We start from the raw sequence: 60948 nt of genomic DNA on the forward strand, positions 1-60948 counted from the left end.
TTCTCAAACTTTTCAGCCCGCAACCCCCAAAATAAAAGTCCCAAGGAACCACGGACCCCCAAGGCCATCCATAAGAGGGGATAAAGTCAGCAAGATCATAGTGCATTGTAAAGTAAAGCTGTGATATACATACAGTATTTAATGATTTAGTGTGAACAATAACCACTTTTATCAAAGCAGCAATCTGAAGCCATCAGAGAAAATGTTCCTTTTCTTATAAACAGAATTAAAATGGGTTAAAATGCCAGGGGATTTTAAAAGTAGCCAGAATGGGTTGAAAGTGGCAAAAATTAGAAAAAAGAAGCAAAAGAAGGGGGAACAATGTTTAATGTTTTTAATCCAACTGTCTCTACTGCTGTTAGAGACACCCTGACCTCAGATATGTCTCTATTTCAGTCTGAACAGTAATTGTTATTTCTTTAAAATCTTTGTGCATGCAGACATGAGCAGATGGTGAGAGCTTCTTGAACACCATCTGCTGGTTTGATCACTGTGACACTTGAAGCCTCAGGCAAACCAAGGGCACAGGAATAAGAAATAGATAATAAACAATAACTGACACTAGCATCCTCATTATTATCTCATTTTGATCATATTTTGGCATATTTGTTCCAGCCATATGGACTAATCTGGCAACATTACCAGAATTGTAATCATTCATATGACGGTAGTAAAAATCAAAATATCAAAATCTGTTTTTATACCTCTCAACAATAATATACTGTAAGTCCTAGGCATCCAGGATTGCAAGTTGAATCCTACACAATGTTTGAATTTACAAATGAAATATGTCTGGACTGACCTGTCTGTGTATAAAAGACAGAAATATAACTTTAACTCTGAAAGGACCAGAAAAAAACATCTGTGTCCACCAGAATGAACTATTGCTGCTGACTTTCTTAAAGCTTTGGATAAAATCTGAGTAAGATTTGTTGTTATGTATCTATTATGTATTATTATTAATAGAACTAACCCTCTGAATCCTATCTTTTAACCATTGTGTCTCACCTGGACTTTTTGTTTTGAAAATCTTCTAAAACCTCAACACTGTGGAGCACAGTCAAGCTCTAAACACATTTTTTTTCTGGGGCAACATGGGCTTTAAGAATACAGCATGTGTGCTGCAGTAATGTCACAGCGCTTTAAAGACAAAAGAAAAAATGTTTTTTTAAAAGGTGATGCATAGTAAATAATAGTGACTAAGACTTTTTTGGCACAAACTTAAAGCTTTAAAATATTCCCATCTTTACAAGAAAAGTCCTTGTCCTTTTTGGAACTGTCCTGTCTGCAGTGACACAGAGGGACACACCACAGCCTCTCTGTGTCTCTTTCTCTGGTTATGAGTCATTCATGATCTCTCTTTCAGTTTCAAAGTGTTTGCACATATGCTGCCTGGCAAAGTACAATGTGACAAACAGCGTGTTCTTAGTTGTCACAGCCCTTCACAATGAATTGTGGGAAATTTACATGGTGGCTAAAGCTAAAACCTAGTGGCAGTGATGATTGAAAAATGGATTTTTAAAATAGATAAAAAGACATTCAATATCAGACTAACTAGTGTGGATCTAATATTTAAAGGCCCCCAAAGTCACCCGAGTTCCAGGCTCACTAGAAAACCTTCTGTAAAAGCTAAGAAGGCGTGGATAGCGTCATTAGAGCGGCACATTGGAGGGTTTTCGACAACTCAGGTTTTTTAGCAAAATAACTGGAGATGCATGTTTTATCAGCATGATATCGGCAGATATCTTTAAGATTAATTCACCAATTTGGCAGATCTGAAAATTTCCAGCGGTACTTACAGCATCTAGCTATAAAAATCTGCCTGTATCAGCTGTAAATATTGGCCAAAAGAACAAGTTAATAGAGTTTAAGGCTGGACCAGCAGACCTGAACTAATTTTCAAATTCATCATCATCTTTCATACTTTAATGCGTGTGTTAAGGATTGAGATTTATTAATTTTTCATCCTCAAACATTAAATGTTTTAGAGGACTGAAGCTGAAGATCTGTACTACAGTATAATATTGGTATCAATGTCAGCTTACACTGATTTGTAAATAATGGCATATCAGATATCGGCAAAAATCAGAATTGTGCATCTCTAATTATTATTGTTATTACTATTACTATTTTATTTTTGTCATTTCTATATTGTCATTGTTATTGTTATTATTTTTATTATTATTGTTATTTTGTTATTATTATTACACATATACTATTATTAGTGTAAAATTAAACATAAGTATGGGATGTTTTGATACTTCAAAAGAAATAAGAAATTAACTAAGAATAGTGTTTTCTGGATAAATCAAATTTTAATCAACAAATATGTGAAGACTTAAGGATGAATAGAAAAAACAAGCCCAACAGACTTGCAGCCCACTTTCTGTCAAAGTCTAAATCCTGTGCTGTCATCTTGCATCAGGTTCTGTTTTTTTAGAATCTACAACAACTCCCATACTCCTGACGCCCTGACACTTCAGACGAGTATATCCATGAGACAGCTGAGAAATGTCAGTCATCTGAAACACATGAAATAATGTCCACGTCATCCAGCCTGGTTTAGGAAAAAAGTATCATTCCTTCATAACACCACACTGCAGAGGGAGTCATTTCTATGTCAGATATCTGAGATTCTATTTTTAATATGTCTATTACCAGATGCACTCTGGTTCATCACAAACCACATAAGGTCAACCGTCAAGGTTACATAAGCATAAATTAGCCTCTAGATACAGATAAACCCTGGTGTAACATGCAAACATAGACAGTGTTGGCTCTTAACTTTAGCCACTTGCAAAAGAGGTCAAGAAGAAACTGCAGCCTCCAGTGTTACAAAATTAAGGCATTGCAGAAGTGCAAAAACTACAGCTCCTTGAGTGTTCACTTCAACCTAAGGAATCCATGTAAACATCAACATGTCTGTTTTATCAGCCAAGTACAAAGACCACAGGAACATCCAGGGAGACATTTTCCAGAGTTAAAAATATTTTACTCAATAATAGTCAAATTTGGGTGTATTTATTATCAGTCACTACCAGAGTCAGAATAAAATCACAGATGAAATTCTGCTGAAGTAAAACTTCACCCACTCAAGTTTTAATTCAGCAGCCATCACTCATGGACCGTCACGGCTGCACATCCTTTGGGCAATTAAGATCTACACACCGCGTGAGCTTTCAGACACAGGTGTTCTACAGCTTCAAGTCAGGTAATCTTGCTCCTCCCCCTTTAAATTTTGTGAAGATTCTGCCCGAAGAAGATTGAAGATTGTTGTTTTCCAAAAATCAGAGCATGTTCAATGAGTGTTCATTAAGCACGTGTGCAGGCACCAACCATTTAAACTAAAGATTTTTCAGATATACATGCCAGGTTATCAGGCTGAAGAAAGTGAAGGGGATCTTAATACTTTCTAAAAGCCCTGTTTATTAATGCTACGTGTAATTGGAGATATTCACAGTATTAACCTACGAGTGGTTAAGAAGCTGGCAAGCAGATGACATTGGGCAACTTCATTTCCTGCACAATAATCATAGGTTACTCACCAGCTGAGTGATACATCGTCACCTTTTCTCACTTGTTCCCAGTGATTTTTTTCTACACATGCTGGAAAATTTTTGGAGGTAAAGTCAGGTTGAAAGAAATGCAGCTGTTTGTGTTCACACATGCAGCTCCCCCTGAAAAATTTAATAGCTTTGTGCTCATGTATTCCAACAGTTGTGCTTCTATTATGATGAGTTCAGTCATTTTTGTGGATATTTCTGCAGAAATAATGAGTGGAAGAAAAACATGACATGGATGAAACAGTTCAGTCCCCTCTAGACTAGACTACTTCGCTAACACTTGACTCAGCAGAGGTTTGTTAGGATACGGTTTCATAACTCCTGTAGGTGGGAGGCTTCCTCCCAAACCAGATTTGCCTACAGGATGGAAAGTGAGTGTTGAAAGGTGAAAAGTTAAGCAGCCGGCAAAGTAATGATTGAGTCACAGCATTGATTCATAACCTTTTCATCCTACACAGACACATTATTGTCATTTTTTGCCTACAGCGGTAGAAATCTTACTTATTGCACATTCATAAACACTCACCTCTTTCCTTCATCCTTTTTAACTTTACATAAGTGCCCTCAAATGTGAGCGCTGACCCAAATTCAGACATGAAATATAGATTAATCATCCATCATCTCATATTGAGGTTTAATTTTCTGATTTATAGCAGTGACAGAGAGCTGCTGCATGGCTGACATGGCCTCTCTGTGTGGAGTTTGCATATTCTCCTAGTATGCATGTGTTCTCCCCAGGAACCTCCTCCCAAGGCCTAAAAACATGCTCCTTAGGTCTAAGGTGACTCTAAACGGTCTGTAGAGAGTGTGAACATGCCTGTTCATTTGTTTTTGTATCTCAGCCCTTTGAATGACATGTGAACACTTCAGGGTGTACCCAGCAGGCATCATCTCCAGCGCCACCACTTTCAGAACAAGCAGTGTAGACAACTGATGGATATTTATAAAATATTTTTACTTATGCATCTAAAAAAAAACTACGTTAATGTTGTGGAGAAGTTTTTTGCCTTTGCATGATTAAATCAATGTGGCAGCAGCAGTCAATCAGGAGAGTTTAGAGCATTTCCTGCCTGTCTGCTGACAAACCGTAGAGAAATACTTATTTTCTCTTTAAGCAGCACTTAGCACCTGCTCGCAAAGAAGCAAAAACCACTAGTAACCAGTTTTCTGTTCATATTTCAGAGCTTGACTGGCCCCACAACTGGCTTGACCTGAACCCACAAAGGAATCTCTTTTGAGAGGAAGATAAGAGACATCAGACTCTGTAACAGAGACAAGCTGAAGGCTGCTGTCAAAGCAACCTCAGCAGTGCCACAGGCTAATCGCCTCCATGGCACTCTGCATGATATTCTACTTTCCTGAGATAAATTTGCATATTAAGCTTTTACAGGCAAGTCGCACCTGTATATCAAAGTGCAATTTTTTGTTCTCACCACCTAAACTTCTCTATAATCCACACATGATCTCAAGATTTCATACCTGGATTTTACTTTTACTCTTACTCTTTTCCACTCAATTTGAAGTAGGTAAGAAATGTTTACTTTGACAGTGCATTCAGACAGTATTTATATATATTAAATAGATGACCAGGCAGAGTTTTCACGCGCAGAACATGTATGTAAAATGTAAATAATCACCAATAGTCATGTTTTTTTGATTGTGGGATGGTCAAAATTGTGATTGCGATTAAAATGCAATTTTATTTGGCTTTAGTACTTATGTCAAAGTGTTATTTCAGTTTTTTATTTTTGATAAATCTGCAATAATTTCTAATATTCTATTTTCACTTCCTCATGATGGGTTACTGTATGTGGATTAATGAGAATTAAAATGAATTTAATCGATTGTAGCATCAGGCTGCAACATGAGAACATTGAAAAAAGTAAAGGGGGACTGAATGCACTGTTAGCCCATGTAAAACAACTTTTTGCTCACTAAGGTGATACAAAAAGAAGGCAAAATAAAACAGCGAAAGATATAATATAAAAGCTGTTTCTTAGTTGTATAAAAAGCCAAGGAAAAGGGTTCTGAGCTGAGCTTTTTTGCATCTCTGATGTGTGTATAGGGGGGTGACTGTGCAGATGAGGGCCTGCATAGTCACCTGTGAGTTTTTGCTGGACCCTGGGGTTGACTAGGAGGGACTCTTACTTGGAGGGAAAGGCTTAATAAGCCTGTCTGTTTTGTGGGAGGACTACCAGTAAAAGGTAGCGCTAACAATAAATCTGCACCAGGCATTCAACTGACACAAAGACATGATGATATGATTAGTCATATCTGCCCTCAGCTTCACCTGTACAAGGAGAAGGTGATGAAGAGAGCCAAACCTCCTTCTTTTGCCATGTCCTGCCTGTGTGAGATCTGACTGTGTTTTCCTGGATATCCAGAGTTGGGTCTAGCCATTTTGATGCCCTAGACGATATTCCAATCTAATCCATAGTTAACTTGACATGCCAGATCTGGAAAACCTCGTAAAATCCTAAGGTTAGCAGAGCAGCTCCATGTGGGTTAAGTATTTTGATGATTCTGTAGAAGTCAGTAGAAAACTGTTCCTTTACAAACATGATAAAGCTATCATTATAACTCAAATATGGAGGCCCAGCACAAAGACCAATATTAGGTCTTTCTCCATTTGGCTGACAGCAACCATAGCAGGGGAAGAAAATATTTTAAACACCTTTTTTGGGACACAAAGCCTCAGAATTACATTAAATCCCCAAATCTGAAATACAAATACTTATACCCAACAGTACTTGCTCAGCAGCATAACTCAAACTCAGTATTTCTAAAGATTTAAACATGTCTGTAGGTCCGTGGTAATTAAAAGAATTAAAAATATAAATATTTATTATTGCCACATATTGTAATTTTAGTTTATTGCAGCCATTTTAACCTACAGTAATGTACCAAGCCTCTATCTGAATTTATCAGTGGTAATCTACCAACAAGTATCAGCTTGAGATGAAGACATTTAGGGGCTTTTTGATGGTCTTGGGCTTTGTTGTTGTAGACAGGGGTCCTCAGCAGAGATTTCATTCTTGGCTCTTATTTGTATTCAAAATACTCACCTTAATCAAGTTATTCAGGACGTAAACCTCATATTTGATGCCTGCCTGAGGCCCCTGTAAATACACAGTAAACTCACCTGTTGCAACAGTTCAGAGTCTTACTTTCAGTTTTGTTTTTTTTTATAACACTTCAAACACTATCTGAGGGGTAATGACAGAATATAGATGGGTTTGTAATTATAAGAAATCTATTCATCTGATAATAAGCCTGAATAGTATTCATGATCATGCCAAAAATCTGGTATGGTGAACATGTTTTAATCCATGCATGTAAGTGTGAATGTTCTCCTGTTAGCTGCCATGATTCATAAACTCCTGGGAATGCACAGTAATTATTCATGACAATTAACACCTCCTCTGTGTAGGCGGGAGTAAACTCAGTCATATTGACAAGTTTCAACAAGCGAGCCCCCTGCTTTCTTACACCAAGGCCCTCATCATTTGTGCTGTGTTTGCATCATTTGGTTGCTTTCCACACTGTGACTGAGGCTCTTCACAGTGAAATGTTGCAACACTGCAAATTAAAGACTGCATGAGGCTGCACGTAAAGCTCAAGGCTACATAGCATGTAATCTACTGTAAGGGACTGACTGTTGCTCAGTGACATCATAATTCTCTGGTAAGGAGTGAAGGATGAGATTAGACAGGAACTGTGGTGAATGGTCCTTCAAAATAAAATATGGTTCATTTAAAGTGAAAATAATTGTTAGCTAAGTTTTTTAATCCTCTAATGAGATGGTGTAAGTACAGTGGCATCAAGTGCAATGAACATGCATTAGCCAAGGTTTCTCAAAAGAGGGCCCAGCAGCCATTTAGGGGCCCAGGAAGGTTTGCAAAAATAAAGGTCATCCTACATTAAATGATGACCAAATCTTTTTTTCAAAGCTTAATACTTAAAATTACACATTTCATTGTTGCCCATTTCTGATGAAAAATGGTAGCCAAGGGCTTTTGCTTAATGCTACTGATCAAGCATGCATTTGCCATTATTAATGCCTTGTAAGGAGGGCCCTTTTACAGGGTCTTTCAGATGCCCATACATTTCTGTGAGCAGGCTTCATGAGGAGACTGGCTGCAAAATCAAAAACAATGTAAGTTCAAAATGTAATGATAGATGCAAATGCCGTTCATAAGTAGCCTCATATGCAAGGTACACTGTTTCACCTATCCATGGCTTAGGAAAGGCAGAACCTTACAAAAACAGCTCCAAGGGTGAGCGCACAAATTTCAGTCTGCAACATTTATTATGGGTCAGTCAGAGCAACATCATCAGTGGAGCCAGTTGGTAAACTAAACTCATGCTGAAGTCAGTCAGGAGAAATGCAAACAACATCATTTCCACTAAGAAAAGTTTTGGGATGGTTCTTTCCTCTTTTTAAATAAAGAAATGTCCAGTTCTGATAGAACTGCTGCTCTATCTACATCCATGCTAATCTCTATTAGCCGCCATTGTTTACAGGCTTGATGTACAAGTAAAGAAATACTACCTCTTTCTCCTGAAATGATGCTTTTTGTTCTGGTCATTCACTACCAAGGAATAAATGTTGCTTGAAGCTTTGCAAGATGGACCAGACAGATGTGGAATCTGTCCAGAACATTGGATTTGCAAGCTAACTGCATAGAGAGATGCAGCAAGGGCTATTTTTCCTGCTGCTAATGCCTATTTTCTCTACAAAAAAATGCAGTTAAGTGTCCAGAATTCAGTGTCCGAAGTGCAGAAACGTCCTCAGCATCAGCTGTGTAATGTCACTTCATTCACAGCTCTCTCTCAGCTTCGAAGATTTTAACTTCTTAATCATTGACTTTCTTATCAGTGTCACTTCTACCTCACTTACCAATCAAAATCAAGAAGACGGTACTTTGGACATAATCTTTGCCAATAATGTCAGAGGAGAAACTAACCAGACTTGACTTTTTGAGGGAACAATATCCAAGCCTAAAGCTGCTGCTTGTGCCAAGATAGGATTCGTGGTATTGTTTTTATATTTTCTTGGTTTTATCTTTAAAAAAAGACAAAATATCAAACAAACAAAGACATTTAAATACACATTACAGGGACAGCCAATGGAGCCTCAAATGCTACTAACAAACTTTTGAATTGTAGCAACAATCAGAATCAGAATCGTTTTACTGTCATCGTACAATGTACAACAAAACTTTTTGCAGTTCCATTTAGTGCTCGAGCAGTTTCTCATTTAATAATAAGCAGGGGTCAGAAGACAGACTCTGACAGAGGTCTAAGGTTAAGCCTATGAGTGCTTCCTTAGCAAATAAAATGCTCAGAACAGTGCTTCCCAAAGTATGGACCCACTGGTGAACCCAGTGGGCGTACTGGAGGTGGGCCATGAGAGGGCTTTATCATTAAAAAAAAAGAAAAAAAAAAAAGAAAAACATAAACATAATTCTGAAAAGTAAAATCAAATTTTAAATGATCATAAAATACTTGATTGCATGTTGAAATGCTTTTTTAAAGTCCAAAAAGTAACATAACAGCCAGAAGATGTAATTTACATGTCACCTTTTCATCATTCATTTTGTCTGTTGTACACAGCGGGTGTCATGGTTTGACTGGTGCTGTATTAACTGGTGACGCTCCATTAAACATTCCACTCTGCTGCATTAATGTTACAAGGAAAGGGTTTATGTAGTCACAACGTCTCCAAAAACAAGACATTTGCTTCGAAATCCTCTGTGAATGAAATCAAAATATGAAAATAAAATAAGAAGGTATATTTGGATTTTCATGTTATGGTTGAATGAAGGTTTTGGTGGTCACCAGGTGTCAGGTCTTAAACTGGGCTGCAGGGCAATGAAGTCTGAGAAAGGCTGCCCTAGAGCAGCGGTTCTCAACAAAGTTAGGCATCAGGATCCACCACCACATCCACACTGAGGGACTTTTCAACCTATATTTTGAAAAACTTCCAATCACTCACATTTTTTTAATGAAAGATAAAACTGTTTGGACCTAAAATTAAACACAATTTAAGTGAGCAGAGCAACAAAACCAAACAAACATGTTTAAAAAGTGCAACATTACAGAAGAACCTGCATGCATACATTGAATTTTACTCCATTTTCCTGAGACAGCATGGAAATATGGGGATTTCTTGGGAAACTGTATCATTATCTTGGGAAAATCATCCTTAATAACCAAAGAAAATGAGATAAGTAGAAATTTTGAGACAAATACTGCTCATCATAGGATAACCTAAATATATATGTATGAATTTACCATTGGCCTATATCCATTTAGGGTTTCTGTACATTGACTTTTTGCCGGATTATTTTTCCTGGCACACATTTTCGACCCACTTTTGGGTTCCTACCCACCAGTTGAGAACCACTGTGGTCCTCAACTGGTGGGTAGGAACCCAAAAGTGGGTGACAAAGCACTTTCTAGTGGGTCGCAGATGTGTCTGCAAAACAACAAAAAAAGTGCTAATTTGTTTTTAAAACTCTAAAACATGCTTGTTTTGTCCTGTCTCTTTGTTTGGGCTCATCTGTCTAAGGTCCAAGCTCAACAATTTTGTTGGAAAGCAATCTGATTGATGAAAAATATCAAAAAGCTGGGTTGCAATTCTTCTTGAGGAGTTGATGGTGCGTCCCAGGACTTGACCTCGACCCTATTTCTGAATGCACTGTCAGAAAACAAGGTTTATTGACAGTTACAGACCAGTTGGATTTTGACTAAGCTTACCTGAGAAGATCAATTATGTCAGATTTTAGTGCTTCTTTCAAGCTGGGTCGTTTTTATTTGTTGAAATTATATGTAAATATAAAAGCTTCCATGTAAATACTTCTTCTTTGCAATATTTTGTTCAAATGAATGATAAAAGTAATAATTTCAGCGGTTTGTCCTGCATGTTGGCTCTTTGTTTTTGCGTTGCATCTTATTTTGAAAAGCCAAACCGGATGTACCGCCTGACGCTCATTGCCTCGTACTTGCGCAGTGTTTTGCCTCACCTCCTGAGCAAGTGATAGGCGTACAGGAGGAGAAGTTTTCTAGTTTCACCTTCTCCTCTTCGTCATGGAGGCTCAGGCACATTTCTCCAAGGAGGAAATCAACAGCACGGTGTGGGAAGTCCCGGAGAAATACACACGGCTCAAACAGATAGGCACCGGGGCGTACGGCTCCGTGTGGTGAGTGACTTGACGTTTAACGTCTACTGCGCGCTGTATGAAGTGTGTGTGTGTGGTAGTGGAGACTGGAGTGAGTATGAATGCTGTTTAGTCAGAGCTCTGGACTCATAAACCTAAGCTAAAGGCTCCATACAGTCTGTGGTGGGCCTGGGGTAGACTGTAGTTACATTAACAATGGAAGCACTGTAACACATGTGAACAAGCTAGAACACCTGGCACCTTAGAGCACATCCTAACGACCTGTGTCATCTCTTTAAATCTCATTATCTCATTTATGTTACCTGAAAATTCAAACAGGTGCAGCAGCTACTCTTAAAGGACAAAGAACAATAGCTACTTGCCTTTGTGCTTTCTATGTGTATTTATTTCCAAGTTAAAGGAGCCTATTACATTGTGAAGGCCGGAGAAATGTACTGTAATGTACTTATTACATAATGTTACTGGACATTACAGTGCATGTTAATACATTAGCTTACTCACTGTATATTTAACTTACATCTGCCTCGGTACACAAACTAAATAACCAGGGATGTCCATTTGCATGTAAGTATTGGTTACAGCCATCTGAGGAGAAGTGAAACAATGACAAAATGTTCACATGTATATTTCACACACCAGCAGCATAAATGATTTACATGTCATTTACCTGGCAGAAATGAAATCAGTGTTAAGGTCAGGAGTGTAAAAAGTACATTACTGTTACTCAAGTTGAAGTAGGCCTATAGTTGCTCTGGTTAAAATTCACTAAAGTAAAAGTACTGGTCTATAAATCTACTCAGCTGACAGTAAAAAGTGTCTAATGTAAAGTTTATTGTAAGAACTGAGTAGCTGAGGTTGAACAGTTTGAAAAATAATCTAATTATGATTTTTTTCTTTTCTCCAATATTGCATTTGTGATTTGACATGCAGTTGTGTTTCTACGTTCCTCATCTTTAGTTTTCAAAAAGAAAAGCAAGCAGTATATTATTCTGCCTTATACCCAATGCAATATTAGATGAATTAAACATAAACTGTTCTTTCCTGTAGTCAGGGTATAATTGTTAAGATGACATAAGATGATGCCTGAATCAGCATGAATTGCATATCTTAATTGGCCTTCTTCAATCACAGTAGCAAAGTTACTTATTTATCTAGCTTAGCCCTGTAACAATCATCATGAAACTAGGGCTGAACATTTTGGAAAAAAATGTCTAACAGCGATAATTTGACTCTTATTGCACATGCAGTGTGAATTGTTGAATTAAAGGGAATGGTTATTTGTATGCCAGTCTGATTTTAAATAAGAAAAACATTGCCAAAAATAAGAAAAGTATGATTTTTGCCAATTATTTTTGAAAAATATGTTGCTTCAGCAGTTGCACGTGTAAAGCATCACACATCTGCTGCAGAAAATTCTATAAAATGGCTTTTTATTGACAGGTCAGAGAAATATTGCAACTGATTTGAAAACTGCAGCAAGAGATGTTGCAATTTAATCTTAATTTTGATTAACCGCCCAGCCTTAGATTCTGAGCTGTTGTAAAGTAAAAGATCATCTTTCTTTATTGGTAATTACAACAGGAGAATATGGATCTCCAACCATTTTTTCAGGTACATCACACCTTTGTAATAAAGTAAAAAACAACAGCTGTTGTAGGATGTGAATTATTCTCTCTCTATGTGCTACTTTGTAGTCAAAAGAGGTGGAAAAAGTACCAGACTATTGTACTCTCATAAAAGTACATTCTGGTTGAAACTTACTGATAGCTAATTAGCTAATCACAGCTCTTTCTCTCAACACAGCGGTGAATTTAAATATGACTTACTTCTCACTTATCCCTGCTTGCATTAATGCTGATGCACAACGCTGCTTCTGCTGCTGCTGCTGGGAAAGCTTAACCTCCTCCACCCCAGCGTCGTCCTTTATGCATGAAGCTTGTTGCACCTTCATTTTCAGATTCATGCTACTATGAATTAATTGCTTCTGAAATATTTTCATTATTGTAATACACATCATCATAATCTATCCATATGGGAGCTTCTAGCAATGCACTCCCTGGAAAGTCAAAGATTTCCCTTTTTGCTGTGTCTGTATCAAGCAACAACCTATGTTGTTGATAATTGAAGCCAATGTGGAGGAACAAAAATCTGCAGTGCGTCAAGTGCCACTTGAGACGGGCTGCAGACCCCACAAGTCACATACAAATCTATTAAAAAATGTCTGCTTTTACAGCAAAAATAATCATCAACAGCCAGGTTACAAAACAAATTTGATCAGAATAGGCCATGTCTTTATGAGTACACACTGTACGTAACCTGACATGCCAGACAGACTGTTTTACATATACATGGAATGGGATATATTTCAGATCCATCAGGGCAATGATCCATTGGCTGTGTTTGGGAAAGGCACGATGGCCCTCAGTATGATTGGACAAATGTTCTGTCCTCCACAACTATTACAGGCCAATTAAGGCTTCAAAACACATGAATTAGCTACCATCTGTCACTGATAAGTAAACTCATGCAAGTTCAACAGGCAGCTGTCATTGTCGTTTGCTCTCAGTGGAGCTAGTGGATTAATCAAACTCTTCCTTAAGTTAGTAAGGAGAAGAGCACAAATCTCTAATCTCCTCACTAGCAGCCATTGTTTACAAGTTTGCAGTACAGCTTAGCCACGCTTGTAGCTACCTTCTGTTTCTCCTCAAATGACACTGATTGGTCCAGTAATTCTCTGACCTGGGACAAAAGTATCAACGTGAAGCTTTGTAATATTGTAAATTTTCACTTGCTATGCTGTTCTTCTTCTAAGTAATCCTCATGTGGAGGGAGGAAGAGACTTGTTAATAATGACACAAAACACGGAGCAGAATAATGTCGCCTATAATTATTATAAAAAAAGATCAGATATCTATCTATGCTGGCTGTAGATATCAAATCTCTTCCCTGTTTGACTTCAAATGAACCATTAGGGATGCAGTCTCCTAGATCGTCAAAAAAGTTTGGTGAAGATTGTAGACAAATGTTTGGCACACTGACAGTTTAGAAAACCATGTAGAATTTCCATATGGGACAGTTAACACTATTTTAAAGCTATTGAAAAATGTTAACTTTCACTTTCAATCTCTGCTCCATCGGGGAGCGAAAGGGGAGTGAGGGAGGGTAGAGCTGCAAAGGCAAGAGCGTGCGATAGTGATTTCTGTGCTTCGGCAGACCATCTATACGTTCTATTTCTTCACGATCTAAGATTGTCCCTTTGCGCATACCTAGGCCAAAGCATCCACGGTAAAGATAAAGGTTACTATAGAAGTTATTGTTGCCTTGATAACCATTATTCTACAACTGTAATAAGAAGTAGAGGTAGCATAGAAACTCAAAATTCTCAATGAAAGAGCTGATGCAGAATCATTTAAAAGATTCAAATGGAGAAGGGGCCAAAATACAAGGGACATTTTGTGTTGGTGCATTATTTCATTCTTTGTTTAAAAAAAAAAAGAAAAAAAAAAGACAAATTTAAGTATGCATAAAATTATGACTAGAGTCCGTGCAGGCCAGATGATTGGCACTGGTGGGTCAAACATGGCCCAAATGGGATCGCTTTTCTTCAGCTATTAAAATAGAGGGCAAGCCAGATGTTGATCATGGCCTCTGCTGACTGAAAAGAGCACAATATTTTTTTTGTCTCAACAATTTAAATTATCCACAATTATATTAAATTTAAATAGATCTTGAGCTACTTTTACTACAACAACACTCTAGCAATACAATTTAAAAAGCTATTCATATTATTTTACATCATAATATCACTTTTTTATTTGAATTTGTATTTTGTATCATGCACAAGTTGGTGCAGCTATATTGACATACAGGGCTGCTGGCAGTGTTCATAATGAAAGTAGACAAACTCATTTAGAATCAGAGCTACAGCAGTGCTTTGAATATTAAGGCTCATGGAGGCATCCGCCAGCAGAACCCCATCTATTGTTATGTATTAATGTAAATGATAAATTAGAATATATGGTGCATTTTTAATCAAATCTCTAAACGTCTGATGTTATTTGTTTTTCTGGTTGTCTTATTAACTCTCATTTGTTTCCTTCCTAGAAAGCACAATTAGAAGAAATACCGTCTGAGATGTATCAGGGACAGACTTTAAAAACCCCAACAAACTTGATATTTATGCCATTACAGAAATTGAATCCCTCATGTTATTAACCCCCCACCCTCAATTGTCTAAAATATTGGTACATTACCTTCTTTCACTGCCATCTCTCTGTGCTTTCATCTCATTTCTGTGGGAGACTGCACGCACTCAAGGCAATTACTGCAGAGCTCAATTTCTGTGCTTTTATTTCTTTTTTCTCTGCAGGTAATACAAAATGTATTACTTTTACATATCTACATGTTTTCATATACCTGTTTTGTAAATTGTGACACCTTAAATGGGGTGGTTTAAGGTTGCTGCTGCACAGACCCTGGAGGCTACAGACTTATTATTCACAGAGCTTTATTTGGAAAGCCAGTCACTGCATGACAGCAAAAAGACCAGATAATAAAATGAACAGATTTTTTTTTTAGCATATATGGTAGCCAACAACGGCAATAAAACAAAACAAAACAGACACAAATGCTTCCAACCAAAACTTGCCACCAATGAAAGAATATGCTGCAAAATAAGACAAACAGCAGCAATAGCTGTTAGTTGTTTTTCATGTACAAGGACTGATGCAAAGTCAGAAAACAAAAGTGCAGCAGACAGGTTAGGCCTGGTATCAATACCTCACTATAACACAAGACTAGTCTCTGCATGATTCCTGGTTTTGATGTCAGGCCAAACCAAGCGTCAGGTTTAGGGTTGAGAATAAAAAATGTTTGGTACAATTTCCCAGAGCCAAAAGTGACTTCTTTAAATTCCTTCTTTTTGTTAAAAAAAATTGTCAAAGTCTCTGTGTCTTTCCTGCCATAGGTTCTCACAGTGAAGCTGGAAATGTTGACTATCACTTGGAAAAATAATTACTGAACTTATGTTAGTGCAGATATTGGCAAATAATCTGTAAATAATCAAAGTACAAGGCGCCTTTGTAAGTGCCTAAAACGGTAAATCTAATGTGCAAATGACACAGTTCAAATAAGCAGTGCAAATGTGGATCAAGGATATCCAGACAGAGTTTGGTATGATCTTAATGCGTACATTCCCACTTCCTAAAAAAATTGTGTTAAATGTACAGTGTCTTGCAAAAGTTTTCATACCCCTTGAACTTTCCAACATTTCTTCATGTTACAACCACAAGCGTAAATGTTTTATTGGGGTTTCATGTGATGGATCAAAATAAAGTGGTGCATAATTGTGAAGTGAAAGGAAAATTATACATGGCTTTCAAATTTTTTTCTAAATAAAAAAGTGTGGTGTGCAAAAGTATTCAGCCCCCTGGAGTCTATACTTTGTAGATTCACCTTTCACTGCAATTACAGCTGCAAGTCTTTTGGGGTATGTCTCTACCATCTTTCTACAGACAGAAATTTTTGCTCATTCCTTTTTGCAAAATAAGTTAAGCTCAGTCAGATTTGATGGAGAGCGTCTGTGAACAGCAATTTTTAAGTCTGGCCACGGATTCTAACACATCTACAACATGAATATGCTTCAGTCCAAACCGTTCCGTTGTAGCTCTGGCTGTATGTTTAGGGTCGGTGTCCTGCTGGAAGGTGAGCTTCCACCCCAGACTCAAGTCTTTTGCCGATTTTAATAGGTTTTCCTCCAAGATTGCCCTGTATTTGGCTCTGTCCATCTTACCATCAACTCTGACCAGCTCCCCTGTCCCAGCTGAAGCAAAGCATCCCCACAGCATGATGCTGCCACCCCCATGTTTCACATCTGAGATGGTGTGTTCAGGGTGATGTGCAGTGTTAGTTTTCTGCTACACATAGCATCTTGTGATCAGGCCAAAAGTTCACTTTTGCTCTCATCTGACCAAAGCACCTTCTTCCACATGTTTGGTGTGTCCCCCTACATGGCGTTTGGCAAACCGCAAACGAGACTCCTTATGGCTTTTTTTCAACATTGGCTTTCTTCTTGCTACTCTTCCATAAATGTCAGATTTGTGGAGTGCACGACTAATAGCTGTCCTGTGGACAGGTTCTCCCACCTGAGCTGTGGATCTCTGCAGCTCCTCCAGAGTTCCCATGGGCCTCTTTGTTGCTTCTCTGATTGATGCTCTTCTTGCCCGGCCTGTAAGGTTAGGTGGACGGCCGTTTCTCGGTAGGTTTGTTGTTGTGCCATGTTATTTCCATTTTCAGAAGATGGATTGAACAGTGCTCCGTGAGATGTTCAAAGATTGGGATATTTTTTTATAACCTATACCTGCTTTAAACCTCTCCACCACTTTATCTCTGACCTGTCTGGTGTATTCCTTGGTCTTCATGGTGCTGTTTGTTCACTGATGTTCTCTAACATACGCCTCAGGCCTACACAGAACAGCTGTATTTAGACTGAGATTAGATTACACACAGGTGGACTCTATTTACTCATCAGGTGACTTCTGAAGAAAATTGGTTACACTAGATTTTATTCATGGGTATCAGAATCCAGGGGGCTTAATACTTTTGCACACCACACTTTTCAGACTTTAATATGTAAAACATTTTGAAAGACATGGCTAATTTTCCTTCTACTACACAATTATGCCCCATTTTGTGTTTGTCTACCACACAAAAATATATTTAAGTTTGTGGTCGTAACATGAAGAAATGTGGAAAGTTCAAGGGGTATGAAAACTTTTGCAAGACACAAAGTAAAATCAGAATGCAATGATTTGAAAAATCTCATAAACCCACGTTTTATGCCCAATAGAACAAAAACTACATATCAGATGTTGAAACTGAGACATTTTATCATTTCATGGAATAATATTGGCTCATTTTGATTTTGATGCCAGCAACACATCTCAAAAAAGTAGGGACATGGTCATGTTTTCTGTTGTGTAGCATCCCTTCTTTTATCAACAGTGTGTAAACGTATCGAAGTGAGGAGACTTGCAGGAGTACTGATGTACTTGTCTGATGTAGGATTCAAGCTGCTCAACAGTCCTGGGTCTTGGCCAGATTTTTTGTTTTATAATGATTTTATTGCATATGTTGCTCTAAAACCCCCATCTACTTTTGGGCATTGATAGTTCCTTTCCAGGTCACGCCATAGGCACTAATGTAACTCCATTCCATCAGAGATCCAGGCTTTTGAACTGTACGCTGATAACAAACTAAATTGTCCCTTCCATCTTTAATCCACAGGGCACAGCTCCTTGGTTATTAAAAAGAATTTTAAAGTTTGATTCATCCGACCACAGAACAGTTTTCCATTTTGTCACAGTTCATTTTAAATGAGCTTTGGCCCAGAGAAGATGTGTTTGCATACAGCTTCTTCTTTGCATGCTACAGCTGTGCTGACAGACAATTATTTCTTGAAGTGTTCATTATCCCACGCACTGATTTCCAGTACAGAATCATGCCTGTTTTTAATTCAGTGCAGCCTGAGGACCCCCTGTTTGATCATATTATGGGCTGTAGATAGAGGGATGTATTCACAGTCTGAGTTTTATGTTCTACTGGGAATAAATACAGGTTTATGAGATTTGCAAATCATTGCATTCTATTTTTATTTCCATTTTTCACAGCACCAAGCATTTTTGGAATTGTGATGGTATACCTTTGTACACCAGTGTGAAAAATGTATGCCTACTTAAATAAGTTTACAGGCTCATAAGAATACCTACAACCAAATGTTCATGGTGAGAGATAAAGTGGTGAGAGAAGACAGATTACTGACATAGCTGGAGGAAACAAAAGAGTAGTGAAATAAACCAGGTCAAGGCGTCGCTAAATTTCTTTCAGAATTTTTATCCATTGTAGCCAAGTCTTTTCAATGGAACATTTATTTTAACCAAGTTATCACTGACAGTGGCTTGTCAGACTTCCAGTTGTGGAGAACAAATCTCCAAGCCTGGATTGGGGGGTTGTTTTATTTGTGCTTCCATCTGAAACCCTAAATATAGCCGTGATTGGATTGGGTTCAGTTGCTATCTGGCAAATGCTTGAGAAGGCATCAAAGATATGGCCTAAAAATGAGCACAGAGATGAGAATTTCCAAAACGTGTCAAGATGTGACTGGTTTTAGTTGACGTCTAATATTTTCCTTTAGCTGGATTTACTTTGGTAAATTTACTTCTAGATCCAGAGTGGGCTGGTTAACTGTTGATGACACAGGACCAGATCTGGGTACACTGGGTACCCCAAAGTCTAGTTCATTTGATCAGTGACGCAACAGTGTCAATTTTGGCAGCTATTTTTAACTTTAGTCTTAACATTGAAATGCTCAGTAGTTTTAGTACCATTTTTTAGTCATACTTAACCTGTCTAGTTGTAGTCTATGAAAACCCAACATTTTAGTCCAGTTTGAGCCCATAAATGTCAGCCCAAGCTACATCTGCCCACACAATTTCACAAAATTACAACAAAGTCAAGGAAGGGGGCTTTAACTTTGAAAACTGTTAGAGGGCGCTACTGAGGCAAATCTGAATGGTCACATGGGAGACCAAGGGTCCGTTCAAAAGTCTAAAAAATTACCCCCTAAGTTTTTTCCTTGACCCTGGTGAAACACATCACAGGGTCAAGTAAAGGTGGGAGTAAGAGGATAGGAAAGGAGAACAGCAAACGTTCCCTAGGCGGATGTTACAGATGTGATGTGTCATTTGTGTAAAAACTACAACTTGACATTGATGGACTAAAAAATTCGGGTCTACCACTCAGTGCATTCTCTGAGATATAAGCAGCAATGAAATGTGAAAACCTTGGTGATAAATATGAGCTCATTAAGATTTTTATATCCTAAAGTGTCTAGGATGAGGAACTGTGACTGTGAACATACAGAACAGCAGAAACTTTTCTCTTGATCTGAACTACTCAGTACAACTAGATGAGTAATATTCAAGTCCTTGTACCTCTAACTTACCAGTTAGAGAATTCAGACATCCTTTATCACGGCGGACGCTAAAATACTTCTGGGTCGTTTCACTATGTTAGGAACCTTCTTAAGCAAAATGGACTATTCAAATGGACCCCCAGACATATCAAAATTTTCACGACTGGATGCACCTGCAAAGTTTCTTGCAAAATAGGATATGTTACAGGCCTCAAAAGTCCATGCAATGACGGCAAATAATAAAAGGAATATTCCTAGCAATTCCAAATAGGTCCTCGCACCACTCCATGCTCAGACTAGGGCTGGGCAATTAATCGAAAATTAGATTAAATCGCAATATAGCCTGCTGCAATTTTCAAATCGTAGAAGGTGCAGTATTTCTTTGACTTGAAACGTGTCAAAATACCAGTTTTAAACTTTTTCGCAGCAGCAGAGGTGTAATGCATGACATATCATGCAATCATTCAAGTGCCATTTTTAAAATAGTCTTCATTTTTGTACTTTTTTCTTATTAAATATAAGAGTGACAAAACCCTTCAATGCAACAATTCATATCCAATTTGCAATACAAGTCAGAATCGTCAGAATTAGCCACTTTTAAAGAATTGTGCAGCCCTTGTTTGGGAATAAATGAAAGTTAAGGAATAATTGCATATCAACTGAATTAGAGAAAAAAATTGCTGTTAGATTGATTCCCAAAAATCGTTCAGCCCTAGCTCAGACCCATATAGTCCTATGGATTTCAATAGGGTCCTTGCACCCTTGGTGCTCTGGCCCTGAAAAATAAGGAAGGACTGTAAACAAATACAGAAATGACACTTTGAAGCATAAGCTCTAAAATCTAATTTCCTTTGTTTTGGAAATGTTCAGCTCCAAGAAACATTCATGCATTTCTACTAACCTTTTTTACCTACAGATCATTTGCCTTTGCATACTGCCCAATGAAGCTTAAAGTGAAAAACCTCCAAGGGCCTTGGGGAAGCAGAAAAAAATCTGAAAGTCAGAGCGGTTTAACATTCATCCATCATCGTTGATCTTTGTGCCTCTGTTGTCAGTGCTGCAGTTATTAGCATGCTAACTGTGGTCACTGGGGTTTTCAGCTTGATAGTGTGGGAGTTATGGTCAATTATAGCTTGAAATGTCTGACCTTTAAAAGAAGCAGCATCTGATAAACAGGGATCAGCCCACCAACATTATCTGTAATAACTGCACTTCTCTCAAAACCATCCTGTGGGAAATACACGCAGGAGAAGAACATAATAAACAGAAGCCTTATAAGTACTGAATCTGTGAGATTTACTGGATTAACTCTATATGTTCTTCACTGATTTGCTGCTTTGTGCTGTTTTGTCTGTAATATCCTACATTAGTGTATCACAATTGTCCACAGCATTATGCACAAGAGATGTGTGTAATGTGAGTTGGCGGATGTGGCTTCAAATAGCCTAACAAGCCGGTCCTCCCACGATTTGGTGCCCTGCAGATCACTGCAGACATGCACATCACGAGTTTCCAAACATTAATATGTTTATGCTCTGTAAAACACAGCCCCCACACCACCACCACCAAAAACCCGCTGTCAAAGAGTGAGCGTCACGTACAGTCACATACAGTAATGCCACTGTCAAAAGGGTGTCTGCTTTTGATTTGACGCAGCTCTTTTAAGTGAGAGTGAAACCTCAAAATAGACCCTCCTGTTGTGTTCTTTCTGCTCCAACTTCAAAAGAGTAAAATCATAGTGAAACTAGAAAGCACATGCAGTCTCAAAGTGCTATGCTAATGCCTTGTTTTTTTACCACAGCTCAGCAATAAATGAGAAGACTAAAGAGAAGGTGGCCCTTAAGAAGCTCCACAGGCCTTTTCAGTCAGAGATCTTTGCTAAGAGGGCCTACAGAGAGCTCCGACTACTCAAACACATGAAGCATGAAAATGTGAGTGTTATAGAAAGCAAAACATTTCCTGCCTCCTCCATTAGACTGTACTTTTGCAATGCACCTTTCTACTATCAAATCTTGTATGTCAAGTATGCTGTAAATACTTGGACCTCACATCTGCTCCCATTTCCCCAGGTGATAGGACTTCTCGATGTGTTTACTCCTGCTACAAGCCTTGATGACTTCCAGGACTTGTGAGTATTTCTTTGCCATGTTTGAAAGGTAGTCATGCAGCACATCTGATGTTTGCAGGTTTGGTTTTCACCTAAAGAAATCCCAACAGGACTGCAGAACCTTCAGAATCAAGGATTGTTTAATTAGGGTGACAGACAAAATCTGAGTCTCAAGAATGATATAAATAAATGTTAAGAATTCAGAATACTGGTAAAATGTATGCATGTAAATTAGATAAATGAAGATGGATTTAAGTCTGAGCTACACTTGAATATTGGTTTCAGCTAAATATTGTAGAAATATCGGTAAATCAGACATCTGCAAAAGTCCAATATCCTGCACTCCTACTTTTTATCATCTCCAGAGAAGTGACTTTGAGAGATATTTCATATTGCTCTTTACTCTCACTCGTTAAATACATGAAACAAAGTAGAATTAAGACAGAAAGAGTGGAAAAAATAGTACAATGCAAACTCATATCCTGGCTGGAACTTTGCTCCAGAGAAGAGATGCAGGGTATTGAATGTCTGCCAATTTGTGATATGCTTCTATTTTCAAACTCGTTTTAGTCGATACCGATACCATTATATATACACACCCTTTTTGTAAAGAGCACCAAGTATCTCCAGTGCAATGACAGGCTGAGTCAAGTAGAGCTGAGAGCGGGATTCAGAAGTAGAAAGTCTGGTAGTTGTTTTGAATTTTGGGCTTCATTCAAAATGTTCAGGGCTCAGAGTTGGCCCCTTTGAGTGGCTGGTGCCCGAGGCAACCACCTTTACCTGATGGTACAGAGGTACATTTTCTCGATATTTAAGGCCTATATCGTGATGCATGATTTGGTATTTGATTCTGCTGCTTCCACAACATCTCTTAAAATACACACTTTTCCATCTTTGAAATTAGATTTACGTCTTTAAAGTGCAATAGTTGCACAATTGTAAACATAAAGGCCTTTCTGCAAGCATTTTTGTGAACCTTTTAAGTTCTACTTAATAAAGAAATAACTGCAGCCTTTTATGAAGTTATGTAATTGCACAGCTTGGCACCACGGTTGTGATTATGATTAGATCAGTTGTGCAGCTCTGTCAGACATATGATTATGCTGCCGATGTGTACAGGAAATATATTGGCTGTAAATATTGCAGGAAATTTTCAAGTCTGCCATTATTGATATCACATCATTAATATTGTGCATCCCTACTTATGACTTATGACTGAAAATAGGCGGTGGAGTGTCAGCATTTTATTAATATTTATCAGGAAAATCTCTGTGTGGGTATTTTACGGCTTTAGTTTAAGGAATATGTTTATGAAAATGTCTGGAATTGTAAAGTTGCTGTTGTATCCCACAAGACAAAGCTGTGCCGCTACAGTGACACTTTGGTTTGCAGGAATTTGTGCCACAAACCTAACAAATTCTGCTAATCATCTGCTCATGTACAGGACATAGTTATATGAAATATCCATTTAAATGTTTTTGCATGCATTATGTCACATTGGATTTTTCGTTCAGTTAAACTCCTTACCCCTAAAGTGATAATATTTATTTCATGCCACTGTGTGTTGAACCACCAGACCTAATTCCAGTCATGAAAAACATGTCAGTGTTTATAAAATTACACTCCAAAATCATGAAAATGAGGCATTAAACTGCTCTAGGATGGTGTTGGTGTGTCGGTTGAATGAGCTTAAGCCACACCCACTCATGAGAAATACAATCCTCTCAGATTTGAAGACGATTCTGATTGGAGTGCAGCTGCCTGGCTCTGTGCCAAAGCAGAGAGACAGAAATGAGGCATTAGATTTACTGTTTTCTGGTACAATCCTCTCTCTTATAATACTTTTAACAACCTGTAGGCCATCGTGGCTGATAGATTTGGAAAATTTACCTCACAATGAACAAAAACAAAGCATGTAGCTGATTGTCAACTTTCAATCAAGGAAGTGACATCAGCTAACAACTGACTGTACTGAGATGAACTGCTCTAGTGGGTTAGGGGGGCAGGGTTATACCCCATCAAGACATCATAGGCTCATATATTTGCCCAGCTCAAGTAAAACCAAGCCAGGAAAGAGGTGAACAACTTTCTGACAGTCTAAATCCAAACTTCAGTCACACATAGATCTCAGTTTTTTTTACATGTTTTTACAGCAACCTTATCCCAACATATCTGAGTATTAAGACACAAAGTTTGGATTTCACTTTACAGGGACTTTGAAGTTTGTGAAGTCACTATTGTCTCCCATAAAGAGGTTCTAACTGAACTGAAGGCCTGGTGATGATAGGAGTTTGTTTTGCTATTACACTGAAGTAAAAACATGTCTTACTTACTTTTAAGAGCAGATCTTTTGTGTAAACATTACTTTGACAGAGCAGACACTTAAAGCTGACTGTCATTACAATGTAGGCTCTGTAAGATCCTCAAGACTGTAAATTTAAAGACAACTATGAAATTTTTCAATAAAAACAATGGTTTACTAATGATATATCAGTCCTTTTAAACAAGAGCATGGTGCCTGCCCCTATTATACTGGAGTTTGAGCTTCTCTCCTTGCATGTTTTTTGTTTTAGCAAGTACAGTCCCCTCACAGAGGACAGCATGGCTCTCTAGTAGAAAGCTCTGGAGGCAGACATCTCCCATTACCAGTCTTTGCCTGGTAGTATGAGTATAGACCTCATGCATAAGGCAAAGTGATCATTGACAGAGCTGACAAGAGAGTAAATTGCACTCTTAAACTCCATATTTCTGCATAATGTAGCATGGAGTGTGCTGAGTATATTGAACTTACAGAATTTGAAGCCGACATTACCACAGCATTGTCACCCACTGTTTATTGGTATAACATTTTTAAGGCTCTACCTCAATTTTTGTTCCATAAAGGACCTGATTAGGACAAAAAAGTGGAAACATGCCAACATGCATGTATCATGACGGATGTGTTGCTCTACAGCAGATAAGGGTCATGTAAAGATGAAGACTGTATTAAAAGTTGAATATGAGAGCTACATGCACCCAGAGCTCCTTAATGGAAATGTGAACAGATGGATCACAGCACTAATAGAGAGGAAAAGAACATCAGGTAGCCAGTGAAAGCTTTGTCTTGGTTATTAGCTGTGTTGTTGACTGAAGGGAGTTTGTATTTTGAGATTATCATCCAGTCAATCTCCCTTCTTTAATCGTGTTTCTCACCCTGCCTCTCTTTGTCTCAGCTACCTGGTGATGCCTTACATGTTTACCGACCTGTCAAAGGTGAAAGGACATCTCTCAGAGGACAAAGTCCAGTTTCTCGTCTACCAGATGCTCTGTGGACTCAGGGTGAGCTTTAACCTTTTACAGTCTTTTATTGTCAAGCAAAAGGAGGACTGCTATGGAGTATGAAAATACCTCTTATTAAAACACTGCCAACGTTATTGTTTCACTCATTTATGCCAGAATTAAAGTGTAATATAATTGTAATAAAATAATAAAAAGCTAATATATATTGTTCAATGATAGATGTTTTCCAGATACAGGCTTGTGCTTTATTAGTGATTTAAAGACCAACATGCATTTTATATAACTCAAGTAATAAACCAAGTAACTGAAAGGTGTGGGAAATACAGAGATGCCCTGATTGATTAGCAACTGAACATTATTAGCTGATTTTCAGTCCATCCTATCGGTAGATAGGAACTGTTGCTTCTGTGGTTAACACTCGGGTGTCTGTGGCTGGAGGAAACACTTTGTGAGAATATTAAGGCTCGCTGAACAGCCATCCCATATACAGTACATTAAGCACATCAGCATTGTAAATTAAATCAAACTGTTTACTTAAACAAATCTCAACAAATTTGTCTTTTGCGGCTGGGGATTTTGCACTCAAAATAGCCATAATAAAATCCAACCGAGTCCTGTTCAGTGAAATATTCACTCAAAGCTGAAATCTGTTTTAAACCTGGTAAAATAAAAGCTAACTAAAGGTGACATAATCTTACATTACAAGGTGTTTAAGAAAGCAGTTTAGCTGGCTAAATTACTAACTTCAGGTAGCAAATTAGCCAGAGCAAGATTTACAAGTAGGTAAACCTAGTTATCTAACAATTTTTATAGGCACTGGCCTGCAGTCTTGGTCAGATGCTCTTTTAAAACTGTAATGAAGCCTCCTGCCACTAGTAGCTGCTGTATCTATAGTTAGGCTGCTGCATTCCTGCTAGAGCTTTCCACCGGCACGTCTCAGGACAAAAACATGAGAAGCTTGGCTAGCAGTGTGTCACGGGAAAAGTGCAGTTCTAACCTGACACATCAGATAGACTGTTTTAATTTAGCTTTATTTATTTATATAAAATATCACAGAGAAAGTGCTTGGGAAGGGCAGGATGTTTTTGTAATTCTCGGTAGGTGATTGGACGAATGTTCTGTCTGTCACATTCATTACGGGCCAATCAAAGTGACAAGAATAATGAGGTAGCAGATATGTGCAGGTCTAGTACAAATACTTTTATAGTATATGAATATTTGAGCATGATGTGGTTACACCAAGGCTTGTCAGGAGAAGAGCGACAAAAATCTTCTCCTCCAATAGAAGTGTTCGGTGTGGCTCTTCAATCTTGTTATAATAAAGTTAATGTGGCACACTTCTGATAAAACAGTTGCTACAGCAACAGCCGAGCTAATCTCTGTAACAGTAGCAGCCATTGTATCCTCTGGCTTACAGTACAGCTTAACCCCTACTGAAATGATTGTGAAAAGCTTTCAGTGCTGTTCTTTGTTTTATTTAATAAAGAAATGTGGGGCAGTTCTAATAAAACTGCTGTGAAATTACAACTACAGCTGAGCTAAATGTTACACTAGTGGCAGCCATTACGAACAGCTCCTAGGACAACTTAACCCCTCCCCATTCTCTTTAAATAATGCTGATTGGTCAGAACAGTTTTTGGGTTTGACAAAAACCTTTCAGATTGGAGCTTTGCAAGATTGATTTGCCTGATGACAGACATGAAGTCCGGTGAATACATCAGCATCGTCAAATGGAAATAGAGTCAAAGGCTATGGAACAATCTTGACCGAGAAACCAAAGAGTCTGAGGTTGCATTCACAACTGAGCCGTTTGGTCCACTTTAAAGCCTTTGGTCCATTTCCCGGATAGTCCGGTTCGTTTGTTGTGGACTCTACTCAGCTTTAAAACAGGGGACTTGGATCACTTCCAAACAAACCCTGGTGCTGTTCTTTTGAGGTGTGAAGGCAAAGCGGACCAACTTGTGAACCAAAAGCAGGGAGTGGCAAAAAGTGTAATGATTAACAGATTTATATATGTGATTTGATATCCTTGAATACATGTCAGTACCTCGCTCAGCGTCTGTGTAACCATGGAAACACACACTGTAGTCTCTCGCTCACATGTGGCCTTTTTCTTCGGTACTGATTCATTGTTCTCATGTAAGGAACGACATGCTGGACAGCTCACTGCCTTGCTTTCTGCTCATAGAGCCCCAAAGCAAAAGCAGAAATTCCAAGTCAGCATAATTTCGGTGCTTTGTATAACGGCCTGATGTTATCAAGATAGTTTGATTTGTTTGACCAAGTGCAGTGTGAAAGTGAAGCAAACCACAGGAGAGTGCAATAGTGTTGCAATTTGAGCTCCTAACTGAACCGAATTGCCCAGACTGTCAGGTGTGAAAACGGCCTGAGTCACACGTTTAAAAGAAAAATCAAAGCTAGTATGTTGAAATACGATGAAACAAGATCATTTTTGTTTTGAATCGTGGAGACATGACCTTGATTTTGTGATTTGGTGTAACCTGAATTTCAACGTATGAACTGATTTCAGGATTTGAGCAGCTGTTTTGGTCTGCAGCCTGTTTATTTGAAATCTGCTATGTGTGTATATGCTTTGTTGATTGTTTTTAAAGACAGGGCTGCTTCTTTTCAATCTTGCTGAAGATTTTACGATGAGTTTATATTGTTTTGTTTCTTTTATTGAATGAAATAGACATATAAATAGAAAAAAAATATATATTTAGCAGTCTGGATGGTGAGAAATGAAAACATTGTTAAATACACACAAAAATAAATCTCTGTTTCTCTCTCCATGCAGTACATCCACAAGGCTGGAATCATCCACAGGGTAAGCACAAGTCAAACTTACAAGAGCCAAAGTCCTTTTTAAAAACTAAAGTTGAATTTAGAAAAGCTTCACAATGGGTCCATTGTTTGTTCTATTATTTTTTTTTAACCTTTAGAGGTTACTGCTGAGAAACTACACTCTCTGCAGCAGTTTTATTCTGACTCAGACAGCTCTCATGCACTTTTTCTCGCGCCGCATGGGAATGTTGACTTAATTTTTCATTGTTATCGAGTCAGATCCAACTCTGCCCCAACAGGTAGGATGAGTTTGCTCCTCTCTGATGTCCCAGAGCATGTCTAGAGATGTTTGGTCACACCCTGCAGCACAGGATTGAGACTTGTGGGTGTGTGTAGAAGGGAAATTAGACCAACGACACAGCTGACAAATGTGGGTCAAATTTTAGACCTTTATCTCCTTTGGTCAGACTCTAATTGACCTTTCAGTGGTCTTAAATAAAGCCTTATGCTGCTAAAAATAACCCAAAGCTATTTATTGTTAATTGGCACAAAGTAGTGGCAAGATCTTCTAGAGCTTCTTCTTTGGTTGACACATAAAGTAAGATTTAAAACACATTTCTATCTTTGTTTTGAATATTTTTGAGCCTTAATATTTATTTTTATAAGTATATATTGACACCATGACATACTTCTGCACTATGTTTATAAGTGAAGTATTTGCCCATGTTAGTTAAGCTCCGGATATTTGTTTTGTTTGCTTACTGTGTGTTTGTATTGGAAGGACTTTCAGAGACGCGGTCATCACGTTCTGTTTCATCCCTCTGTTTACGTGTTGCTCAGCTATTACACTCATCCTTCCTATCATAGTCAGGCTGTTATCAGCACACACTTCCACTCAAATCCCTCATTATGTCAGAGTAATTTAATGAATGGCTGGAGAAAAGCCGCAGTGAGTCTTACGGTAAGAGCTAATCGTTGAGTCACAGCCCTGAAAAAATGTTTAAAACCGCCTTTGTAATCATGCATTAAGACAAACAGCTGAGCCAGAAGACCTGCAAGCACTAAATCCCGTCTTAGTCCCAGTTTTTTTTTACTCCAATGTACAGGCACTATAATTTACAGTTAATCGCTGTGTACAAGAAGTAACCATCACTCAGCTCATTTTCTTTTACAGGATCTGAAGCCTGGAAACTTGGCAGTGAACCAAGACTGTGAACTGAAGGTTTGTACATTGACGGATTAGTCTAGGAAAACACTTAGAAAAACATTAGGATAATGGGGGTAAAGGAGAATGTAATGTATGGGAATTAACTCATGGATTTGTGTTAAGATGATTCGTTATAGTTTTGGTTCTTTTTAAATATAAGTCAGAAAGTTTTAAACACGACATGTATGCATTTGGAAACATTATTGAAGAACATCTGTGCACATTTTTTAGATGTTATTGGCCTCTATAGTGGTATTGATACAGGTGTAAAACTTCTCCAGTATGCACTGGTATGTCATCTTTTTTACAGGACATACATTTTTATTTCTAGAACTATAGCCTGGAGATTATATGCCTCCTAGAGATACACAATTACAGACAGGGAAGGTGGTGGTAGGTCAAGAAGGACTGTAGGGGTTTGACCTTGACCTCAAAAATGTATTCAGTTAATCCCTTAGTCAGAGTGGACTTGAATGCAAAGTTTGGAGAAAATCCCCCAAAGCCTTGTTGATATATTGCGTTCCCTTGCAAGGGTTTAAATATGGACTGCAGAAAATATTGGCAACATGAGCCGTTTGGTTACCAAAGGGGGGCTTCTGAGTCCAATACACTCGTTATACTGAAAACATCATCTCAAACTAACTTCAGAACTAACTTCAGATTAACCAAGCAGTTAGACAAAGAGATAGTTGAGGTGGTCTTAGGCCTCCTGACAAACATGGTATCAACCATGTCGTAATGCAGTGATTCTCAACTGGTGGGTTGGAACTCAAAAGTGGGTCGGAAGCTCTTTCACGTGGGTCACAAAATGTGTGCCAGGGAAAAAAATCCAGCAAAAAGTCTATTGTATGGAAGCCCTAAGGGCACATACATATATGTTTTCTATAGGCTTTCCTATTAGGATGAATCAATTAACTATTGCTGGGCCGTTGACGGCGTCAACGTGCTCCGTTTCACACATCCATCTGGGAAAGCTTAAATAGGAAACGTTTGAGAAAAGGCAGAGGCTTTGAAAAAAACTCGGAGTATGATTGGGTGAACGTTCTGTCTGTCACACGGGCCAATCAGAGCAACAAAACACATGACATAGCCACTATCAAGCTGCGCGTACGCCGCTACTGAGGAAAAACACAAAACATGGCGACTATAGACATGTAAGTACTTGACTTTTGTCGCTTTTGAAAAGAAAACAACTTACCACTGTCTGTCTGTCTTTTTCTTTTAATGAAGAAATGTTGTCAAGTTCTGATAAAACTGGCGCTTTAGCAGCATCCACGCTAATGTCTTCCTCCATAACTGCACCAGCTCTTGCTGCTGTTTGTTTACGTCACGACTCTGCTGCGCCTGAAAGTACTGCCCCTCGTCACTGATTGGTTCTGTCACTTTCTAACCGGGCCCAAACGATTCAGATGGGAGCTTTGCAAGATGGATTCGCCAGTGAAAAACAAGGAAATGGGCATATCCATCTGCTTTGCAAGGTTATTTTCAACCTGAATTGCATTGAATTAATGCATTAGAGGTGATAGTCCTGATTAGCACTGATTTTTTTTTCTCTAGGTCTTGAGAAATAAACACATTATCATGGGAAAACCAGCTTTCTTATCTCAAGATAAAGAGATGAAAAAATTGAGTTCTTGAGAAAAGTAATCAAACTTTACCTGTTATCACAGCAAAACTGAGATATTTAAGATAAATGAATGTATGTCCACTTTGGGCGCCTGTACAGCATGAACTTTTGTCTTTTTTCAGGGACACATTCATGGCCCACTGCTTCACAACCCACCAGTTTAGAACCACGGCTTTAGATTTATTTTTTGTTCTGTATTGTGATGATTGTCTTTGTTTCCCTTGCAGATCCTTGACTTTGGGCTGGCTCGCAGCACAGACGCAGAGATGACAGGCTACGTGGTGACCCGTTGGTACCGGGCCCCTGAGGTCATTCTGAACTGGATGCACTACACCCAGACTGGCAAGACATTCATAGCTGTTCCACATCCTCACTGCCATCCTTGATGTTGTCTCAGAGCTTGGCTTTTGCGTGATAGTGCTGTCGCTTTGATTGTTGCTCGTTTGTCATCTAAAACACCCCAGCTCCACTTTCAGGGATGTGTTTCTTTCAGCAGCTGCTTGTACAGTACTTGATGAGTCAGCAGTTTTTATAATCCTCTTGTTGATGCGTGAAAAGCATTAAAAGTAGCTGTCTCTATGTCAATAAATCTTTCTCGCCTTAATCTGTAAACAGTGGACACAGATGGGTCTGACAGCATCCCGATAGCACTGGCACTCGGTGATAGAGCTGTCACTGCTATGGAACAGACTTCCCCAGGATTTATGTTTCTATAGGAGATTGTACTTTTTCATTTTGTAAGCAGCCTATACAGGAGAAAATGTAGCCCAGAGAGCAAATCTGGCAAGTTTACACCCTTCATAGGGTAGTATTACTCATCAAATATTCCCCAACATAAAAAGCACAAAAGATCTGTCACTGTCTCCTGTGAATGGGAACTTTGCTCTGACTATATTAATGCCATCTTCCTCATTTTTACTCGAAACTATCTTTATTCTGCCTTGGTTTTCACTCATGTTTTTTCTGTTGTTTATTCTAGTGGACATCTGGTCTGTGGGCTGTATCATGGCTGAAATGATCAATGGAAAAACCCTTTTCAAAGGCAAAGACTGTATCCTTTTATCTGCACTGTTCATATGCTAGACTTGCTTTTTTTTAAGCCTGTGTAAAAAAATGACTGGGACTAAAGCTTTAATATTCAAACTGTTTCATTAATAAAGGTGTTTGAAAGCTGTACGATTAAACATTAACAGTTCCATGCTATAGTGTGCAGTTTAACAGGAACAGATTGGAACATAAAAGGTTATGACTATATAAAACATGCAGCACAGAAACTAATGTCCCCAGGCTGAACACAGTGAACCTACTGCTGTAGCACAATGCATACCTTCCTGCACATTTAAAGCTGTTTTTATGCTCTTTTTGGCACCTGATGCACTTTACAGATTTATTATCCTTATAGGTAAATAAAGCTGTCACCGCCTCAGCTAATGGCTTTCAGATTCCTAGATTATTTTGTGAACCTACAGGAAATTTTAGGTTTAAAACTCCTTGATTGCATTTACAATCAGACATGGACCAGCTGACTCAGATCATGAAAGTGACGGGGGTACCTGGGTCAGAGTTCATACAGAAGCTGGACAGTCCAGAGGTAAGACAAATCAGAGTGTGTGTGAGATACATGATGGATAAGGTAGATGAATATTTAATTAATCCCAAAGAAAATTCAAGTAGAAGGTGAGGACTTACATTCTGTCTGTTACATTCATGAAAAGCCAATCAGAGAGAAAAGACAAAAGGAGGTAGCAGACATTTCTAGCTCCAGTGCTGACCTTAGCTGTACAGGCTAGCGCTGCAGTAGTTTATTAAAAGCGCAGCTTGTCATGCCAAAGCAGGTTGAGAGAGGAGAGAAACCATATTTTCTGTCATTAAAAGCTTTCAGCGTGGTTCTTTGGTCTTGTTTTAATAAAGAAATGTGGTCCACTTCTGGTGAAACTGTTGTTGTGGTTGCATCCGAGCTAACCGCTCTAATCTACCAGCAGCCATTGTACATACCAACTCACACTACAACAAGTGCCCACTCCTGCCACCACATTTCCTGCTAATTTGTGTACTGCAAACCAAGCCAACTGAAACTGAGTGTAGTATACTGGAGATGCAATTGATTTTACTGCAGTTATTGCAAAGATGAAAAGAGAGGAGGTGTCAGAGTAGATGGAAAGATTGGCTGCTGAATCAACTGAGGCAGGCTTGTTCCACCTCTTAGAGAGACATATGAAGAGGAAATGCACATCTGATATATTCAGATGCTGGCAACTAGTTGTATCTCCATCTGAAGCCATTTATCTCTCTTCAGAGTACAAACAAGTGTTGGACCGTACTATGTTGACTGTTGGTAGGACTGTGCTTAGGGTTCAGGGCTGTGCAGATCTACACTATAGACTATGATGCACAATCAACTCAGGAGCATAAATCAGACTTAAAGATCCCGTTTGTGCATGTGTGCATGTATTTTATCCAAGCTGTGTAGCATGTTCAACAGAAGTGTTGAAATGTAATTTCTTCTGGAGGAATTTATGAAGTAGATATCATTCTTTAAAGTAAAAAGGAACAAGAAAGGGGAGACCATGCAAACTCTGCACAGAAAGCAAACCAGAAACCTTTGTGCTGGGAGGCAACAGCGCTTGCCCCTGCGCCCATCCATGTAAACAGATTATGGTTATACTAGCATGAGCAAAAAAAATAAAAATAAAAATGTATCAAAATAAATATATAAAAATAATTATAGCAGTTAAAGTTGAGCAGTTCTTAAATTCACTTTAACATTTCAAATAAATAGACCAATAATCAATGCAAAGCTTGGATTAATAAATATGGCAGGGGTTCCCAAACTTTTCAGCCTGTTACCCCAAAAATAACAATGCCAAAGAGCAAAGACTCCCGCCATCCCTGGAGGTGATTAGAGAGTATGATGCTGCACAAAGCAACATGTACAAATTCACATTTAGAGTATATTTGAACACATTACTAACATTTAAGCACATATCACTATTAACCCCTTAAAGCCTGTTGTATCATATTTGATACATAATTTTATCATACCTCTATCTAATCAATATGATCAATAAATTACAAAAAAAAATTCTGAATACAATCTGATAAATGATAAAAATGCTCTCAAGTGGATTATTATTTTCCAAAACCACCTAATGTATCAAATGAGATACAAAAAATATATATGTTAAATTTTATGGAAATTTGGATTTTTTGGATTTCAGTAGAAAGTGAAATAAACATTTCTGTTCCAAAAAATGAGAATTTTCTGGCTATAATGTGTGTATTCAAGCTTTAAAGGGTTAACTGTGTTTTCATGTCAAATTGAACTCATTTAGGGATATTTTTACAGTGATGGATAAAATACACCACTTTTAATCCCTCTAAATTCCTCTGTTTTTTAAAGGCATCCTGCAGCCCCTTTTCAGTGTCTTGCAACCCACCTGGGGTTCCTGACCCCCACTTTGGTAAACTCTGAAATATGGGATTAGTAAATGGTACTCTTGAAAAAAACGGTGAAATATTCATTATCTTTTAACATAGTATTATTATTGTTAAAACAAGGTTTGCAGTGGACTACAGATTTCTAAGTGTGTTGATTTAGGTGCTTGTGAGCCATTAGAACATGGGTTAGTCAAAAAATACTGGTTGACTAAGAGACATTTCTGTTATTGTATTTCTTCAGGATTCACAGGATTTCAAATTTTAAAATTTGGCAAAATATAGTAAAATGACAAACAATGTTATTTCCCTCCAGAGTGAGTGAAATTTTTCATCTAACAGATTTGTTTGGAGTACAGTGAAAAGGAATAAATCGCTCTCTGAAGTCCATCAAACAAGCACGATAAAATCACACTAGCAGCTTCTGAGTGCCATTTCTCCTTTTAAGCTTCAAAAGCATCTTGAATGAAATTTAAAACCTATTTTTAGGTTGGCAAAAAAGAAAAAGTAGGGGATTTATAGCAAAATATGAATCAGGGAGCTGTGATATATACTGTAATAAATCATATAAAAATGATTCTTATCTAAAGTTTACTAAGAGTAACAGCTTAAACATAAAACAACCAGAAAAATATCTCTGTTATTTTAAACTGAGAAACAACAACTGAAAAAATAACAATAATGAATGGAATAATTGTGCATCACGCTCAAGCTGAGCTCATTTTTGGCACTTACACGCCTGTTATAACCTTCTCTGAGAGGACCAGAGGGGATTACTGCAGAAATAGTATTATTTGTTGAATAACATTTTTTTGTTTTTAATAAGTGGGGTTATTTGAGTTCTGCTCTGCCTTCTCTGTGTTTCTGAGAGCTGGTTTAGTCTACTTCTGGGGGGGTTTGAGCAGTGTATTTGTTCATGGCATTGAATTGCATGTTTAGTTTTGCTTTTACCAGTTTCATCTAAGGCAGGGGTGTCCAAACTTACATTACTGAGGGTAACATACAGGACTATAAAAGGACAGTGGGGCCACTTTTATATAACTCATGCTGAGGGCATTAAAGTTTGGCAAGCCAATCTAATGTAGGCTAAGATATGCTTAGTGACTGAGTGTGCGGTTTACTTATTGTTGTCTCGTTTGACCCATTTTTGCCACTTTTTAATCCTGTTTCATCCATTTTAAACCAATTTTTACCTACTTTTTCAGCTTTTTGCCCACTTTTTTACTCTTTGATAGTTTTAATCAATTTTTGCTCCTTTAAATTGAGCTTTTTACCTCCTTTTCTCCAATGTATGATTCTCTTTATCTGTGTTGTCAATTCTTTTTCCCACTTTTAACCAATTTATGATACTTTTTGCACCCTTTTGTTGTTGATTTTAAATGCTATATAAAATGGCATGTATAGATAAAAAGCTGCTTTGATAAGAATGGTTATTAGCCATTACCCTCAATTTGGCTAGGCCCCAGAAAGCTCTCCCCTTTATCTCTCTCTTGGCCAAAATTAATAAGTGCAATCCAGCCAGGCCCAAGCTTCACTTGCTGGTGTGGGCCATTTTACGTTGTATTTTAGCATTTGCCACAGGCCAATGAAAAATGGACTGCGGGCCACATTTGGCTCTGGGCCATAGTTTGGACACTCCTGATCTAAGGAGTTTGTTTCATAGAGGTTGAACTGTTGAAATTTATCTAATCTGAATAATGTAGGCTCAAACACAGTGGTAAATCACCCAGTTATCTTCATATACACTTTCTTAGTTCAAAAATGTAAAATGTTACTTCAATTTTGACTGTAATTTTCTCAAATTTGATTTCTGACTTTTTAAAAATGTATTTTCTCTCTCTGAACAGGCCAAAACATACATAAAGGCACTCCCTCGTTATCCAAGAAAGGACTTCTCTACGTTGTTTCCTAGAGCCAGTTCAAAGGGTGAGTTCTGTCACAGACCTTTTTCTTAAATTCAAATCTGGAAAGAAATTTTATCTTTTTGTCTTAATTTAATTCTTAAAACAGTTAAAGTAAAAGTATAATGGCCTGTCTATCCCTAAAGAGTCAAAATAGTAATGTTTCATTTGCCCATAGAGTTTATTTTGCTGCCATTTAAGACTCTATACATTTTCACTAAAGTGTTTCCACTTGCTAAACAGTCTCTGCCAGGAAGGTCAGAAACAAGAGAATTTCTCTGGAGTTTTATGTAACGGGTTATTTTTATCATTTGGAGTCAGCTTAAAGGTTTACATCAAGTAGAAACAAAACACTGACTGTGAATTCTATCCTGGGAAAAGTTTGCAGCAACTTGTGAAAAGGCCAGTGATTGAAACTTTTATATCACGTTACTTGACATGCAGTGTCACTCTTATCGCTGACTGTTTGCAGGTATCGACCTGCTGGAGAAGATGCTGGTTCTGGACGGAGATGAGAGACCCACAGCTGAACTCGCTCTAGAGCACCCATATTTCGACAGTCTGAGAGACCCAGATGACTTTCCTGAGCCCACGCCATACGATGACAGCCATGACAATGCCACATTGTCCTTGGAGGAGTGGAAGCGTGAGTACAGCGTATATAAAGCAAACACTACTGGAAGAAATGGGGTCTTATTATCAGTGCTCCCTTTTAAGAAGGAAACAAAGCATGTATGGAAAATCTGGATTATACTTTGCACTGGTATAAAAGATACAAGCCTCGTTCAGTGCCATTTCAAGCCATTAGATTAAGGCCCTGGGACATTTTGTCTTCACTGTGAAGGTCTCAGAGAAATAGTGTGGGGTTGAAGTGCTCTCCTTTCTGTGTTTGCTTCAGAGGTAGTCATAGAGGCATTACAGAGGTAAAAACTGGATCTGGAGCTTCAGTACATTGTATCACAGAATGAACTGTAAAAACACCCAAAACCTCTTGTGAGAACACCTGAGCTCAGCCTGTGGCAGTGATCATCAGCTGATAGCCCGGGGGCCAAATCAGGCCCCCCAAGGCTCCTTATCTTGCCCCCAAAAGAGGATTAAATTCAGACTTTGTCAGAAGCAAAACACGTGGTTGTTTAAGATTTCTTTATTAAATCAACTACAAAACGTTTAACATAGCTACACTTTCATCAGGAATGACATAATGCTTGAAGCGTTGTTCAGAGTTCCATCTGTTAGCCATTATTAGTATTACTAGTAAATATGATGCATGATAAATATATATTTATCAGTTGAGTCCTGATTAAATCTGCAGTTTTCTGTGTCACTTAAAGGCTCTTTGAGAGGGCAGTTTTCCTGCCTGAGAATCAAAACAGCACGCCTTATTCCCACACTTTTCTCACCAATTAGGGAGCAGCACAATAATATAAAACCTGGAGATGGACAACATGGCAGCCTCAGAAATATGAAAGATTTCACAGACCACCTGGTAACTGGCTGCAGCATAGGCATTAGGGACTGATCTCACTGCTAATTCCTAAAAATTACTTAACTTTTGTATTTACATTTTTTTGAAAGTCCAGCCCCCAAATCGTCTGGTAAGGTACAAGGCTGGTCCTTGTATGTATGTAGTTGTTCATCTCTGACCTATGGTAATGATGAAAGTTGTGAAGTACACGCCCATAGCCTGTGAGTGAAGCTGCCCACCTTTAGACACGTTTTGGCACTTTTGGCCTTTTCAATTAATGCAGCACTCTAGAGTTTTTATTTACTTAACCCCTTAAAGTCTGTTGTATCACATTTGATACATACTTTTATTATACCTCTATCTAATCAATATGATCAATAAATTACAAAAAAAAACAATTCTGAATATGATCTGATAAATGATAAAAATGCCCTCAAGTTGATTATTAGTTTCCAAAACCACCTAATGTATCAAATGAGATACAAAAAATATATATATGTTAAATTTTATGGAAATTTGGATTTTTTGGATTTCAGTTGAAAGTGAAATAAACATTTCAGTTCCAAAAAATGAGAATTTTCTGGCTATAATTTGTGTATTTAGACTTTAAAGGGTTAACAGTATACCACTGTTTGAGGGAGAAAAGCTGCTAAAAAGTGGCACTGTCATTACATCAGTTTGCATCCTTGCGTGCTATGCACAGTGATGCAACTGCTTGTAATACACATTGAACCTCTTCCGGTTTGCATTGAGTGGGTGGTGATGTTTCCTGCGCTTGTGGCAGTGACTGCATTTATCTCAGCAATTTAGACTGGTACATTGGGTGCAGCCAACTTTTTAGATGGAAAATCTAGGCACTGATATACATATATAATATAGGCACTGAAGTGCAATGACAGCTGTGCTGTGCCGTGGCACACACAGATATATGCACCGGTATACATGCACACGTTCAGTGTTTGCCAAATTGGCCTGACATCTTCAACAGGGGTTCTTTAATCACTATTAAAGCATCTTCACACACAGGCAGGGGTGCTGCACATCTTCATGATAGTAACTAAAGCAATACCATGACTAGTTTTTAATACCCAGAGATATAGTATTAGTGTATTGTATACACAAATCAACTGACAAAAATCCTCCCAGTTTAGCGGTCTTCATAAGCTTATGGCCTCTTCCTCTACTCTGCTATTGCCAGTTCTGCCTAGAGTCAGAACTGCACTCTTGCTTTAAACCCACTTCTACCCCAGCATCCAGCTGCAGGCTCTGACTCTGAGTTAAAGATGTTATCTTAATCTGAAACTCTGCATTTAAAATAAATCTATAATGACTGATGACATTGGAATCTGACGCCAAACTTAAACATGTTACGCTGCTGTAATAAATATTTAAATATCTGCAAACGTGAGTTGACTGACTGAACTCATCTTCAAGCACCAACACTTGGATACAGTTTGTCACCTTCATGCAGTTTGCTCTTGTTTGAGTCTGAATGTGGAGATGAGCCTTCAGCGTCTCTTCTCTGCTGCACTGAGCGTCATTCTCGTCCTGACTAGAGGCAGGTCCAGAAGTAGTCTGAGATCTGATTTGCCACCTCTCAATCCTTAACATTGACTGTCCTTGTCAGGCATTAAAATAAATCTGTAATGTTGGCAGGTTTTTAAACATATATCAAATTGCTTTTACAAGCTTTATCACACTAAAGAACAGGAATATCATAGTGGTCCAGTCATCCTTTTACACTTCAGGATGTGGCCCTAAGAGAAAAAGTTTGGACATCCCAGCTATAAAGTTTTCAAAAAAAAGAAAATAGAACAGTATTATCTTGCTTTCCAAATGGCTGAAAAGGACATTTCATCTTTTAAGTGTTTACCATACAGGTCATATTGGATGATTTACAACTACATAAACATATTACTGCAGGGCTTCTGTTGATGTGGTGATTAATAATTAATTTCAAAATGTCATACAACGTGTCTCTAATGGCTTTCTATTTTGAATTATGACTGGAGAAGAGAAAGTGCTGCACATGCAGAAAATAAATGGTTTTCCACTTTTCCCCCACAGGGTTATGTTTCAAAGAGGTGAAAAGCTTTGTTCCATTCCCACGGAGGGACTCCAAGAGGAAAAACACTCTGACTATGTCTCCATGATGGGATCGGATGATGATGATGATGATGATGCCTGTCTTGTAACTGTACAGCCAATGGTGCCCTTGTATATTAAAACCTTGGATTCACTCCATTTCTTTTGCTCTGGTTATGTTTCAATTATGAACCAGTGTTCAATAGAGTGGTTATTTTAAAACTACATTTTACTGTGCAGTTATGTCCTGAATGTAGATTATCCTAATGTTACAAACTGGATTTTCTTGTAAATGTATTTTGACCCAATGTCAGAGAATTTACTGTAAGATATATTGAATTATTGCTTTTCCAATTAAATGATGACAGAAGATGTGTGTTTTTTGTTTGCAGCTGAATGCAAGACAGACACTAAAATACAAGACTTTAAAGTGTTTTTATTCAAACTAGAGTAGTCTAACATAGAAAGTTGCATCCTGGTGTTGTTTATTTATAAGGTCCAAAGTCTGGATCTTGCCCTGAAAACTCCATAACACATAAAGGCCTCTCGAGACTGGCATTATATCACCTCTGCCTTTTAGGATATTTGACTGTCGTTATGATGCTGGAAAATATGAGTCCATTTTATGTTTTTATGCTTTTTTCATGTCATGGTTTCTAACTGAAAACTGTAATGCCTGGCAAATATCATACTCTTACATTTATTCACAATAGTTTAACAAATATTTTTAATTTTTCCAGCATGTAGCTATGTAATTGACAGAGCAGGTAAATTTAAAAGACTGCTGTGAGCTGTTGATGGGTTATGCATTAGGGTCATGGTTACTCTGTTAAATCATTGTGTAAACTACTTGATATTGCCCAGGAAACCTTAAAGCAATGAAGTATTAAAATATAACAGCCTGTCTCTTTTTTTTCTCTGGGTAGGTGAATGTATGTGTGTTTGACTGTGTGTTTATACAAATAGAATAAACAATTTATGACTAAGCATGCTTTTGTTTACTTGAGAAAAAAGGACAGGCGTCAGGTTTCACCTGAAACGAAATGTGTCCAGATGTATTTCAGGTTAATGATTTTAAATGCCTTTTCGTGGATTAAAAATTACACATTGAGATTGCATAAAGCTGTAACAAGATCAACACAACTGTGATCTGTCATTGACCCCGTTAAGTAGCTTGCGCGCGAAAATCATGCCCTGGTGACGTAAAGGGGGCGGGGTAAACTTGTGTCAATCTGTTTTCATAAAGGTAGCAAAAAAGACACCACAGAAGCGGAAGTGGCGGCCGTCCCGTAACATTACGAGTATGAAATAATGTAAAATTCGCTTCCATTAGCAGAAACTTTATTATTGAGCCACGAGATTCCTGCTAATAACTATAGCGAAAAATGATCATCATAATGAATTAAAAAAAAATCTTATAAGATGATGAAGTGCATCATAGTAGATAGACGATTTGGCAAACTTACCATCCATTAAAACCAAATCATCCCATATACAATGCTTATGAATTTTCTTTCACTTTAGTATGTACAAAGTGTAAATGAAGGTGATAGGTCAGAATGATTTTGAAAAATATCTCATTGTGATTATTTTGACCCTTTGCTTATTTTGGCCCTTTGCAAATTTAATATGAATTGCAGTATGGAAATGAATGGCCATTTTTATGACAATCCCTTGTTTTAAACAAATGAAAAATAGAAAGTAAGAGTATGTTTTGTTTTTTTTAAATGACACTTGAATGTTTGTACAATGACCAGAGCATAATATCTCTGGATACGTCTTGATATCTATATTCTCTACTGTATGGAAAATGTATTTTGACCCACATTTCAGATTAAAGTAACATTGCACCTTCTGCATTTTAAAAAATGGTTCTAGGTCATATTTGAATTTGACTGAAATTCTGATGACATTCAGAAGCATCAGTTATGATTGTTTTCACAGTTATTATTTCTTCCATTAATGCAATATTTCGTAGTTATCAAGATATGCGATTTGTTGCAATTCATGTTTAACAATGCTATTAATCAATACGATTTTTTTTCAATAGACTAACAGCACAATCAAATATACAACGTTTACGCAAATAGTAGCTAAAGATTGAATAACTGCACATGTATGTAAGTGTTTTATTCTGGAAAAACGCTATCCGGAAGACGTATGTTTTTTCTTTGGCTAACTTCCAGTTAGCACATACTCTAGACCCAAATAGCTAGCCAGCTAGCCGAAGGAGGCTAATATCTCCTTTTTACAAAAATGGGTCGACAATAAGGTTTCTTGCCAGTTGTTAACTCAGACATACCACTTGTGTTGACCATACGCCTTTCTATTACGTTCACGCCTCTGTTGCGCCGCGTTTCTAAGAAATAGAAGCGTTATTAAACAGCGAAATATACCGGCTGTAACAGAAAACTGGAGCAGGCTAACGGTTGCTATTAGCTTCGAGGCTACAGCAAGTAAGGCGACTGGCTAGGCAACCATTACTGTCGAAGAGGCTTCAGACCGCCGGCTACTTGACTTACTCAGTTGCCATAATAGGTAGGTTTTCTTCTTTCTCTTGTCTTAACAGATTGTGAACTTCTAGTTGACTCTAAGTTTTGGAAGATTTGACTTGTTTAGTTTGTTAACGTTTTTAATTAATCCAACAAACGTTGGTACTGCCCATCTTTGAAAGTTAACGTTAGCATGTTAGCTAGCTTATATCATAAATACTTGTCTCCGTACTTTCAGGACAGAGTCCCAGAATTCTCACACTGTACTGTGTTTTTCTAAACCAGACTTTAAAAGATAAAGCTGTTATTAAATATACTTTATAATAATGAGGATTTGAGCTGAAGGGGAGCTTTTAACAGTGTTTTAAACCCGTAAATATGGCTGACATTTTACTCCCGAAATAGGGACACTGATCTGTTGAGCCCGTCATATTCTGAGATCTGATTGGCTCTGGGGTAGATCAGTCAAACTTCCCCGTAAGATGATTGGTTTTTCCCGTTGCGTTGGAGCTTTCCCTGATAGTTTTTGCCAGCAGTTTGAGATAAAGTCACGAATTATCTACAGATCATTTTCTCTCACTCTCCACTGCACCGTTTTTCTATTTAGTAATAAGTAACTATCCGTTTGACTGTTATTAGTCTTTCAGTTGATGTATGTACTTAGCTAGGATGAGTGTGCAAGACTTTATAAAGTTTAGACGTGTGAAGGAATGTTTCCAACTACATTTCATGTTGACCATATCCATTTAACACTCTACTGAAACATTAAGGACAAATTAGTTTTTATTGTTATGATGAAAACATTTGTGCAACATTTTAAAGTAATTTGTTATTCTTCAGCCAATTTGTATTGTAACAAATTCTGTAAAAATCTCTTACTTAATTCAGCAGCAAGGTATACCAGACACCAGCATAAAACTGGTTGGACACAACAGATAGCTAAACATTGAGAACTGATATCTGTTTTGTCACGTTATTTGGCTGATGTTTTTGTGAACTGTGTTGGCATTAGTCGATGCCAGTGTTAAACCGATGCATCTGTGTATTCCTTGGAATTTCATTAGATTATAGATTATAATGAGCATGACAAAAAAAGAGTAGATAGTAACATATGCACTGTTAAATTGTCAAGACAAGGGGTGGGGGACATATAATGAAAATAAAGCAAAATTTAAAAGTAATTTTAAAAATTTTATATGTGTATTCTGTATTGGTGAGGAATCCAAATCTAAGTTCCTGAACTTGTACCTGGTCTGAAAGAAGTGGTATTAGCACATCCCTATCTAAATCATAACAAAACTGATCACAAGACATTAAACTCAGAGCGCAGACATACAAAGCTAGCGTTACAGCTATGAAAACACCCTCACTCGATTCTTCATCTGTAAAAAATCCTGATCTGGCACACCAAGGATATGGTCAATTTTAACTATGTAAAGGGCACAAACATGGCACACTTGCATATTACTGTAGGATTATCCATTACTACTACTTATAAAAATATTCATGTATTGTACAGTGAATTTTATGTTAAGTCTGATAACATTTTCTTAAACAATTTTATTTTTGTTGTAAACAGGAGGTAAAGAGAGATTAGTGGCCTATGAGGAAGCCACGTCGAAAAGGCCAGGTGGCAGCAGGGGGAGGTGGAGAAGATGTCAGGAAGTCAAATGGGACCGTTGGTGGGCGTGGGGGTACTCGCCAGCGATCCCCCTCCCCTTACAGCCTCAAAGCATCTCCAAGCAGAGAAACCCTGACTTACGCCCAGGCTCAGAAGGTAGTGGAGGTGGAGCTGGATGGCAGGCTCCACCGCATTTCTATTCTGGAGCCCTTGGAGGTCATCACTGAAGATGAAATGAAGGCTCAGGACATTAGTGAGTGTAATAGCAACAAGGAGAACAGTGAGCAGCCATCACCTCCCACTAGCAGTACCCAGACAGTCCGCAAACCATCCACACCCCGAGGCCGCAGGAGAGAGTCCAGATGTCCCCCCATTAAGTCGCCACCACCTTCAAAGAACCACTGTTCCAGTTCTCAATCCCAAACAACAGAAAAGTTGAACACATCACATCATCACCACATGAACCTTCCTGAACCTAAGTTTCATGTGCTGGAAACCTTCACACCTGTCAAGACAGAACCTCTTCCTACTGCTTATTATCGTTACATTGAGCAGCAGGCTGAGGAGCAGGAAGCTGTGGCAGAATATGATATGGATGAAGAGGATACCGCCTGGTTAGAAATGGTGAATTCTGGTCGGACATCAGAGGGTTACACAGCTGTCTCACAGGACACCTTTGAGCTTCTGGTGGACCGACTGGAGGAGGAGGCATACCGGGAAGCCCGAAGCCGAGCTCCTTCTCAGAGTATGATAGACGATGATGCCTTTTGCTGCGTGTGCCTGGATGATGAGTGCCTCAACAGCAATGTCATCCTTTTCTGTGACTCCTGCAACCTGGCTGTGCACCAGGAGTGTTATGGAGTGCCCTACATACCTGAGGGCCAGTGGCTGTGCCGCTGCTGCCTCCAGTCCCCTCAGAAACCCGTTGACTGTGTTTTATGTCCAAACCGTGGTGGCGCCTTCAAGCAGACGAGTGATGGCCGCTGGGCCCATGTGGTCTGTGCTATCTGGATCCCTGAAGTCTGCTTTGCCAATACAGTTTTTCTAGAACCAGTTGAAGGGGTCAATAACATTCCCCCAGCACGCTGGAAACTGACATGCTACCTGTGCAAGCAGAAGGGCCGTGGGGCATCGATACAGTGCCACAAGGCCAACTGTTACACTGCGTTTCATGTCACATGTGCTCAGCGTGCTGGATTGTTTATGAAGATAGACCCTGTGCGAGAAACGAACGTCAACGGGACCACATTTTCAGTGAAGAAGACAGCTTTCTGTGAGGCCCATTCACCACCAGGACAAGAGAGTAACTCAGATGAGGAGAGTGAAGGAAGAGTGGTGGGCAGCAGAGGAAGGGCGAGTAGAGGAAGGAGTGCCTACACACAAGGTCCTATAACACCCAAAAAAGGCAGAAAGTCTGAGGATGACCCAAAGACAGATAAAAAGAAAGGGAAAAAGGGCACAGAGTCCACAGCACAACATACCACTTCACCACAAGTGACAGTGCCTCAGATACCCACAAGCAGGTCAGTGTTCTTTTTATTTTAGTTTAAAATATGTTAGTTTCTTCTTTCTAACAAGCAATTTGTTTTCTGAAAGATATCTGCCATAAAATCTTTAGTACATCGAGTGAAACCCATCTTGTCCAGAATGTCAAACTTAATTTAGACATTATACATTTCTGGGTGGAAGATTGTGGATTTGCTGGCCAGATAAAATAAATCTTATTGGTTGCAGATGCCTGAGCTGATGTGAGTGAATGTTACAATACAAACCAACCTGCATATATCTCTGTTTCACAGGCTGAATACAATATGCAAAGGAATCATCCTCCAGAGGAAAAACCAGTTCATGCAAAGGCTGCACAGCTACTGGTTACTGAAGCGTCAGTCAAGGAATGGTGTGCCGCTGGTCCGGCGTTTGCACTCTAGCGTCCAGTCTCAAAGGAATACTGAACAGGTCAGGGCCGGAAACAGAACCACAGTCTTTGTAGTCTGTGATCATTTTTGTATTTGAAGAGTATTTTTTTGAGGGGTGGTATTTAGTGTAACAAAACAAAAAGCTTGAAATAATTTTCTTTGCTTTGTAGCCTGAGCTGGATGAGAAGGTTTCTGCTGCAAGAGAAGCACTGAGGTACTGGCAGAAGTTGCGACATGACCTGGAGAAAGCCCGGCTTCTGGTTGAACTCATACGTAAGAGGGAGAAACTGAAACGAGAGCAGGTAACACATATGCTTAAATGCATTATGACTAACGTTGTTTCGTATTTTTGCTTTTAAATGAAGTCTTTCAAAGTAAAAAATTTCAGTATAAATTAAATTTAACATGCTAAAAAGGCTCAACGATTTGGCCTTTTATTTATTTTCTTCTCTTAAGCTTTAAAAAAAAACTGTCAAATCATGTGTCTTAAGTCTTTATGGAAACGACTTCCCCCACTCCTGGTGACACAGTTTACAAATCCTCTGACATCTCCAGGTCAAAGTTCATCAAGCAGCTCTGGAGATGCAGTTGACCCCAATGTTGATGCTGCTTCGCTCCACCCTGGAGCAGCTACAGGAAAAAGACACGGCTCAGATCTTTGCAGAGCCAGTCAACGTCAAGGAGGTAAGACAGTTCACTAATACAACTCTGACTGTATGCACATTCATTATTTGGTTTTTAAACACTCTTTTAAAACATACAAATGCTACTAATGAGAAACATGAGACCCTCTCAACTAAGTCTCTGGGTTAATGTTCTCTTTAGTAAGCTGTTTATTTCAGTTTTATTTCTAAGAAATCTTCTTTTATCAAGAAACTGTTGAGAAAACATACATTTTGAGTTGTTTGATTTAGTTTAAATTTACATGTGGAAAAAAGAAGTTATTATTAAATTGAAGCAATTAAAGAAGGAAGCTTAAAAAGCAAATTGCTTACCTTAGATTTAGTCATTAGTGGTGCACGTGACAGTGATTTAAGCTTAATGACTTCTATTTTATGCAGAAGTCACAATTTGAACATTAGACCAGGGGTTCTCAAACTTTTGGGGGCTAGGGACCCCTTACAGGGCAGAACATTTTCCAAGGACCCCCACACATAACCCTGATAAAGATTAAACATATGTTAACTTCCATTTATACCCCTAAATGCTGTATTTTAAAGTCTCCAACCTAAATACCTGCTTTTGTCCAGTTGAGTGTGGTTTCATACTTTGTGCAATCCTTTGAGCTGCCAAATAAGAAGCCCTCTGTGCTTTTTCTGAGGATGTTGTCAGGTTCACCATAATTCATGTTTTCTGGTGGATGTATTCCTCACCCTTTCTTTAGAAAATATCTTTTGTCCTTAGACAATATATCTTCTGAAGTACTGTAAAATCAAGATAATAAATTTCACTTGAAGTCTGTTTCTTGGGTCTCCCAGTGGGACAGAAAATTTTTTACTGTCTCCATGTGGGCTAATTTTGATTGCGTTCAGCAAAATCCACTGCATCCAGTTTCAGCACAGCTTTGTAGCTCTCTAAGCACCATCTTGTTTTCACTGCTAAAAGTTTGCACTCTTGATAGCAACAGTATGATAGTTGTTCTCTTATTCTGCAGTGATTGTTGTTAAGTACAGACTCACAGCCCTAGAATTGCTCTATTGACTTATATTTAAAGGGATACTTCAACATTTTGGCAAATTCGTCCATTGGCATAATTCCTATAGTCTTAGTAATAGGTTCGTTACCTTTAGTTGTCAGTGCAAGCTATTTTTAGATCACCGTCGCGAGTTCGGACCTGCTGTGCCAACTCAATGTAAGCAGACGGTATTCCGGCTTTCCCTCATCAAACTCATCCAATACACAATCCAACAACTCCAAAATGCTCTCGTGGACAAGTTGTGACCTGCACATTTACCATGCTATGAAATAATAACGTATAATTATATAACATTACGACACATGAAGCAAATACTTGGAACTATTTCTTGAGTAAACCACTGGGCGGAGTGACACAATGCAGCAGCCATGTCTGGAGTGTAGTTCCGGTTTTGCATTTAGCTTTAAAACATCTCCGTCTCGTAATGTTCCATGATTATTTCATAGCGTGGTGAATGTACAGGTCACAACTTGTCCACAAGAGCATTTTGGAGTTGTTGGATTGTGTATTTGATTAGTTTGATGAGGGAAAGCCAGAATACCGTCTGCTTACATTGAGTTGGCACAGCAGGTCTAAACTCGGCAGTGGCAATCTAGAAACAGCTTGCACCGACAACTGAAGGTAACGAACCTATTACTAAGACTATAGGAATTATGCCAATGTACGAATTTGCCAAAATGTTGAAGTATCCCTTTAATTGAGGAGTTTTTTTTTTCAGTCAAGCCAGCACTCTACAAGGATTATTTACTTTAAATTATACCCTATTCTCTATAAATGCTGGATTTTGACCCTACAAAGGAATGAATCTGTAGTGAAGTGGTGCTGTAAACCTTGTCCATGTCAAATTCAGTTGCTCTATCAAACTTAACCCTGCACCTTCATCAAGTTATGTCCAATGTTTAATGTTCGCCACTGCACTTATGGTTATGACAGCTAATATCTCAGCACACATACTGATGTATAAACAGGATTTTATGTAAACCAGATGAAGTATTTTATGCCCATTTAAGCTTTAGAAGTCCTCCCACTGTGGGTCACCTCATGTGAGAAAATTTACATTTTTGGAACCAGGATGCAAAACGATTAGAGTTCCACTGAGTCAAAATGTACTTGCTTTCCCACGCTTCTCCAGACAGTTACACCTCTATTTTAGCTTTGTATTATACATGCAAGTTTACATCCTGATTTTTAAGTTTTGGAGTTCTGTCCTACTTTCAGGTCCCAGACTACCTGGAGTTCATCAGCCAGCCCATGGACTTTTCCACTATGCGTGCTAAGCTGGACAGTCATGCCTACCGCTCAGTGTCTGACCTGGAGAGAGATTTCAACCTGATGATTTCAAACTGCCTCCTCTACAACAGCAAGGACACAGTCTTCCACCGGGCGGCGCTGCGTCTTCGAGACTTAGGGGGGGCTATCCTGCGTCATGCCCAACGACAAGCTACAAACACAGGCCTGGACCTGGATACAGGCATGCATCTAGCTGAGTCACCGCAGAAAAGAGACTTTTACAGCTGCACCTGGGAGGATAGTAAGTCACAGTGTTGTTATGTAACAGGAAATGTAAACATACTCGTTGAGCACCTGAAGCTTTTGAGTTTGAGGAGGCTCTGACTTAATCAGGAGCTGTAAAATAGTTTTATTGACAGCACAGAATTAAGCATTATTTGGACATATTTGTGAGAAAGAAATTTGTGGGCTGTGTTTCAGATTCAGTGAAGAAGAAAACAGCAATAAACTTCCATTTGTTAGCACAACATGCATGCTAGCTTCACTGTTAACCCACCTACTATAAATGCAACATCCCTGTGTGTATATATTGAAGACCTGAACTGACATCATTGTCTTTTGGATGATTTGGAATTTCAAAAACGTTTAAAATGTTAAATTTCACTTTTTCAGAGTGGTTTTCTAGGGCAGCCTCATGTCATGGGCTAACTTCATTCTTTTCTCTCATGTCCAGTTGACAGTGTGCTGGACCCTGACAACCGGCTTCACATGACCGTTGAGGAACAACTGAAGGAGCTTTTAGAGAAGATGGACTATGTCACCTCCATGAGATGCAGCGGTGCACGAACTAAACGCATACGCCTGCTTCGTCGAGAGATCAACAGCATCCGCAGACAGGGACAAAACACCCGCCACAGCCTTCTCAATGGACATCTGAAAGATGAAGACGATGATGACGAGGATGATGATGATGGAGAGGAAGATGATGACAAAGAGACCAAGGCAGACAACGGCCTGTCATCTTCTGACAAAGGTGGGTGATAAAAGCACTGATTTTTCAGCAGTATGAAATTGCCAATGCATGAAGCTTTTAAGCCTCTTTTTTCAATGAGACCAGTTGTGAACATAAGCTAACGGAACATTGTCCTCAGGTAATTGAGCCAGGGTCCCCCCCACGCACCAACCCCAACCACCCCACTGTCTCCAGTCTAGTAAGTAGGGGCCCACAGAGTCTCGTTAGCCATGGCTGCCTCACAACTCCTCTCTCCCAGTGCACTCTATGTCTGCAACTCTTCTTTGCATCACTCATAGACTCACCACTCTTCATTGGCCACGTACAGTCATGCCATATCATCCCACTTCTGACTCCAGGCTAGTTCAGTCAGAAAGTCTCTGCTAGTTTAGAGGAGGGCAGCACAACACCTCAGATCTGTGTCAACGCGTTGTAAAATACTGCCATGCTACCATGCTGCGGGTGTTCAGTTGTGAGATCAAAGTTATCTACTCACTCGTCTTGATAAGGTCTTCCATATCTACAGAATACCTCACCTTCCTCTGGGCTGTGGTTAGAATGAAATGTAACTCATTGAAGTGACACCATTTTCCAGTGTGAACACAACACCACCACATCACACTACATACTAAATGGCCATTTATTTTCAGTAAACACAGGGAAATTAAATTATGTTTTTCTTTTCCTATTCCAGAAGATCTTAAATCCTCATCGCCTCCAACACTGGAACCAACAGGTCCAGCTCCGCCACCACGACAGGAGGACACACCTCTGGAGCCTCCCACCCTTAAGCCAATCACAGGGGAGCTGCAGCCCCCCAGCTGGCCCTGCAAACGCCTAAAGCTGGACGTAGACCTCTCAGAGAGCACCACAGAGAACAATAATTGCACTAAAGCTCAAGAGCGGCCAGCGTCACCGCCTCCTATTTTGCACAGCCAAGGACAGGTGGTGGCCAATGGCCTACAAGAGCTCAGTACCCCCCCAAAGCCCACCACTGGGGGGGTTGGACGTCGGACCTCTGTTCTGTTCAAGAAGGCAAAAAATGGAGCTAAGCTTTTTAGAGAGAGAGACAGTCCTTTGCTGAACGGAAAGGGACCCCAGAGTGACAACACAAGCAACACCCCTACAGCACCCAACTCCACAGAGAGTACCCCATCCTCAACACCCCTGTCCACTCCATCCAAGACCCCACAGAAAAGCCCCGGACCACCCGTTATCACCGAACATTGTAGCCCTAGCCGGGACACATGCTCAGATAATGAGCTTGAGAAGACCCCGAAACATGCACTGGAGAGTGGTGAGAACCTTTACTCTGTTACTAAAATTAGACTCTGTCTCTCAGGTTGAAACTTTAAAACTGTTATTGTGACAGAGGGCGTTCACTTTGACGAGATAATATAAAGATAGTGTTTCTCTAGGTATGCCATCTAATTGTATGATGTAATAGTTCAAGCTTCAGTTAGCTGACTGACCTTCATAGTGAAGCTGTTTCTCTTTCACTCATTTAGCTGCTGTGCCTCTTATTACCTTGTGACTCAGAACATTTACATGCACAGTCAAGTTTAGACATGGTTACAGCATGATTAGATCAGTTAATTGGGCTACCCACCTTGTCTTAGTATATAGGCACTGGAGGTTAGCTACTACTGGATCTCTTTTTGGCTAATTTTGCTAACAAGTTAGCAATCTGGTTGCGTGTCAGCTAATGAAGGTATGAGTCCTTTTCACGGTGCATTTCTGCAACAGCGTTGTAACAAAGCTCTGACATCATCACCTCTTGAGACATTCACAATGAATTTACAACACTGATAATAAGGGTCCCCATCCGTGTATTCACTGTGCATGACGGCATTGCGGCACCATGAGAGAGCATTAGGGCAGAATATATTGAACAAATGTCTGGGATTATTTTGACTCATGCAAATTTGATATAAATTGTTTTGAAGAGAATATAATTTTTAAATCATTTTTGTATTTAACCCTCTAAAACCAGCGTTGTCATAAACAAAAAGTGGATACATACTGTTCAAAGTCAAATAACTTTTGAACCATAAATCGTAGCCACTTGTGTTTTCCTCTGAAAGCACTCTGCTGTCAACCTTGCAAAACAGATGGATATGCCCGTTTCTGTGTTTCTCACTGGCGAATCCGTCTTGCAAAGCTCCTGTCCAAATTGTTTGGGCCCAGTTAGAATGTGACAGAACCAATAAGCTTGAGGGTCAGAGCAAAGAACAGCATTGAGTTGTTTTCTTTTCAAAACGATAAGTCATGTCCTGACATGTCTAAAGTCACCATGGTTCGCCGCGTTATGTAGTTCTCTATGGAGCTTACTCCTTCGGTAGGGGTGCGGGCACGCAGCTCGGTCGCGGCTGTGTCATGTGTTTTGTTGCTCTGATTGGCCCGTAAGGATGTGACAGACAGAATGTTCATTCAATCACCCTAAGGTTCTGCCCTTTCCCAAATGCTGTGTATAAGAGGTTTTCCAGATGGATGTGTGAAACAAATCCATCTGGCGTGCCAGGTTACTCTGCTGTGCCGTTCTAATGACACATTCCACACCAGTAACTCTAATATTTATTCTTTTTATCAATTTTTTGATCGTTCCTGCAGTAAGCGGCTAATGCTGTCGCCATATTGTCTGTTTGTATCCCAGAATGCATTGTGAGGGGCTGTGACTACCAGTAGAAGGCTGTTACATCGTCACATCATGCTTCGCCAAACAGCGCATGTGCACATACTTAGAAACTGGAGAAGAGAGTCTGATAAGCTCTTAATAAAGAAATAGACACAAAAAGGCTGTAATTTTTCCTGCAGACAGAAACTACTTAGAATAATGCCTCAAATTCCCCAAAACACAAGGGCTTTTTTTAATATATAAAGATGTGAGTATTTTGAAGACTTTTTTTCATAGAATGATTTTTTGAAGTCTTTGGTCCAAAACAGGTGGGAGAACAAGTTTGTGTAAAAAAACCCTTAGTCATTCATATTTACTGTGTATAATACAAAAAATCTTTTTAATTTCAGTTTTGTTTTTTGCTTTGTCTTAACAGTCCAATAACTTTTTAAAAACTTAAGTGACATGGTTGCAGCACATACTCTAAAGGATGAACTGAAAAAGAGTTTTCAGAGCTTAAGTGTGCACCACAGAGTTGATGTTTTCAAAGCTTTTTAGGACAGAAAGTCCAAGTGAGACCCAATGGTTGAAAAGTAGCATAGGACTCAGAAAAAAATTTATAAAACTGGTATTTTTTTAAGTTGAAGAAATAATGCACCTTCTTCGATTTAAAAAATTTCTGTATGCCATATTGCACTTTAATGTTATGCCTTATGATATAGTATGAGCTCCACAAACATACAAGCATCAGGGGGTTTAAATGTTATGCCTTGAAACAGCAGTGTGAATAAGCCAATGGAAGCCTCACTGCTCTGTGCATTTAATACACACTTTTTGGACAATGCGATGCACACTTTTCCTCTGGCTCAGTCCTTTTTAACTGGGGTGTCACAGCAAGTTGGTGCGCCTTGTGGCATTATCAGTAACACCTTCGAAATGCTTTATTTTCAATCGACAATTATATAGGGATCATCAATTATCCCAACATAAAAGAATCAGAATTGTCTCAAATGCTATTTTCCTGAAAGCACATCAGCATTGGTGTCAGGGATACGTCATTAAGCACTGCACAAGAATCATGCAGTCAATTTTTTTTGTTTGTTTGTTTTTTTGTAGTAAAGGAGTGTATCTTAAAGCGCTACACAGCCATTCCGTGAAAATTCTATTTATAATTGTGATGTTTGAAGCAGAAGCAGAAAATTTGATTTATGCTGTCACACTTCTATGCTAGTTGACTTCCGTGTCAAAAACTGTGGAATATGTTGGATTTTTGATGTATGCATGGATGGATAAATTGATTTCCAACTGCATTATTTGTTGTTAGACTGACTTGAAGAAATATGATTCGGTATGTCTTTACACTGACTATTTACATGTGTTTTAAAAGTCCAGTTTTAGTAGAACTAACCCAATAAGTCAGCGTTTTCTAACTGCATGTAAACATTGAATGTTTCAGAATATCAAACAAAACTGTCAAAAGTTTTGTCAAATAAGACTGCAAAGAGTATTGGGCTTTCAATAGTTCAGGCTAAATTCATCTAATGGCTGACAGCACTGATGCTACAATGCAGTCTTTTCATAATGGCAAATTTGTGTAGAGCATACTTAAGTCAGTCGTGGATTTGTCTGGTTTTAGTGTATGGTTAGCAGTTAAATATTCGATCAGTATTGTAATCTGTGATTGAGCTTAGCCCTGGTTTGCACAGTACCATCAAAAAATATACAAGGATTAAATAAAACACTTCATCTTATAGCAGTTACATAGCCTGTGTTTTTTTAATCAATTTAAAGATGTGTTCAGTACACAACTTTTTTTGGTTTTAGAGTTTTGTTTGATCATCTGGGAAGAAAAGACCTAATTTTAGCCACAAAAAATGCATAGCACACAGATGAAACTCTCTGTAAAGTGTTGTTTCTTAAGGAATATTATCACTTAACATCTCAAGCAATATGTTGAGTTTGCAACGACTTTTATCAACTAGTTTACAAGGTGCAACTGCCCAAGCATAAATAACAACTGTCGGACAGCAAAATATGTTACATAATGCTTTTCATTTTCCAATATCTCATTACAAATGATAAATTTAACCTCTTACTTCTTCCTGTGACAAATAAAGCTCCCTTCTGATTGTCCTTATCCAGTTTTAGAATGTGTTTATCAATTCAGGTCCTCTAAGCCTTTTCCTGATCTTTGTTGTCAGGAAACAAAACACACTGCCAGGTCACAGCTTAGTACTAGTTTTTACTGACCAGTTTATGTGATTTAAAAAAGGTCTTCTTGTCTTTTATTGTCATGCACAGTACACATTTGCACTGATTATTGCTGTAATGTACTGGGTTTTTTTGTTTTTGTTTTTAATTAGGAGAAAACTGAAGGTACCTGTGTGTCAATGCTCCTTTTTTCTGTCTGCTTTTCTACCTGGTCTTGCTATTCAACCCACATCTGATCTTTTCTGATCTTTTTCTTCCAGGACTGACCAACGGCTTCAACAAGCACAAAGACGGCAGGTCCGACTCTGAGTACAGCCCTTGTCCAGTCCTTCAGAAAGAGATGTAAGACATGTAGTATACCTCTGTAACAATTTTAGAACTTTGAATTTAGATGCAATACAAATTAACTCACAATATCAATACATGTTTCAATACCACACCAACAAAATACTAGTGTCTGGGCACCCCAAACTTGTGAATTTAGTTGTTTTTCACTCCCTACATGCACATTAGAAAGGACAGTTCCAAAGTCTGACATACAGTTATTGTTAAACGATGGTCGATAATGAACAAAGTTTTCCCCAGAAAAGTATATCCAGTAAATTATCATTAATGATCAAGCAGAAATGTGTTCAGTGATTCTGCTTGCTGTATTTTCCATTTTTTTTAATTTATGACATTTCATTGGCATCAGTGTTCAAGCAGTAAAGCTCACAATCAACAGTCCTCAGGTTGAGTTGTTAAAAAAAAAAAAAAAAAAAAACTTTCAGGTGCCAGACGCTCTTTCTCTACGCTGTCTGTTTGAAGCAGAATTTAAATTGTATCTTCATATACAGTTGTATCTGAATGTTTGTTTGATGCCAAAGGGATTTTACAAAACTTATTTGCTGACCATTGAATGAGATCATTGAGCTGGGCCGAGACTGTGGCACATTGTAGAGCAGTGTTAATTTTAAAAGCTATTTTTAATTTCAGTCTTAGTCTTTTGATTACATGCCTTTTAGTTTTTCTCACATTTTAGTCATTTCTACCTTTTTTGGTTGTAGTCTAGTTTTAGTAGACAAAAACTCCAAAACATTTGAGTCTAGTTTTAGTCCATAAAAAGTCCTCACATTTTAGGCTTAACTTTTAGTCCAAGCATTCTTTCTCTTTCCTAAATCTGATACCAAATCATGCTAGTGTGTTCTGTGCATCCTGCTAAACCTGGGGTTCCTGCTTTCTACAGCTAGGAGGCAGAATGGCTACAGATGCACTGTATTTTGACAGATTTATCAACAGTGGAGAAGTACCATGGATTTTTAATGTCCAACGAAAACTATGTTACATTTTAGTCCAGTTTTAGTCACCTTGACGAAAACTAAACTTACTTTTTGTTACTTTTTGTCATCACAGATCTATCTTTGGCTAGCCTTAGTCCAGTTTTTGTCATGGAAAAAAAAGGCTGTAGATGAACATTTTTAGTCATAGTTTTAGTTGACGATATCAACACTGTTTTAGAGCAGAGATACATGCAGCAGGCAGAAAGGAGCTCAACTTTAGCATCTGTCAAACTAAATCTTCTTTAGTGCATAATTGTTTTGAAATGATCAGAAAGTAACACTTTACTCCTCTGTATCACCACTTTGGGGTCATTAGTGGCACTCCTTCCCTCTGTGTAGTCCAAAAGGTGTCATGTTTTTCAGAAATTGAACAGTATTTATAAGTCACTTGTCAATTACTTGTTAATAGTAATAATTTAAACATATTGACATTTCAACATGTGGTCTTATAGCACCTCACCACCCAAACGAAGCCTTGGAAAACCTGCTCTATCCAAAGTTCCTTTCCTGGACATAGTCAACGGAGACTCCGATTACACTGGTATGATTGTATTTTTATATGTGCTGTATTCAAGTTTATTGCTACCCTCTCGCTGTTCCCAGCAAACCAAAATTTGCTTTAAGTAACACCTGAATGTCAGTCTCCACACATGAATTGCCAGTATGTTTTCTTTATATCCATTAAATGATTAAACAAATGTTGTTTTTTAATTTCAGGCAATCATAGCCAAACATCTGAGGACGATAGAGAGCTGGAGCCGCTAGAACTGGTGTGGGCCAAATGTCGGGGATATCCCTCCTATCCTGCCCTGGTAATCTTCTATTCTACCTAATATACATGATATTCAAGCTTGTTTAAGGCTGTAAAAAACCATGCATTCTAGGGTGTTTATCATAACTTTCAATATGATACAACATTACATTAATTTTTTAAATTTAGTTTAGAGCCTTAGGCTCTTTAAATAACTTTACAATTGTGTTGTTTTAAGCCCAAATACATTTAATCATGATTTTACCGTCACTCCGATTTTTTTTATTAGTAAAAACCAGTTTATTTGTTGTTAAAAATAAACATTTTGGATGGTTCTGTTTTCACAAAGTAAACCCTGTTTAAAGCTAATGAGCAACAACATCTGATGTACAGTTACATGAACACAGTTTGTTTTTGGATAAAAGAGCCAGTTTGTTGTATTTTGAGAGTATTTTGTCTTGAATGTCACTGTTTGCATGCAGCATATGCTTCATCAGTCAAGCTTTTATTCTTTTTAAATATAATGCATCAAAAAGACTGAATTATTCCAGTGAAGGGAGTCGGTGTCTTGACCATCTGTTTCTTGCCTGCTGCTATTATCTAAATAATTATCACCATACGGTAGTGAGCCTTGATGGAAACTCTGACACAGATGGGCTGAAAAAAATATGCTGATAAAGCATTTCTTATAGATGATGACTTGGATAAATGTTTTCTTTGTCCTCAAATGGCACTGGATTCCTGTACATTGATTTAATACCCGTGCACAGATTGATTTCACATTTTGAGAATTTTAAGGTTTTTCACTCCCTAGGATCATTAAACATCAGCCTGTCTCTCTAGAAATGGAGCTAAATACCCATTTAGGCTGACTGTATGTTTGTCTCAAGGTCATCGACCCAGAGATGCCTGAAGAGGGCCTGCTGCACAACGGGGTTCCTATTCCTGTCCCACCCAAAGAAGTCCTCCTTCTGGGAGAGCAAAGGCAGGAGGAGATGAACGAGAGGCTCTACCTGGTGCTCTTCTTTGACAACAAGCGGACATGGTGAGTCAAACAGAGATGCTCAACTGTGATACAACACTATTGAGAAATATTAAACTACCAGCATTATGGCAACAGTTAAAATTAATTAGCTTGAATGAAAAAATAAAGCCCTCTATGTTTGCCAAAACACCAGTTAACATCGTCAAAATTTTCATTATTTTGATGCCTCGTGTCTTAAAACCATCCCAATTGTTTTTTAGATTGATGTTATCAAAGTACAGAAGCTTTTTTTTTCTTTTTAAAAACTTTTTTTATAAATAGTTTACAAAATTACATGCTATGAATGAACAAATCCGTGATCAGTCTATTTTACTTCCCCCAATAAATCGATCTGTTTGGATCTACAACGTGGTGTTATTATGTCCTTTAAATTGAAGACGCCTGCCTTTTGCATTTATATTTTAATATTTTTTTTCTGTAAAGAAAAAAGTCAGTTTTAAGACAAATCCACATGGACCAAATGTTACACAGTCACTTTAGTGAACATGCAGACAGATGAATAAAAATGCTTCAGACAAATAAAATGATTATTCCCAACTATATGCCCCCCCTTATTGGTAGTCACCCCAATGAATTGTCCCATGCCTGTATCAGACATTAAATGGTGGATGCCTCAAAACTTCCTCAAGCTTTATCGAACAAAATCAGAAGTCCTGCCCCCCCGACCCCCAACCACCACCCTCAAAAACAATCTTGGCAACCTGACTGCAAATCTGAAACACTCTGCCTGCAATTTAGGTGGAATTTTTTTTTTTTTTTTTTTTTTTTTACTTGGACCTCAAATAACCAAGGTGACTCAATCTTGTTTCCTCCAGATCTGAAACCTTGCAGAAATCAAAAATGTTCTCTCCTACTCAGACCTCGAAAAGTTATCCATGCTTTCATTTCTTCATGTCTCGACTATTGTAATTCACTTTATTCTGGTATCACCCAAAAATCTATTTCCTGTCTCCAACTCATCCAAAATTCAGCATCCAGACTTCTAACACCATGAGACAAGGCCCATCACCCCTATTTTCGCTTCCCTTCACTGGCTACCATCACTAGATTGATTTTAAACTTTGACTCATTACTTCTAAATCATTGCATGAACTCACTCCAACATAGAGCGCAGATTTACTAACACCCTATGAGCCTACCCGCTGCCTACCTTCCTCAGGTAGTAGCCTTCTTGTAGTTCTCACAGCTCACCTTGTCTCTAAAGGTGACAGTTTTCTGTGAGAGTACTGCAGTTATGAAACTCCTTAGCTGAGGAGTTGAAGTTAGCAAATTCAGTGCCCTTTTTTAAATCTCCACCAAACCTCCCTGTTCAGAAGGACCTTTTTATTGTGAATCTGTTTTCAGCTCACCTCTGCGTATTATGCACATTGTTTTCTTCTGTTATTAAGACCTCGTTACCAACTTAAAAGTTGTAAGAGTTGAATTTTATTTTTTGTCTTTTTAATCCACCTGTTTTTATCTCACTCTGTTTTTCAAGCCTTTTTTTAATGTTGTTTAAATCAGTGTGCATTTTATTTTATGATATAAAGTGCTTTGTAACAATTTGAAAGTGTGTTATGAAAATATAGTATTTATTTATTTGAGAAATGCGAATTCTTGGATTTTTTTATATCCAATATGCATGGACTCACATTATTGTGATATGAAATTCTAATATCCTAACGTCTCTAAACATGTTCTATTGTCCAGCCCAGGTATTTCTACATCAACTGAACATGTATTTAGTGATCTTAGTTCCTCCTCTTCAGAGGCTCTTACTGTCTCTCTCTGTGTCTTTGGTGCTGCAGGCAGTGGCTGCCACGGGACAAGGTGACGCCCTTGGGTGTTGATGACACAGCGGACAAGCTACGCATTATGGAGGGCCGCAAGTCCAGCATCCGCAAGTCAGTCCAGGTGGCGTACGACCGAGCCATGATCCACCAGAGCAGGGTCAGCCACAACCATGGCTTTGTGGCCTCCAACTACCTGTAGAGGGCGACAGTGAGCCCTGTGTGCACCCTCAGTCAGCCACTATGCATTTCTCCCTCGTCTTAAAGCAGCAGGTGTGCAGAATCGTGCTGCCAGCTGGATTTGTATTCACACTGTGGTCTGAGGAGGTTTGCCATGAGTCCAGGACTGTAGTTCTTTACCAAACCACTAGTGTGCGACGCACAGGGCCGTGCTGTCTGCCTCTGTGTTGTTTTTAATGTGGAGCTCCTATGAATGAAGTCACCTTTAGGTCCCATCTTGCTGAGGTCAGTAAGAATAAAATCAGGTGTCTGTGGAGGTTTCTGCTCCCTCCACTCAGATGTGTTGAAGGTTTGTGTCTGGATCAAATGTAAAAGAATTCCCCTTTATTTTGTATAATGCTACTGCCAAGGAATCAAACTGTCAGAAAAGAGATTTGACATATTTATATGAAACGCAGAAGACGTATGAATGGATCACTGCCATCTTTTATACAATAGCTTTTTACATTTTAATCTTTTACAAAGACACTTGTATATTATAAAGGCACACTTTGTGTACATATGTACGTGTATTATCAAACCCAATTTAATTTAATATTTTTGTTTTTAAATGCGTATTTCAATCAACCCACACAGGGCAAAGCGAGGCTGTGTATATTTGTGAACATGAAATAATTCCTGACTTGCTGCAACTTCTTAGCTTGTCTCAGATGTAATTTCATTGTGCTGTGTGTATGTGGGTGTGTACATTCAGAGCATACAACACAACGAGCCATTGTTCTTTATATTTGAATTCTCTTTTTGATACAGAGAGAAATAATTTATTTATGGAAGACAGAAGTGTAGAAATAAAGCTATATTGGTTTGAGTGGAGAATTAAATCTTATTTAAAACAGAGTGAGGTTTTAAAAACATGCAGCCAACATTTTAACAGACGACTTCATCGCGTTTGGTTTGATTTTCATGATTTTAGTCCAAACCGACCACCAGAATTCACTGTTGACCCCCCAGAAGATTCTATTTATTGTCCAGAGCCCCGTTGTATCAAATGGAAATATACACCTTTATAAGCTTGTACTACCTGCATATTTTACCTGCTCACCAAATATTTTGTCTGAACCAGTATTTCCACATTTTGGGAAATAAATGCTCTATTAAAAACCTTTTGGGATACTTACCTGCATTTTCGTCTTTTTTCTCTTTTTTTTTTAATTGGATCTTAAAAAGCAGAAGTTTTTACTGTTCAGTAGGATTTAGGGTTAGTGTAGTCACTCTGAAGGTAATTGTGGGGTTTCAGTGCTGAGACAGCGCCTCATTTCTTACTGGGTGTATCACCATGGCAACGTGTTGCACACATGACCTGCTATGAAGCAGGTTACGTGTGCTGCATAAATCAGCAGAGCTTATGAGGGCAGTGTTTCAAGATGAGTCAAAGTTTTAGACTTTCTCTGATTATATTTCATGAGAGATGTTCTCTGGTTTTT

General features: G+C 38.5%; 2 protein-coding genes across 2 annotated transcripts; both read left to right on the plus strand.

Annotated features, from left to right (window-relative positions):
• The first annotated feature begins 10575 nt into the window (after positions 1-10575).
• Positions 10576-39973, plus strand: mapk13 (mitogen-activated protein kinase 13). Its single transcript, XM_041800027.1, has 12 exons — positions 10576-10768; positions 21520-21649; positions 21788-21846; positions 25038-25143; positions 27902-27931; positions 29063-29110; positions 30950-31064; positions 31702-31773; positions 32234-32313; positions 36005-36083; positions 36531-36704; positions 39591-39973. The coding sequence occupies exons 1-12, from the start codon at positions 10656-10658 to the stop codon at positions 39674-39676; spliced, it is 1092 nt and encodes a 363-aa protein (XP_041655961.1). The 5' UTR covers positions 10576-10655; the 3' UTR covers positions 39677-39973.
• A 1842-nt stretch (positions 39974-41815) lies between these two features.
• Positions 41816-60637, plus strand: brpf3b (bromodomain and PHD finger containing, 3b). The gene is made up of 13 exons (XM_041799211.1): positions 41816-42146; positions 43680-45244; positions 45521-45677; positions 45808-45939; positions 46193-46321; positions 48552-48864; positions 49297-49596; positions 50270-50872; positions 54661-54742; positions 56172-56260; positions 56437-56531; positions 57361-57515; positions 59303-60637. Exons 2-13 carry the CDS (start codon positions 43704-43706, stop codon positions 59484-59486), a joined length of 3780 nt encoding a protein of 1259 aa, XP_041655145.1. The 5' UTR covers positions 41816-42146; positions 43680-43703; the 3' UTR covers positions 59487-60637.
• The last annotated feature ends 311 nt before the right edge of the window (positions 60638-60948 follow it).

This window comes from Cheilinus undulatus, linkage group 11 (genome assembly GCF_018320785.1).
Source record: "Cheilinus undulatus linkage group 11, ASM1832078v1, whole genome shotgun sequence".
NCBI classification, from domain to species: domain Eukaryota; kingdom Metazoa; phylum Chordata; class Actinopteri; order Labriformes; family Labridae; genus Cheilinus; species Cheilinus undulatus.

Excerpts from the sequence above, each read along its gene's own strand:
- mapk13 (XM_041800027.1), top strand. The coding sequence starts at position 10,656 with ATGGAGGCTCAGGCACATTTCTCCAAGGAGGAAATCAACAGCACGGTG. Across the intron at positions 29,111-30,949 it reads ACCAAGACTGTGAACTGAAG|ATCCTTGACTTTGGGCTGGC; the intron begins GTTTGTACATTG and ends TTTCCCTTGCAG. Across the intron at positions 31,065-31,701 it reads GATGCACTACACCCAGACTG|TGGACATCTGGTCTGTGGGC; the intron begins GCAAGACATTCA and ends TGTTTATTCTAG.
- brpf3b (XM_041799211.1), top strand. The coding sequence starts at position 43,704 with ATGAGGAAGCCACGTCGAAAAGGCCAGGTGGCAGCAGGGGGAGGTGGA. Across the intron at positions 50,873-54,660 it reads GAAACATGCACTGGAGAGTG|GACTGACCAACGGCTTCAAC; the intron begins GTGAGAACCTTT and ends TTTTTCTTCCAG. Across the intron at positions 54,743-56,171 it reads CCAGTCCTTCAGAAAGAGAT|CACCTCACCACCCAAACGAA; the intron begins GTAAGACATGTA and ends GTGGTCTTATAG.